Source organism: Eschscholzia californica, unplaced genomic scaffold (genome assembly GCF_041429995.1).
Source record: "Eschscholzia californica isolate CP2 unplaced genomic scaffold, dmEscCali1.0.p SCAF_3, whole genome shotgun sequence".
Taxonomy (NCBI): domain Eukaryota; kingdom Viridiplantae; phylum Streptophyta; class Magnoliopsida; order Ranunculales; family Papaveraceae; genus Eschscholzia; species Eschscholzia californica.
In genome coordinates, this window is record NW_028238420.1 from 43937542 (window position 1) to 43998489 (window position 60948).

Genomic DNA, 60948 nt, shown 5'->3' on the forward strand with positions numbered 1-60948 from the left:
ATCTAATCGGAATAATTTAGTTAAGTGGGTAAGACTAGACGGAAAATCACCGGAGAAAACATTATTTTGGAGGTAAAGATTTGTAAGAGATGTTAAGTTTGAGAAATCAGACGGAATTGGACCGGAAAGTCGATTTGATCGGAGACTAAGAATCCGTAATTGAGTAAGACGACTAAGAGTATTGGACGGAATCTGACCGAGAAGACCAATTCCGGGAAGACGAAGAGAGTAAACATAAGATTGATTTGAATCACATTGAACTCCTACCCAATTGCAGATTGAGTCAGATGAATTCCAGTTAGGTCGATTTCCATGAGGAGTTTTGTTGATGAAATCTAAAAGAGCTTGTTTATCTTGAACCAGTTCTGAGTTTATATTATTCAGACCTAATACCAATAGAATCAAAAACCAAAACATGAAAATTCTAGAGAGAGAAAATAATTCCATTAGATAGATAGAGATAGAGAGAGAGAGGGGGGAGGAAGTAATAACAAAGAAGAATAAATCTAGTGATTGTTTTGATCAGAGAGAGAGAGAGAAGTCAAGATTGGAGAAACAGAGTGAGAGAGAGAGAGAGAGAGATGAAAGTAGAAGGAAACAAAAAACTAGAAACGTTTCCCGCAATAAAAACGTATAGGGTTTAAATCCAATTGACCCTCTATTTGTGACAATTGACAAATCTAACCCCTATATTCATCCACCATTTCAAAGTAGCCCTCGAAATCCTATTTTTGTTGGTCGACTCTAACAATAAATATTTTATTTTTTTCTAAAGTATTTCCTTCTCATCCTCTTGGTCTCGGTTAGTATTTGATCGCCGACAAACGGTTAATTTGTCGTTTGTCAACAACTTTTGGAGTCGGAAAATGAAGTTCATCTTTCTTCTTCCTTGGTCGTTCCACCACCATAAGTTATCTCTTCTTTCACATCTTTTTTCCCGGTAATAGTAGGGTTTCTTAGAGAGAGAGAGAGAGAGAGAGAGAGAGAAATAATGGCGGTGAAAGTAGGAGAGAGGAAGAACTAATATTTTGTGTTGAATGTCAGTGAAAAATGGGCGGCATGACGATCACTTACCAACACGAAGGAAGAGAAAAAAGGAGATGAGAAAAATAAGCTCGAAAGAAAAGATAAAAAAGAGGAAAGAAATATTAATGGTAAAAGTTAATTAACGAAAATAGTCTTTGGGGCCATTTTGAGATGCTAAACAAATGTGAGTGCCCACTTTTCTAATTCGTCACAAATTGGAGGTCAAAGTGAAATTAACCGGAACTTATACTAACTTACGAAAAAAAATCTAATGGTCCGTTTGGATCTGTATTGATGATGGTTTATAAAATTTTCTTTGGTATATTTGGTAAAGAATAAAACAAAATCTCAACAAAAGCGTGTCTGAGATTTTAAAAAATCCCTAAGATTTAGTTAATCCAAATTTCGGCATATTAAATTATTTCAAAATTTTACTTTAGATTTCTTGGTCTAAACAAATCATACACTTAAATTCCTTTGATTTATCTTTATATTTACAATTTTAAAATTGAATATCTAAGAAATTTATATGAAAATCTAAATTGTAGAAAACTCGATGAAGAGTTTTAGTACCCATGAAATAACTAAAAGTAGGATTTTAAATGTAACTACAGATATTGTATATTGTTATTCTCAAATAAAAAGAGGTTTTTCCTATAACCTGTAAAAGAAAAAGGTCTAAGAAGAGTTTGATTTCAAATCTGCCAAATTTTAGAATCTAAAATTAAATTACACATATGTTTGCATATTTTTATATTTGTGGGGCAATCGAAAAACATTAATTCTATTATCATGTTTTATCTTTATGATTTTTTAGTCATCGATTTGTACTAATTTTGACTTTGATGCTTAAATAATTAAAGAAAATACAGTACAAATCCAAAGTAGACAAAATTATATTTTATATACATGAATGTCAATTTAACTATAGTTACTGTTTTCATATAGCAAAATAAAAGTACACCAGTCTTTAGTGCAATGGTTGGATACCCCTCTTAATCCCATAAGGCCGTGGGATCGAGTCTTGGTGAAAACAGTTTGCCATCAAGATTTATCTTATGTAATTTAGACTATTAATAAACAAGTAAATTATGTAATAATTTGTCGGGCTTTAGGCCTCTTTGTTGTTGGGTTTTAGGCATCTTTCATTATTGATTTAAATTAGGCGGTTATCATGCTTATTAGATCTTCATGATGTGCAATGTCTTGTTACGACTAACGTAGATCGTAGTCGAATTCTCAAAAAAAAATATAGCAAAATAAAATGGTTATGAAACTTGTGAAATTGAAAAAAAAAAAGTATTAAGTGAATTCTTTCTTCGAGGCATTTCTCATGAAATTTAGGTGGTTGGTTAAATTTGATCGTATAAATGGTGTTGCCCATTAAAAAGACTCATTTTCATTACTAAATCACTAAATTTGTGGACTTATTCTTGACTAGTACTCCCAAGAGGAGACTTTTGAACCTTATTGTAAGAGTTGTCTAAATGAATTTGACATGTTATTAAAGTCGCAAGCCTAAGATGAGAATAATCGCTATCAACAAAAACAAACATGAGAATAATCGAACTAGAGAATTTAACCATTCTTTTCATTCAATGTAATTAGTAATTATTTCAGTTTTTTTCTAGTCCAGATCTTACCTACTTTGACTGAGAATATCAAGGAGGATTAATTAGCTATGTTTTCAAATCTCAATGAATTGAGATTAACAGTACAAGTAAAGACAACTAAAAACATTCTTGTCGTATCGTAGTTCTACTGGCTCATCTGCCTGTAGTTTACGAGTAGAGTAAACGGAGTATAAAATCTAGGGAAGTATAACGAATAAAACATAATTCCATTTCATATTTTGAGAGAAGTCCGTAAAAATCTTTTGTACTTATCCTGCCAGAAATGCTTGAAGACGCATTTTTTTAATTGGTAGTTGGACTTACCCCTTCCAATTAAGGGTGAAAAGATGCATGTAAAACTTGGAAGATGGTGAGTAGATGAAAGAAGGATGGGACGTTGGTGAGAAGATAGAAAAGAAGAGGATAGGTTCAATTTGTTATTACAAAAAGTGCTATGGTCCTCATTGAAAATGTATACATACTAGGGTATAACCCGTGCCCTAGGGCACGGACACTGGTATCAATCGTATGTTAAGAAACTTATTATTATATTTTATGGAGAGAGAGAGAGAAGTTTTTATTAGTTATTATTTTTTTTTTGTACTATTTCTTTGTTTCGTTTCTCTTAGATTAGTTATTATTTTATTGAAAGATAGAGATTTTAATTTCTTTTTTTTACCCTTGAAATTTATTTTGTTTCTTTTTTTCTTAAATTTGTTATTTTATTTCAAAGAAGGAAACGATTATTGTTTTTTAAATAGGTAACTTTATGTCTACGAAGGACTATATTTTAAATTTTGAGAAGGATTTCTTGACAATATACATAATTAAATAAAGATGTTTGTGGCATTAACTTTATCTTTACAAAGGACTATATTTTAAATTTTGAGAAGGACTTCTAGACAATATCCTTTATTAAAAAACAATGTTTGTTCCAGTCATCGTTTTCCCTTCTGTTTTATTATATAGATTTGTGGAGGTTAGAAGGGTAAGTTCAGTTACCAATCATAAGAGGGACATTTCTGATTATGCACCTCTAGCAGGGGCGTGAGTTCAAATAAACCTATTCTGACATGCAAAAGAAAATTGGAACTAGAATTTCTGGTGAGGTATGAAAAATGGGAAGCCTCTATGTCCTGTTTGAGTCAAGGAGTGTCACAAATAAAATTGATTGATTTGAGTGAAATACAGAAGTTAGTAGTTCTTGACACAAATCTATATTAGAAAAAAAAACATCAACAGGGTTAATGAAAGTTAGAATCAAACTCAAAAGGAATCATGAAAACTCTGATGCCTCAGCTTCTGCTAACGCCTTCGCCGGATATGTTACAGTTGGAAAATCACCTAACCTCTCTGTCAGATTCTCAAGAACAAAAAACCCTACCAAATAAAGGAAAAAAAACTATGGTTTTACCATTTATGATGGGCCTGCCATTGTTTACTTACCTAAACAATCCAAGAATCCCTGCAACTCTTTTAGACCTTCAGCCGATATACTCCGTTGAACTCGTGACCTTGGAGCTACCAGACTCGGCGGTGGTTTTGAAGTAAAGCAAACCACTACCACTGCTAGATTATCTCCACTTTTTCTCTTTAGTGCTTCGTCGACTAGTTCCTTGCAACACATGACTGGGTCGTTATGTTCTTGGAGTTTTCTTCGAGCAAAGTCAACTGCATTTTGGCTTCGGAAAACATCCCAAATCCCATCACATCCCAAGATCAAGAACTCGTCTTCCTCTGTGAGCCTTGTTCTCATCAACTCAGGCTCGGCACTGAGGGGCCCACCGTCGTTATCTTTCATTCCTTCCATGTGCCAGTCGCCAAGAGCTCGGGCAACATTTAGTTGTCCGTTGAGGTAACCATCGTAAATATAACCTCCGGAAGCTTCTATTCGCATCCGTTCTCTTATGCAGATTGGTTTGTGATCTCGTGACATTTCGATTGCTTTACCCCGACGACATAGTACTGCCCGGCAGTCTCCAGCATTTGCTACGATCAAAGACCTAACATCACCAAATAAGAGAATATATTATCAAAATAACCTTGTAAAAGGGTTGTCACTAAGAAAAGTATCTTCTTGGTTCTTGCCTCGTAATTTTATCTTAAAAATAATAAACGAAACAATGCAGTTTTATTGCCGAAGAAGTTGACCATAAGGAGAGTACAGGCGAAAATCGGGTGATAACATGTGTCTCTCAACTGTGGAGCCAGTGAATCTTATTGTATTGAAAACAAACTTCAGTTAAACACTTGAACTTCACCATTAACGCTCACATCTAGAAAGGTCAACATGGACTTGAGTCTAATAAGTGAGAAGCTTGAAAGTATGAAGATTATGATCAGTTTCCAAGTTAATAACAGAATTCTGGCAACAGATTAGGGAGTAATAAGTATTAACCCGTATCATAAATGTAGGACCTGTCACATAAACTCATACCGAGCTTCACCTAAAATAGATTACCCTTTGATTAGCAAGAGCAGGAATCATTTTGCTAGAAATTTGTTTAGTATGAAAGGATTCACTCACCTCCCGATAACAAGAGCTGTAAGCGCAGTAGTACCAGAAGCAAGAGCAGTATCAATAGAGCAAGCTGCGGCAAAAGCAGTATCTGTTTGCAGAAATGCAGAAGCCATTGCCCTCTCAATCTCTTCTGGGAAGTCTACATCTTCTAGGATGAACTTAGGCAAATTGTTGGAAGCAAAGTCAGCAGCATGCTTTCCTCCGTGACCATCAAAAACCTGATCCAATAACTTCACATTAGCATACTAAATATGGAACATTGCCAAAAGGCCAGAAACTTGTCCACATTAATCCGAGAGTTAATGGATTCAAAGAATACCCCGTAAAAAGCATAGGGCCCGTCCTCGAAATTCTTGAACCCGTAATTGTGCATGATATCATCAACACAAACATAGACATCTTCCATCGTCGACCGGATTCCGATGTCAGTCCAGGCTCCAGAGCGAACAATAGGAATGAACTCTGCCTGCTCCCCAACAATTTGAGGTACCAAAGAAACATCTGCTGTCATTTTTACCTGCTAAAGCTATAATCAGTAATTAATATGAACACCACCAACAGGGAGAAGAAGATACCCAGGTAAGACGTCAAACACTCTAAATGAGGTTTACGAAAGAGAATATGGGTGTGGGGAATGAGAAACTGAATAATAGAAAAAAGACAAATAGATGCAAATCAGACAAAGCGAAGAGAATTGTGTTAATAAAATATAGCTGAAGGAACAACTAGTAAATATGAGAGCATATTTTGTGAAAAGAACTCGTGCAATTTTTTTATATTAAACATTATCCGATCCAAAAGCTTCAAGACGTTGCACTTATGTGGTGCATGGCATGTATCTGACATTTTCTTCATGGTAGCACATTGTCGTCATGATTGTACCCGAACTCACGAACTGTTCCAGAGCAATTAACGGCAAGCAGATTGAGAGAAAACCCATTTCATCCGTTAAGTGGTTGAATTCCGTATGAATTAAGTAGCAATAAGGTACAACGAAATCAAAATTACAAGTAGGATAAAACACTAGGCATTTAATAAGAGATAGAACTATTATTAATCATACATAAAACGAACAAGTACAACAGCCTAATAAGCCTAAAATCCAACAAAAAACTAGATTAAAAAAATCAATGTTGCAAAAATAGCCTCTAGATTCATGGTTCACTCATATAGATAGTCTCCAAATGTTCTTTTTTCCCAATATCAAGATCAATCTTTCTTCTTTGAATAAAGCCTTATTTCTTACTTTCTCAGTACCCCATATCAAAGCACGAGGAGTTCGTTTTTTGAAGATTTTTTACCTCCTTAGGGACAAATCTTTCGCCCAAAAGTATGATAAATTTTCCACCTCCACTGGAACCATTAAACCATTAGTCTATTCAACTTCGCAAAGAAATTTTATATCTTTCAAGCAGGCGAACAATGAAGTACCAAATATCTAGTTGACTCCTCAATCCTCAGTAGCTTTACAAGACTACATCTTTTAATTGAAGTACCTCCTCTTTAACGACGATTATCAATAGCTGGAGTTTATCTAGAGCACGCAATACTACCTACACAAAAAAGTTCACCTGAAGCGGAAATCCACCTTCCATACCCATTTAACCGGAATATCTACCATTCAATTCCATCAAGTCACTAGGCACAAGGTGTTATAATCCATCGTACAGAGATAGGGAAGATGATGATTTAGTAGTCTAACATTCTAACTGACTCCAAGTAAGGTTAAACTTCAATCTATAACATTCATATTTTATCTGCACTATTTTCAACTCTAACAGTCTAACTATAGAGTTTAAAAGTCCTGAAAAACCTCAACTAACGCCCACATGCATCCTCATTATCCAACTAACATATATCATCCTGTAAATAAAAAATCACCCTATTGGCAACCCACATTTCCCTAATCTAAGACAATTGAGCTTTGGCATACATACTAGTATACTACATTCTTACTTAAAACGTAATGATGCCAAATTCTGCGACTCAAACTGAAGCTCATAAAAAGTTGTGTCACCAACTTGGACCTTTGATAACGAAATATTACATGCTGACCGCCAGTAGACTTAATCGAATCCTTTTTATCATTTTTGGACTAGCAGATAATAGCCTAATAAAGTTGGCCAGCGAAAGCAGTCCGTCGAAATTATAAGGAATGTAAGCAACAGGAATTAGAAGAAGAGAGATTTCCCAACCCAAATTCTGCCTTCAATGTTTCTTCTGGCCTACGTGTGTTTAGTGGGTTGTAAAAGCTGCATTTGGCCTATAAGTAGACAAATTTTAGTAAGGATCTCTGACTAACTCATACGAGCTAAAAGGCCAAATAGTTCTCTAATTAGCGACATAATTTCACCAGTATAATTAGTCTTTTTAAGAAGCTTAATTAGTTCTTTATTGATAATAATTACGATCTGAAACTGAGAAACCACAAAAAGAAACTTATGAAACAATTTGTTCTTCACCTGAAGAACCTGAACTATTCCTTTACCAACTCTATTCGATCCACAAAGACGCCTCAAAAATGACCATACTTGGTTGCTTCCTTTAAGACAAATGAAGTTATCTGAAACTTATTACATTGATAACCTAAATCCTGGACCTAAAATTACTGTACAAAGAGCAGCTGATGATGTTTGCCCTAGATAACTTCAAACACACAACAATGCAGCTCGAGCAGACTCATAAACGACCTAAACCCGAATCAATTGTACAGAACGGAATGGGCACATGTCGGTGATAAAAACCCCTTTAACTAGCGACCCAAAAATGAAACCCTAGAATTAGAAGAAAAAAGAGGATAAATTTCTAGAGAGAGAGAGAGAGAGAGAGAGAGAGAGAGAGAGAGAGAAACTTACTAGAGATGGGTGACGAACAAGCGATTTCTTTCCAAGCTGAGAACCACTGAAACACTGACGGTAAGCTCCTGAGAGCGGATTTGGAGGAAGACCATCATTTGAGCTGTCGTTCTCAACACCACTACCACTACCCTTAAATCCTTCCATGGCTTCCTAACTCAACTTCCAACCTAACCCTAAATCTTAGAAAATACTAACTGATTAACTCAATTATCGAACACAAAACCCCTAAATTGAAGATCGAAATTGCAGAATTCAATGAGAAATTGGGAAGTGGGGTTTTGTTTGTTGTATAGGGTTTTGAGTTAGGAGGATCTGTCAACGGACAAAATTAGGGTTTTCCAGGGATATAGCAAATACGAGTCTCACTTGTGATTCCGTTCCTCCTTTTGGCTCGATTTCAGGCGCACATGAAGAGAGAGAGAGAGAGAGCGGGGCGTCTTGGTGAGTCCACGTGGAAAACTTCTTATGAGATTATCATTCAAATGAACGTGAGGAGTATTAAAGTCAAACTTTGTGAGACTGACTGTGTTTGACTTTTCATGTGGACTTTCAATAAAGTTACAACTGATCTTTTTCACCCACCTTTATGGTTAGTGAGACCACCCACTTGACACTCGTTACCTTTTGACTGACGACCTTCAAAAAAAAAACTCTCATTTCTCTCTCTCTAAATACTCGGGCGAAGGGGTTTCCCTTCGCCGAAGGCCTGTCCCGAGCAAGAGAGAGAGGTGAGGTGGAGAGAAAGAGAGGTGAGGTGGAGAGAGAGAGCTGAGGTGGATATAATTTTTTTTAATATTTTTATTTTGAAATTAGGAAGGATAGTTACGCCATTTAGATGAAAATAAGGGGTCAAATTTGAATTTATGAAAAATAGGGGGCCAAATATGAATTTATGAAATATATGGAGCCAAATTTGAATTTATGAAAAATAAGGAGCCAAAATGGAAGATGGTCACAAAGTAGGGGCCAAATAGGAAATCACTCTTTTTTTTTAAATGAGCAATTAGCACTGAGGAGCCACTACGAACACCCGACCAAAGTATTATAAGCGGGCGGATAAACTTTCTCATTTAGGTCAATCAACTTTGACAACATATTTTAGTCTAATTTTGTTTTCATACCTTCCTGTCTGAGAGCATACAATTGTTAGAGTGGTCAATCTTAATGAGTTGCCAGACTGTCTAATTCAAGAGCATAATTATGTTGATGGACTGACTAGTCTCAGGGCATGTTTATGCTCTCAAACAGGTTAAGAGCTTGCGTATGCTATCCGAATTTTTAGTTAGAGTCTATGTCTAGTATCTCAGACTAGGGGTGGGAATTTTGCCCATGAGCCCGAACCCGCCCACGGGCACCCGTGCCCAACGAGGACCATGGACGCCCGCGCCCGTCTCGGGCACAACCCGCCCAGCCCGCCAAGTTTTAGTGGGCGGGCATGGGTAAACCCTTCACCCGCCCATGCCCGCACCCACTTAACCTCACCCAATGATAACCAACCAAATTACATCAACTTTATGGGTTGATGAGGCATAGCCGTTCATGTTGCTAGGCTTAGTTGAGATGGTAAACAATATGTTTAAGGGCAATCACATAAACCCAATGCATTGTTTTGCAATGATCAAGAGAATTCCTAGTAAAACACTGAAGTAGTCTTTGGCTTTAAGGTAACAAAGAGTGAGATAATTTTATACTATATCTCATGAGAATTCTTCATTAGTTTTCAATGTGAGATTAAATTCCTAAAAAGAACAACACAAATAACGTCTAATTTTAATCCCACATTGTCTTTTAAGAATCAGGAAAGGCGTTTGGAGATTTCATAAAAGGAGAGGAAAAAGTGATTTTTTTCAAGTCATGAGATTACCCGCTACCCGCCCGCCCATACCCGAATTACCCGAGCTTCTTAATGGGCTTGGGCGGGTAATGGACAAGGCGAATTTCAAAATTGCCCGCCCGATTAACCCGCTTACCCTAATAGCCATTGAAGTTTTGTGCCCGACCCGCCCGACCCGATGCTTCAAGTGCCCATGGACGCCCATACCCGCCAAATTCCCACCCCTATCTCAGACTGGATCAATCCGAAACGATAAAAAAGAAAAATTATCGGACTCGTTCTAGTCCATTACTACTTGCAAATCGCTTCATAATCATTCGAAGACAACTTAAAATTGATGTTAAATATGGTTCTAAGGGATTAACTACTTCAAATACCATTCAGATAAGAGGTTTAAATATAAATTAATAATTAAAAAAGGGTTAATTCCGTTTTGGCCTCCAATTTGTGACCAACTCACCGTTTTGGCCTCCGTAAGTGTCCGGCAGTTCGTTTTGGCCCCAAATTTCCTGTTTGGCCCCCAAAATTTTCTAAGCCTCCCCGTTCCACCCTCATGGCAATTCTGTAATTTAAAAAAAATTATTTTGAAAAAATTTTATAGGAAGGGTAGTTATGACATTTTCATTATAAAATGGGGTCATATGAATTTGTGAAAAATAGGGGACCAAGAAGGAAGCTAGTCACGAAGTAAGGGGCCAAAAAGGAAATAATTTTTTTTTTTACACAACTTTAAGTCATTGTGAAAAGAATTAGGGTTAATTTGACATAGACCCCCATTTATTTAGTGATACTAGGCCTTCACCCCCAAAATCAAAAGTGTTATGGGGTTAACCCCCAATTGAGATTTTTCTGTTATTTTCTCGTTAAATGGTTGGCGTGTGAACCACACGCGTGATTCGTGACAAAATTACCCCAATCTAATCATCCATCTAATCTAACGGTGATCATTCCCTCTCGTGGTCAACGGTCCAAAAATGTCCCTTCAAAATAGTGGTTGAAATATCATCTCCAAAACACCCTTTAAGCTCTAACGGTAGGAACACTAAAGCTCTACAAAAAGCAAGAGCTTCAATGAATTAATGATGAGGTTTTGGGAGGGTTGAAACAAGAAAGTGAGTTCATTATTGTCAAAACGATGGGAGGAGGAGCTAAGTCTAGTATTTTCGGACAACAATGAACTTTCTCTAATTTCATTTATTACTTTTTGTTTCTTATTTGTATTCGGCTTACTCGATTTTGTGTTGTTATTTAGCGAGTCTTGAGTTGAATATAAAATACTTCAAATTTTCAAAAGACAAGGGGATGATCCCACGTCTACAAAATCATGTCAATGTCTACTGATATAAGATAGAATTCAAATAAGCTCAAATATGTAATTTTCTTACTAATAATCGAGAAAACAAAAAAGACAAAAAAAAGTTATTTGTTTCAAGCAATGCAGCTAATAATGAAACTATTATTACAATCTTTTATGTAATTCTCTTATAAAATTATGATATTATTGCCCTTTTTCTGTTATAAGTATGATATTATTACGTAGAGGCGTATGTGGATCAACTTGAAGACCATATAAAAGTATATATGTATATATAATCATTAATTTATATTGATGATAACTATGTTGTTTTCCTTCATCAAAAAAAAAACTATGTTGCTTATATTGAAAAAATTGTTGGGAGATTTTGACATTAACCCCACTTTTATATCAATAATAGGACCACACCCTCGTTTTTTTGAAACTTTTGATTTACACCCCCACGTGGACGGAAACCGTCAACTTGAAGTTAAATTTCAAGTGTGCGAATTGCACGGGTAGATCAGGACGAAAATACAGTTCTTTACATTTCAATTTCTAACTCAAGACCATCTTCTTCTTTTTTCACCATTAATCACCTTCTTTTTTCAAAAAAATTGAGTTATAGTCCCAAAGTTGTATTTGATACTAGTTATAATGTAGTTATTATTCAATAATTTCAAGAGAAAAATTTGTGAAGAGTAATTTTACATGTTGTTGAGTCAAATGCTACAAAACAACATACGTAATTATTCTTTTATGATATTTGGGTTGGTTCTTGTTTCTATAAAGACAAGAGGTGCCCCCGTGAAAGAAACATTCTGGCCTCGCCGCTGTCTCCTTCCACCACCATTATTTCTCTATCCTCCTTTCTCTACATTTCTCTTCCTCCGTCTCTCTCTTCCTCCCCCTTCTCCTTTCTATTCATTATGGCAAAGGGGAGGATCCTCTTGTCGAAAAACGACGGTTGTTTGAGGGGATCACTAGACTCTTCTCACAGTCATAGCGGATGCATTCTTCAAACCTACTTCCACGCCTTGTGACTGATGAATTGTTATCCTCATAGCTACCGAACAATATAACCTAAAAGGTTTAGGCTATTAAAGTAAAATTGTGTCTTTTTATATGAACTAGTTCAACAAAATAAAAAAACAAAAGTTATTGCATCTGATTTGGTATGAACACTTTTTTGTTTATAAATATATTATGAATTGAATTAGCTCGATTGTTACCGTCATTAAAAATATGTTGGCGTTTAAGGTCACATAGAGACCCTCGACCATCATACGAGCGTGAAAGCCACTTTCTACCATTACTTTATTTGTTCTCTTTTGGTAGTGGGACTGTGGGAGTATATCCACAACCAAGTGTCCAAGCCCCAAGCAATTCTTGCCAGTATAATCAGGGGCGGAACCAGGATTTCCAGCTAGCCTGGGCAAGCCTAAAGTACTATAAATCGAACATGCAAATATTATTTATGTGTACGGATTTCATAAATTATTATACATTTATGTACAAATCTTGATATTTTGTTATCTGAAACTAAGTAGATAATAGTTTGAAGAAGGAGAGAGAGAACGAGGCTCACCAACGGAGGACTAGTCCCTCTGTACAAAAAAAATTCGTCGTCTCCGAGAGAAAGACTAAAAGAAGAGACATTGACCTTAAATATAAGGCGAAATTGAGAGTGGTAAAAAGTACCAAATCTTTTGTTCTCCCTTATAACAACCTTTATCTTCCATAATATTAACAATTTAAGGTAAAGGGTATTAAGATAATACTTAATCTCTAACAAAAGAGAAGATAACAAAAAAGTTATCTTTAGGGGCTATTTTCGAAATTGGTAAAAGTATAGAAATCATTTTTGAGAATTGAGACAAAACAAAGTTAGGTGAAAGAAGAAAATGAGCAAAAAAAAAAGTGCAAAGTTGGGTTTCCAGGGATTCAAAACCATGACCTTCGTGGCATTAGCTAAGGAAGCAACCATTAAGCCAATCCGTCAGTTCTGTTCAATCTTTACATCAGAATGCATAAATTCCAACGAGGCCGTCCTTCATTTCGGTTCAATGTTTACATTAAATTGTAGAAATTCTAGACTGAGCCACTGCCCAGTCTGGACTACACATGGGTCCGCCCCTGAGTATAATTGTGTATTGAACTTTTGTTTTACAAGCACTACTCAGTTATGGTTGACCATTCGGTTACACTGACCCGATATACCGTTCCCATCTGACCCGCGTTTATGGTGTTGGAAATCCAATGGTTCAGGAACAAGAATATCACAAACCCTAGAATTTAAGGGAAGGATTCAAATCTTATCAACACTATAAAACGAAAACCCTAGTCGTCTTCTTTCTCCCCGTCTGGTGTCTAACCACATTTTTCAGAGAGAGAGAGAGGATTCGCAGAGAAGGTAAGCGAAGATGAAATTTAACCCAAGGGTCTCCAGTTCTAGGAGGAAGAGCAGGAAGGCTCACTTTACGGCGCCATCCAGCGTTCGTCGAGTTCTGATGAGTGCTCCTCTTTCTTCCGATCTCCGAACCAAATACAACGTCAGGTCAGTACCAGTTCGCAAAGACGACGAAGTTCAAGTGGTTCGAGGAACTTTCAAAGGAAGAGAAGGGAAAGTTGTTCAAGTTTACCGTCGGAAATGGGTTATCCACATTGAAAGAATCACTAGAGAGAAAGTTAATGGATCAACTGTTAATGTCGGAATCAATCCATCAAAGGTCGTCGTCACCAAACTCAGACTTGACAAAGATCGTAAAGATCTTCTTGAACGCAAAGCAAAAGGAAGGGCAGCTGCTGATAAAGATAAGGGCACTAAGTTCACTACTGAAGATATCATGCAAAACGTTGATTAGTCGATAAGTTTTTCTTCATCCTTTTTATCTTTAGAATGATAAAGTTCGAATTTTGAAACTTCTTTGGTTTATGTAATGTTAGGGTTTGATCTTACTTGGGTTATTTTGATTTTGGTACTCTCTTATGTTTATCGAATCGAAATGGTTTTGTTTGACTGATGATATATTCTTATTTTGATGAATGGGTAGTTCTCTTTTATCTGATTTGATGTTTAATTTTGAAAATGTATTCTGTTTTTATATCTGCATATATGAATGATTTTAGGAAGGAAACTTGATTGATGTTTATTAGATTAGGGTTAATATAGATAGGTTCTGATTCTTTGAATAAATTCATGTTAGAATTGTACTCTTATTAGCTCATAGTCGTGAAAATCTAGTCAAGTTGCTAATGATTTTTGGTGAATGAGAATTTAGACTTGTTGTTTAGAAAAATGATGGAAGATGCTACAAAAGTAGACCTATGGTGATCCTAGATAAGAATCGACCTTCATGGTATAAAACAATTTCATCTATATGGAGAGAGAGAGAGAGAGAGTGCGAGTTTACTGGAAATTGGAGATCGTTGATTTCGTATTGGTCTGGACTAGGCTTTAAGTTGTAGGCTCATTACTCTTTAGTTTATGGCGTTTGTAGAAGGAAATTTTATGAAACCACTATATGTGTTTTTTGGTTAATTGTTCACAATATTGTTTCTTGCATGAATTTCTTAATTGAAATCTTAGTGAAGTTAGGGGGTAAACCAGCTAAGAGGTTGAGCCGGCCACTTAATGCAGAACGAGATATTTGCTTACTGCCCCCCCGCCCCCCTCCTCACCCCGGAACCATATTTCAACATCCAAGAGGATTGAGATGGATTCGGTTAGGGGATACAGATAAAGATAATGAGTGGAAGATGATTTTGTAGCCATTTACAGTAAGTACCGTTTTTTGATTGTGAGAGGTAATCCTTTTTGCTAGTTAAAGATTAGAAGTTCCAAGGCTCAGGAGTTGGGGGTGGAATCTGATCCATGATTTACTTGGGCGAATTGGCCGTTTGTAATTACTTTTTTGGAGGGTACTTTCATTCGAAAATCCTGTGGGTTGGGTTGGCTGAATTTTCTTGTATTCCTACGGTAAATTTGATAATCAATATCTTTTATTCTGTTGTTAGTTTATACTCATTTTCATATAGTTATCTACGGTTGGGCTAAAAATCTAAATTGTATAGGTTCTGCTAGTTTTAATGATGTTGTTTTAAATTGGGAGGCGTGGATTGGTCAACATATCTGCTAACCTCCCCCCCATTGTATAGTTTTCTCCTTTATTGATTTATTCAAAGTTTCAAAAAAAAAAAATACTCATTTTCATATTTTATATGCAAAGCTACTACTAAGGTAAGAGTTCTACTATTATGGATCCATATCACGACTAAGTTTTGTTATCGAACTGATTTACTGATTAGATATTGTCTGTTACAAATATCACATGAACACACCATCAAGAATTATAGTATGATCTTAAATATGATTTGCGGCATTCTCTCAGCTGTTTTGTTTACTTCAGAGACCAGTGCTCTAAATTTCTTTCTGTGAATCTGTCTACAAGAAAAACTAGCGGCGTAGTTGATTACAAGATTGTTGTCCAGTTGAAGGACTAAGGTTCTCTCTCTCCCCCTATTTTTCGTTATGGCCCATGCTTTCTCGATCAATTATAAGACTACTCCGCATCCAATACTTTCTCGATCAATTATAAGACTTAAGACTTTGCATTCAAGATCTTACAAAAATTATAGGATATGAAAGGTTCTTCTATTGAGCTTGTGTTATATAGGGAAGGGAGTGTCTGACACTGAATTCACACTCTTTCGCACCAAAAAAAAAGAGTGAATTCTACAACACTGAAGGTGTCTGACCTTTGCATGGTCATTTGTCAAATATATCTAGGATATTGTTTTCGACTACTTTTAATTTCAAAACGAGATATAATTTCTGAAGAGATTCTAATCAACATCAATATAAATTGACGTAACCTTAAAGTCATGATGACTTGTATATATTATTATGATATATATGCGTATCGACACGGTTTTGAGCAATAAAAACCCACCTATGAATTTCACAAGTAGAGATGAGATTGTATATAGTGCCAGCGGACACTTGCCAGTGACGAAATTAATCATGGATATCATCGTCCACCGCCTTTTGGTGTAGTGACAAGATATCACTCTCAAGTCCATGAGATTTTAGGATTGAGTCTCGGTGGAAGCCGTTTATCACCAAGATTTATTCTATGTAATTTAGACGGTTATTATATTTATCACATCTTAATGATGTACTAATGTCTTGTAACGACTAACGCCTATCGTAGTCAATTTCTCAAAAAAAAAATCATGGATATCATCGGATATATAGTACAAACTGCTATAAAAATGAATTAAGACAAAGATAGCATTTAAGAAATCACAAATAGATGAAGCTTCTATAAAATTCCGGTCAAAGATGCCAATCATTGGAATAAAATCGCCGGGCTCAAAATGACTCAAACATCTCTATGTGGGGCGCCCCTGTTTAGCACCAAGTAGTGGTGGGAATTGGGCGGGTATGGGCGTCCATGGGCACTTGAAGCATCGGGCTGGGCGGGTCGGGCACAAAATTTCAATGGCTATTAGGGTAAGCGGGTTAATTGGGCGGGCAATTTTGAAATTCGCCTTGCTCATTACCCGCCCAAGCCCATTAAGAAGTTCGGGTAATTCGGGTATGGGCGGGCGGGTAGCGGGTAATCTCATGACTTGAAAAAAAAATCACTTTTTCCTCTTTTTTTTATAGAATCTGGAAACACCTTTCCAGATTAAAATTAGACGTTATTTGTGTTGTTCCTTTTAGGAACTTAATCTCACATTGAAAAATAATGAAGAATTCTTATGAGATATAATATAAACTTACTTCACTCTTTGTCCCCTCAAAGCCAAAGACCACTTCAGTATTCTACCAAGAATTCTCTTGGGCCATTGCAAAGCAATATATTGGGTTCGTGTGATTTCCCTTAAGCGTATTGTTTACCATCTCAACTAAGCCTAGCAACATAGACAGCTGAGGCTTCATCGACCCATAAAGTTGATGTAATTTGGTTGGTTATCATTGGGTGATGTTAAGTGGGTGTGGGCATGGGCGGGAGCGCGGGTAGAGGTTTTAACCCATGCCCGCCCACTAAAATTTGGCGGGTTGGGCGGGTTGTGCCCGAGACGGGCGCGGGCGTCCATGGTCATCGTTGGGCTCGGGTGCCCGTGGGCGGGTTCGGGCTCATGGGCAAAATTCCCACCCCTAGCACCAAGGTATTGGAGACGAAAATAGTTACAGTTTGTAATATATTAAGGTGAGGTGGATTCTTTGGGGAATAAAAGAAAATCTCTAGGGAATAAAGACTTAGTCAAGTAAAATTGACTAATGGGACATATTTATTCTTTACTCCAAAAATTTACTTGATTGTTTGTAGGCTCCTAGTCTTCATCTTCATCTCTTCCACCACAACTCCACCATTTCCGACCACCACGCACCTCATTCTCTCTCCCTCATTGTTTTTTTCTCTTTCTTTGTCGCTCTCTCTAGATCTCAATCTACCTCTATCTCGCTCTCTGTAGATTTCCCTCTAACTGCCTCTATTTATCTCTGTAGATCCCCTTCTCATATCTCTCTTCTGCTCGTTTCTCTCCCTTTTTAACTTCAGATGATAAGATTCAAATTCTAAAGACAAAAAGAAGATGAATCAAATAGAGCCCAAAAACATGAATCCACCCTTTCTTCTCCTCATCTTCATGATCAGTAACTGCTAGAACTCTTTATGCCAAAAAACTACTAAACCTCTTTTCTTTGTTTCCATTTTAATTTCATCAACCCCACTAGGGTTTCTTTTTGTTCCCAAATTGGAGATTTGTTATTTGCATATTTCAATTTAAAAGCTTCTCTGTATGTTTACTCTGAATGATTTTGACATATACTTCTATTTAGGTTTGTGGAAATAAAATTTTAGTTTTTGATTCTTGAAAACTTTATTATCCTTTCAGGGTTTCAATTATCTTGAATGATTTTGACATATAACTCTATTTAGGTTTGTGGAAATAAATTTTAGTTTTTGATTTCTGAAAACTGTATGATCCTTTTAGGGTTTCAATTATTTATGATTTTATGAACATCAGTTTTGATTTCTTGGTTAAACTTCTGTTAGTTAGGTTTTAACTTGTTATTATTATTAACTTTGGCAAGAATGTGTTTATTCATGGTTACACTGATATATTACTGAGAAAGGGGCAGCAGAGAAAGAGAGATGGAGAGAGAGGATGAGCGGGAGAGAGAGAGAGAAGAAGTGGTTGTGATAGTGGGAGAGAGATGAAGATTAGGAGTCATAAAGCAATGAAGTAAATTTTTGAGTTAAAAATAAAGATGTCTACTAAGTCAAATTTTTGTCAACCCAAAGTCTTTATGCCCCGGAGACCTTTCTTTATTCCCCAAAGCCGCGGCCTATATTAATATTCGATTGGAAAGTTATGTCTCTCTCTATTGTAACCTCAACAACAAAAAAAAAAAGTTATGTCTCTTGTAAGTTAATCCCATTTGCAAATGAACCTTCATAATTTTGGGGGTGCTTCTAAAGGCACCGGGCCAGAAGGTTGTTAGCATCCAGAAATTTTGTTCACTCTGGCCAATGGTCTTTGACCCGAGTTCTCTATAAGCACCGGTTTTTAATGTGGGTGACGTTCACCTTCATTTGCTTCTTCCATCTTCTTCCAAAACAAAAGTAATCTCAATTCATCTTCTTGTTAAACTAGAGGAATTAATTATCCGTATAGTTCATAATCGATGAGAGCCCTAATTTTAATTCTAACACTAACATGATCAAATTAAGATACAGACTCACTTCACAATCAGATCAACAGAACAATCAGATCAATGACGATTTCCAATTCCATCTTGAATCGCCGCCAGATGAATTCTTCTCAAATCAGCAAATCAAACCGATTTTCCCAATTTTTGACATAAATCATCTCCTGAATCTCGAACACAATTCATCAACGTCATCATCGTCTTCTTCTTCTTCATATGAAGATCTCGAATCAATTTCTTCTGAAACTTACTGTATCTGGACACGGAGATCTAGTAAATCATCTTCTGGTCATAGAGAGATAGATTGAGATCGAACTTACCGTATAAAAAGGATTTTATACGTTTCTTTTGAGGGGAAGATGAAGAAGCAGACTGACTGTGTTATTGAAGAAGCAGTCTAAATGGAGGAAGAGAGATTTACATTTAAGACTTTGACATCTCTGTTTTCTGTGGATTGAGATACTCACGGATTGACCAATCCGTGAGTATGTGAAGAGAAACGGATTAGCCAATCCGTGAGTATGTGAAGACTAACGGATTGGCTAATCCGTGACTTAATGGAAATGGGCGGATTGCTCCAGTCCGTCTTAGAGCATCATTGTTCTGTCCGAAATTCTGGTTGGATTTTGTGAGAGATGGAGGGGTTAGGGTTAACTCCACTTGACCGTGCCTACATAATTGGACGGTGCTAATGGAGAAAGGAGCGGTTGGGCCTGGTGCTAACAGAGATGAATGCTAACAACCTTTTGGTCCGGTGCCTTTAGAAGCACCCTAATTTTGGTTAGGGAAGGGTTGTACAACAATTATGAGAGGTTTAATAAAAAAAAAAAACAATTGTGAGAGGTGGTTATTTACTACGACCCTGATAGGGTTATTCCTGGTACACTCACAGTCTGAAAAGGTTGTAAAAAGACTAAGGGGACTGCTAACATCACAGTGTCAAACTGTTGCTGGCAGGCTGCTCTATAAGCAGGCGGTCTCTTTTCCTTCACTTTAGCATCTCTGTTTTAAAAAAACATCTCTCACGACTGATAAATACAAAAAAGTACGTAGGGGATTGAGAGGATAATTATAAAACCCAAAATTTGAGAATAATAAGAAACTAGACTCAAATATGAATAATATCGTTAAAAAAACTCATTTTGTCAAAATACAATTTTACCAAAACATTTTTTGAAAATTTCTGATTAAATCACAGTTTGCTCTCAACAATTTTGTATTTGCTCTCAACAATTTTGTAGATGTGTGAACAAATTTATTTTTGTTCAGAAATTATTTTTCAAAAATACTTTGCGTATCTTCTTTTCGTTTGACAAACGCATTGACTGACACTTACATTTTATAACAAGTCACGACAATTATATACGTTGTTAAGAATATAATGATATATGTTGTAAACTTTTTATAACAAGTCACGACAATTATATACGTTGTTAAGAACATAATGATATATGTCGTAAACATTTTATAACAAGTCACTACAATTATATATCTTGTCAACATTTTAAAACAAGTCATGACGTTATTGTATATGTTGTCAACATAGAAGGGTAAAAATGAGATTATAGAAAAATAGAGTGGTTCTTGTTAAGAACATAATCATATCTTTCAACAAGAAAAAAACATCTATATAATAAAACAGAAGGAAAAACGATGACTGGGACAAATATCTTTTTTTAATAAAGGATATTGTCTAGAAGCCCTTCTCAAAATTTAAAATATAGTCCTTCGTAGAAATAAAGTTACCTATTTAAAAAACAATAATCATTTCCTTCTTAGAAATAAAATAATTAATTTAGGAAAAAAAGAAACAAAATAAATTTCAAGGGTTAAAAAAAGAAATTAAGATCTCTCTATCTCTCAATAAAATAATAACTAATTTAAGAGAAAAGAAAAAAATAATAATACAAAAAATCTCCTAATAAAAAATCTTTCTCTCTCAATAAAATATAACAATAAATTTCGTAACATTTGATTGATATAAGTGTCCGTGCCCTAGGGCACGGGATATACCCTAGTAACTATATATGTTGTCAATAGGATTAAAAGTGTTGCCAACAGTTTAAAAATTGGGGTTTCTTTACATTATTATTCCCGAGTGGGTTTTTTTCATATTTGGGCCCAAATTTTGAGCTTTTCCTACATAGTTTCTAGGGGTTATCTCAGAAAAAATTAATTCTGAATAAACAGCCACACCTGTGAAATTAAACCAGATGTATTGAATTTGTACAAAAGTTGATTCCATGAATACAAACTCGGGATTGATTTCTCATGAGTGAAAAAAATGCCTCTTTGGCTTTTCAAAATATTTTACAAGTTGAATAAGCAAAATGAGCAGACTGTTCAAAATTTTGGGGGTAAATTCGATCCCAATCTTTTCTTGTCAAAAAATTTAAAACAGGTCCAAATGTCAGGAAAGTACAATTTTTTTGTTTTTTTCTTCCCTTTTTTCCCTTGGACGCAGGGACGAAACTACAGTTAGGTCGAAAGAGCATGCCCCCCCACCACCCTCGACCTAGACTTAGTCACCTCCACTATAGCTATGATTCATAAGAATTGCCACATATAATACTTGCTGAATAGCATTAATTGTTAGCAAATTCTGGTATGAATTCGTGGTTATAACTCAATTGACCTATGTTCGACCGTACCTGATAGCGTATTTTTTCTTTTATGTGTTTCAAGACTTCTCTTGGTGTGTTTGGAAATGGTACACAATCTATTTTCTCTTACATTTAAATCAAAGTTATCGATTACTATACGTTGGCCCCCCTTGATCTTTGATCCTGCTTGGACGAGACATTTTCAGTTTTTCTGACAATCTGACCCGGCGATAAGAAAACATTAAAATCCCATACATTATTTTGTTTCTCTCTCTAAAACATTAAGATCTCTTTCAAATTTTGATAAATGACACCATTTTTTTTGAAATGTAGGCCAAAATTTTGGGACTCCGTTCATTATTTTGTTTCAGTTCTTTCTTATTTATACATCCAAAAATCTTAAGTATCTATAAATTTTCTATTCTTCTTTTAAAGGTGAATGGTTTCTCACTCTAAAACTTTCAGATCTTATCTTCTTCATCTAAAAGTTTTACGACCGATTTCATACGGTTAGGTTCTTATTAAGAGATAAAATCTTTCATTTTTCTGGATTCATGGATCTAAAAATTCGAAATTTGGCCGAAATTTTGAGGGCCCGCCCTTTATTTTGTTTCAATTCCTTCTTCATTCTTATTTTGTTTCAGATTTTATCTTCTTCATCTCCTTCAATCTCTGAAACATCTAAAAGTTTTATGTTCTTTCTCTTTCTAAAAGTTTTCAATTTTCTTATTTATACATCAAAGGTCTTCTTATTTATAAATTGATTTCTTTTTATCTCTAAAAGAAGATCAAAAATTGACTTCATATGGTTCAAAAGATCAAGGATCGTTGATAATTTATTATCGATTTCGTATGGTTAGGTTCTTATTAAGAGGTTTGTGAATGAAATCTTTGATTTTTCTGGATTCATGGATCTATTTCACAATATTTTGATGAAATTTTTTGAATCTGGTTTATCTTATTTAGTTTCCCTAAATTTGTAAACAAATTTTTACTTGAAACGTAATTTACAGTACTGGAAATTTTATTTGCTTGAAATAGTTTGCATTTCGGAAGGAATGTATAGGAAATTTTATTATGTATTGTACATAACAAAATTTCTTATACTTTCTTTTCCAAGAGTGTCTAGTACATAACCAAATTGGCAGTACATAAAAAAATTTCCGGTACATAAGAAAATGTCTAGTACAAAAATTGTCCAGTACATAACAAAATGCACAGTATATAAAATATGTCTAGTACATAACAAAATGTCATGTGATTTTTAAGTGAAACAATTTACATTTTGGAAGGAATGTATAGAAAAAATTTTAGGGTTATTTTCCAAATAGCCCCCAACTTTGTGACCAGTTTCATGCCTAGCCCCCTACTTTGTCAAAACTACCCAGATGGGTCCCTCTTTGAGTTACCGTTATAACATCGTTAACCAGTCATCACCTCTCTCTCCTCCATCTCATCACCTCTCTCTGCCACTTCATCGTCTTCACCGGCGAAGGTCGCCGACCTCAAACATTAAAAAAAATTATTTTCTCTCTCCCTCAAAAAAAATATTTTCTCTCTCCCCTCTCTCTCTAAATACTCCGGCGAAGGAAAACCCCTTCGTTGAAGTATTTAGAGAGAGAGAATATACATATATTTTTTTTATAGAGAGAGAGGAGAGAGAAAATACTTTTTTTTTTAAAATTGGCCAGCGACCTTCGCTGGTGAAGACATTGAGGTGGCAGAGAGAGGTGATGGGATGGAGGAAGGGAGGTGATGACTGGTTAATGGTGTTATAACGGTAACTCAAAAAGAGAGCCATCTGGGTATTTTTGACAAAGTAGGGGCTAGGCAGGAAACTGGTCACAAAGTTGGGGGTTATTTAAGAAATAACCCAATTTTTTTTTTTTTTAAACCAAACTTCCATTCATAAGTGAACACCACGAAGTTACATGGTATAATTGTTATTTCTCTCCTCAACTTCATGAGAGTTATATAAGAAAAGTTCATAGAACTTTCAAATATAAAGTGCCTCATGAAGAGACAGAAATTGACTAGACATTGATTCAAACAAAAGACCCTAAAGGCCGACAAAAGATCCTAAAGATCGTGAATGAAAAGACCCTAAAGGTCGACAAAAGAAAACAGTAAAACTGATAAAAGAACCGCTGCCTTGTTGCCGGAGAACCGCCGTCGTCGTCGGAAAACCGCCGTCGTCGCCGGAAAACCGCCGTTGTCGCCTGAAAACCGCCTCCGTCACTTGAGAATCGTCGCCATCTCGTCACCACAGAAATCACGTCACCACCACACCACCATCACAAAGCACCACCCAATCTCGCCTTAAAAACCTATCGCTCCACCACCCCCACCATCCACCACCATCAATAAAATACCACCACAGAAACTACCCGAAACCCTCTTCTCCACCACCACCCACCACCATCATTAAACACCACCACAAAAAACTCACATCCCTCTTCCCCACCACCACCCACCACCAGCATTTATTACACCACCACCATCACATCACCACCACCACCATGGTTAAACAAATTTCTTTGTTCCACCACCACTCCATCTGTTGGTACTTTGTATTTCGAACCCTAGAAGAGAAATAGATAGATTCAAGTGTGATTGAAGACTTCAAAACATCTATACAACCACATTAAAACCCTAGTTCCTCACCAACCTCAAACCCTAATTTTAGATCCACTTCTTTTCCCTTGTCTGTTCCTGAAATCTTACCATCTATATATCCTTCTTTAAAGCCTACCTAAGATTGGGATTCTTCTAGATTTAGTGAAGGATCAAGTATGTCTTCTTCTTCAGTTGGATTCAGTTTTTCCATCATTCCCCATTTTCGAGTGAGATAGAGATCGCTAGTTCCTCGATTCAGGTTTATAGCCCCAGACCAGAAATAAAAGCAAAATTATTTATGTTACACGAACGAATAAAGGATCCGGCGAAGGGTTTGCCCTTCGCCGGAGAAGCCACTGAAGATCTCTAACCCAAAAATTTTATTATGTACTGTAAATAACAAAATTTCGTATACTTTCTTTTGAAAAAAGTGTCCAGTACATAAAAAAAAACTGTTCAGTACATAAAAAAAACTGTTCAGTACATAAAAATGTACAGTACATAAAAAATGTACAATACATAAAAAATATACAATACACTAAAAAATGTACATTTCAAAAAGTGTCTAGTACATAACGAAATTGGTTAAAAGTTGGAAAGAAAAAGTCGAAATTGATTAGAAATTGGAGAGAAAATAGGAATTGGACATAGAAATTTGAAATTGATTAAAAGTTGGAGAGAAAATTCGAAATTAGTTAAAAATTAGAGAGAAAATAAGAATTGGAGAGAGAAAAAAATAGAAAAAAAATTTAAAGAGAAAGAAATCTTTTGAGATTTGGGAGAGAAATATGTGTGGGACAAAATAAAAATAAATAAATAAATAAATCAGGAAAGAATAGAGAGAGAGAGAGAGAAAGTTGTAAATGACAAGTTGGTAAATTTTGTAATGGAAATTCCTTGAATTCGTGGAAAGTACAAGATTTGATGGGAGGTGCTTCAGAAATTTTCAGATTTTCCAGGTCATTTTCAATGGCAGTTTCCATAATTTTTTAAAACCCGAAAGTCATTTCCGAAATTTTCTGTCCCCAACTCTGACGTCGTGGACATGCCACTCATTTTCTATCACCAACGGACTGAGCTCTCATTAAATGGCTCATTTTGGACTGTTCAGTCAATCTCTTGTATTAAAGTACAAAAAAAGATGCATAAAGATGGGATTTTGAATGTTCAAAAATTTTTAGGTGATGGGATTGATAGGGAAGATCAGTGGCGGACCCAGGATATTTTCTTTCTGGGGGCACTTTTAGTTAGAACAAAAATCGTCCAAATTTTTAATGTGATGTGAAAGCGAGTAATTTCTGTACATTATCGTTACATTCGACTTCAATTCAACCACTATTGTCTTGTGAGTTATTTTGACTGAAATCAATATAAGCAAGTAAACTTATACACATTCGAATTGTATATGAAGAAGTTTAGGAAAGAGGGTGGAGAAACTCATTTTGAAAAAATAGTCAGAAAATAACACATATATGTATATATATATATATATATATGTATAAGAAAATTAAATATTTAGAAAGTGTAAGAATGATATAGAGAAAAATATCTATCTCTCTAACAATGTTAATGGGAGTCATTGAATTTACAATGAAAAAAGACTATAAAGTGAACTGATCTGTAAATAGGGGGTCAAAATAAAGAAATATAGGGCTAAAAGTACAACTAATTACAAACTAGGGGGCATATCAGAATTTAATCAATTGGAAAATTAAAATAAAAAGGGGAGGCTTGAGGGATTCGAACCTGGGTGAACCAGGCAGATAGCTTAGGGTACAACCAACGAGCTGACTACACTCTAATGACAGAAAACTGGAGTGTTTTCTATTTATAAACTCTATTAGGAATCAGCCCTCAACCCTAAACCATTGGACCGTGGGGGCACGTGCCCCCACGGGTCCCTACGTGGGTCCGCCCCTGGGGAAGATGGGAATCATTGTTGAGAGAGATGGGTGGTGATAGAATTTGGAGAGTGGGATTTAAATGGGGTTTATAGTATAAGTTATGGTTGGATTATTTTGAAAAGAAATTAGAAGACGGAGATGGAAGAGAACTCGGGAGATGTGATTGGGTATTAAGAAGTCTCAGCTTTTTAATTCGATTCAAAGTTTTCATCCGTTGATTTTGCGTTTTAGATAGTGGAAATAGAGGCGAACTTCACCCAGATTAGTTGACCGGTAACTTAAACAATCTCCAATGCAACACTCAACTTGAAAAACTCAAATTGACACATTGAATTATTTGAGTTTTTAACAAAAAACAGTCTCCAATGCAATACTGATGAGACATGAAAATGTCTCATTAGAATCTCTTAACTCGGGTTAGTTAGTCCAGTTCGAGCGGTTACTCTGATGATTTGTCTGATTCTCGGTTTCAGGTCTCATTTGTGGAGTTCGATGCGAAAACATCATGGTAAAGACATACTTGAGGGGCATTTTGGTCATTTTAATGACAAGGGTATTCTGGTCAATGTTAGTGCTCATGTGAAAGGAGAGTCCATGACGAATCCGTAGACGAAAACAGAAGTCGAATCAGAGTCCGAACGAGAAAGTTAGCCGAAGTCAAAGATTGGAGTCAAAGGCGATTGACCATGTTCTAGATGACACGTGGCTGCAGATGGGGACGTTTGTACAAAGTTTCGGTACAATGGTCGGGCTATAGCAGGGAATTCCGGTGTACCTTTGAGGCCTGATTCCATTTATTGGATGCAAGATACTAGTATGGTCCCGAGTGCTCCACACCGCACATGAAGTGATCCGACGGCTGCTGGAGTTGTTTACTGAATCTGTTGGATTCCGAGGTGGGTTACAAATTCTATTTCTGCTCCGAGATGCATGGAATCTACTCCGTTGACAGCTAACACACGGCTATAACTGATTTGCTCCCAGATTTGAGGATTTTCTTTCCTCTCCTTCGTCTCTTATCTCTTTTAAATGGAAACTCTTTAACACAGTTAGAGAGAGAGAGAGAGAATAAAATGAGAGAAAAGAGAACGTGAAAATGGAAAGAAGAAGCCGAGAAGGAAAGAGAGAAGAGATGGAAAGTGAATAAGATGGAGATTAGGAAAGAAAAGAAGACAGAGAGAGGAAAGCCGAGAGAGTGGTGATTGGGAGGATTCGAGAATTTTAGAGAGAGAGAGTTGAGCTGCTGATTTTAGAAAGAAGAAATAGAGAAAAGGAAATGGAGTGAAATGGAATGTTTCTAGAGATAGAGAGATATGTCGGTTTTTGGAAGTTCATCATCTCGACAGCTTTATAACAGAAAGAGAAGAGTTATAGAGCATCATCGGCTCACAGCCAGAAAACAGAAAAGAAAGGAGTTACACACAGCTGAAGCAAAAAAACAGAGGTTAGAGAGAGATAACCGAGCCGATCATCATTACCATCATCATCATCTTCTATCTTTTTCCTTCCTCTTTTGATTGTAACCTTTTAGTGAGAGAAAGATTACATAGAGAGAGAGAGAGAGAAAACAGAGAGGGAGCTGAATTTATCCATTCTTTATCATTTTATCTCAGTTCAGTTTCTACTCGAATTTTGTTTGATTTTCCTTTTGTTTCCTTCTGCTTCTTAGTGACAGAGAGAGAGAGATTAAAGAGGAAGAGAGAAAGAACAAGAGAGAGACAGAGAGATATTGTAGAGAGAGAGAGACTCGGTTTTAGAAATTTAATTCGATTTTCTCTTTCTTGTTCTTTCCTGTTTAGTGAGAGAATAAGAAATAACATAGAGAGGGAGATTAGATTAAGAAAAGAAAGAGAAAACAGGAGGTTGAAGAAAGAAACAGGAGGTTGAAGAAGGTGAGAAAATAAATTTCCCGCAGGGAAAATATTTCCGGGAAGACGAGAAAATCGTTTTCCCGGAGGGTGCGTTTGGCAGAATTCAGAAAAACAGAAGAAATCCTTTCCCTTAAGCTCTGTTTGGCTGAAACCTGGAAAAATAAAAGGAAAACTATTCCCTTAGGGTCTGTTTGGTTTGGAAAAAGCGAAAAAGTTAAGTTTTCTTCTTCCTCTCTTTATTTAATTTTCCAATTTATTTTATATATTATCCATGAGTAACTAATTTTCCTATCTAGGGTTTTAGATGAAGTTTCAATAATTATTCTAATGATAAATTTATTACAGTTTTTATTATTTTAACGATAATATCTTTCGGGTTTTTAGACCGTCCATGGACTGAAAACCTGAGTTATACAAAGAACTATCGAATTAGACCAAATTAAATTATCCTTAGAATTTTTAGGAAAACGGATTCGAAAACCCTAGGTTCCCTTTATCTGGATATCACTTTAGTATTATTTAATTTTAAAATTGCTATTTATCTTTTTATTATTTACAAAAAATATATTACCCATCAAATCATTTCTTGAAAACCTAATAGTTTTAAGATTAGAATTGAAATTCGACTTAGTCTCTGAGGAACGAACCGGTCTTACCGGAATTTTACAACTTGACACCCGTGCACTTGCGGGTGTAGACCTATTTAGGGTAACCTTTCTAGGCCCATCAAATACTCAACTAGAATCTCAATATGATGTGGCAACAATAAATGTTGAGATACTCAAAAGAAAACTCAACAATTTGAGTTTTCTTTTGAGTATTTCAACATTTATTGTTTTTTTTTATAAAACTCAACATTTATTGTTGTATCTCAATTGGTCCACATCACCATTTTATATATTAAAATAAGAAACAAAACTAAATTGAAAGTAAGGGGAGGGGATAAGAACATTGGGAGACACTCATATTCAAAATATTCCGAAGATATTTTAAGACATTTCAAGACATTTGTTCATAGACAAAATGTATTATGGACGTTTCAAAACATTTGGTTCATGGACAAAATGTGTTGGGGACATTTCAACATATTGAATCCATAAACAAAATGTCTAGTGGATATTATTATTATTACTATTATCAAATTACTATTATTTCTATTATCTCATCAATTGAAGGACAATTGGTAGACATTTATTATTTTAATATTATCATTATTGTCTAACCATATGAAATAAAATATAATATAATAGTAATATAATAGTAATATAATAAGAAGATAATATTATAATAATATAATAATGAAGTATAATATGGTAATATGATAATATATCATTATTACTATAATAGAATATTATAATAATTAATATTTTGATTAATTTTTAATCTATATTATTAATCTTATTTGATAATAATAATTATTTTTGTTATCTTCCTTACTGAAATGTCCCCAAGTGTCTTTAGGTGTCTTCCATATTTTGAGAAACATTTTCTCTCCAAAAGCTCTCCAAATTTACACTAAAATGTCTCCAAATGTCCCTAGAACCAATTTTTCTTGAAACGTCAATAATTTCGTGTCTCAAACGAATAACACAAACATTTCAGGACATTTGAAATGTACCAAACGAATAACACAAACATTTGGAGGCATTTGAATTGTCCCCAACCAATAACACGAACATTTTGAGACATTTCAAATATCCCCAACCAATACACGGACATTGGCGGACATTTTCATGTCTCTCAATGTCCTGATCCACTACCCCCCTAAATGTTGAGTTTCTTTGAGTGTTGCATTGGAGAATTTTTTTGAATTGAGGATCTCAATAATGCCAACTATGAAAGACAATCTCAATTCATACTTGACACATTAGATTAATTGAGTTTTTGTTGAGGGTTGCATTGGAGATGTTCTTATAGAGCGTTTGGATCAATGATCATTGACCCAAGTCAATAAGATGGCCACCCACTTATAATAGATTGGCATGGTGCGTATAACAACACTCGAAGATTAAAATTCTCTTTGTCTTATTAGTCTTTTTTTTTGTTGCAAAGTCTTATTAATCACACACACGAATTCCCTCAATCGTTTTTGTATTTAGGGAGTATTTATTATGCAATCACGAAACTGTGTCTATTTCAGGGATAATCATTCGTGGACGTACTTAAAACGAATGAACCTCAATTGCGAGAAATCATATCTTCTACTAAGACATTCACCAAAGAAGCAAAAGTCTTTTTAAAGGAAGCCATTCAGGAGCATATGGAACATTTTATACTTCAGAAACAAAGATAAAGAAATTGATCACTCTTAATACAAGGGAAATCATTGATAAATCTCTTTGATTCAAATCATTCAAAATATTTTTCTTGACCTTGGAATAGAAATCTAAAAAAATAGATGGAAATAAATTGCGTCCTATACCAAAGATTTAGAAGACCTCTGTCATATCCATTAGACTATAGATGTTTTTCATTTCGTATTTTTTCTTTCGGGTTTTGCGCCCTCCGTGTCCATTGTTATTGATCGACTAGTGAATTACTATATTTAGTACACTTGGGTTTGAAAAGTGTATACATAATCTTCTGATCTATGAACGAAAGGTTTTCCTTCCAAAAAAAACATGGAAAGGTAAAATCACATTTACTTCGTGTAAGAATTTTAATTGAAAATCTATATAAATTTCACGAACACCATGCTTACTCCCAATATACACTTCAATCTTTTAATTAAGATTGATAAACCTTGGAATAGCATTTATGGTGACAGTCTTTTTAACAAATTTTTTTTTTTTTTTTTTTGTTGAGAAAAAATTTATTCATGCCTTAAAGCAAACCCAATATAGAAGGTCAAACTCCTAAAATTAGAAAATTTGGGTACTCAGTTCAAAATTATGGGAACCCAACCCCTTACATGGGGTTCCACTTGGAGAATCAAGAGCTGGCCTCCTGGGAGGCTAGGAGTCAAGCCGGAGGGGTTCGGCGTCCAATATCATAGTTGGTGGGATTTTTATAATTTTGGTGCATCTTCTAAAAGAAAGGATCGATCCTTTTAGATTTTAATTTTTAATTTTTTTCTTAATTTCTTTTTTTGAGTTTCGGTCTAAATTTTGTAAGTTGTTTTTTTTTTATTCTCTCTGTCGAGATTCGAGAATTATATCGAATTTAAAATTATAACTAATAATTTATAATTGGAAAATGGTAAAATTCCGCCACATACATCGCACACGATTAAGAGTCCAAATTAAAATTAGAAAATTCGGAAGTTCCTATAATTTCTCAAGCTCCTAAAAGAAGAACCTGCACTCTACATTGGGTTTCCTGTTATAAAGTCTTCACCCAAATTGACTGACATTGAAATTTCTTACAAAAGTATTTTACAACACACGAATATAGGTGGTTGGTGGAGAGGTAAACTCTTATGACACCACATACTAAATATGGCAGCATACTAGTTTTAGTAAATGACTAAAACGTCTAGTGTCGTTTGAAGTTTAATTTCAAATGAATATCTTCTTCAATTTAGGTCAGAGTGATCATTAGATGTTTAGATGTGCTAGTCCAAATATCCTAAAGAAATAACGAGTAAAGCAAATGTACTTCAATGTAGAAAATGAGTTCTTCCCTTAAATTATGTGTACGATAAAAATGTTATTGGACTTAACAGATTCTTGGTACTTCGACCACTCAATTGTAAAATTTTCGTTCTTTCTCTCGAGTAACCTTCCTTAATCTTAAGACTTTCTGCTTATCAAAGCACTTGAAACTAAGCGAAAACCATTTGACTATTATAGTGATAATATAGTAGGAAAAAAATAGGCGAAAGATATCATTAGAACTTGTGAAGGGCAAAAATTGGTTCATATTAAGAATTCATTTATTTATCAAAAAGAAAGTAAAGAATGTCACCACATTATTAAATAGTAGAACCGAATCAGTTTAAACATGATTAACATGTACCAAAATGATTGAAACCTTGGATAAGAAGCATGTATTGATGTGAATTGGAAAGTACTTCATCTTAATCCAAGACAAGTTGGCCCCATATTCCCAAAACACAAAAAAGTTTTTATTTTTGAAACTAATAATCCTTTTTATTATGTTTATTAAGACACTCACTTATATTATGCTAATAAATTAGTAGTAAAACTTGAACATAGACTAACTTAAAACTGATAGCCATAATATTCAATCAACGCTTGCAACTAACCTAGACATTACCTCGTTCTCTCAACAGTGACCCAATATAGACATTTTCTCATTAAATGACTTCATTTATTGTGTTATGTCATAACGGTATTACAACTACTTCTACATTGTCTTCAATCGGGACAATTTTATGTCTTTATATGAAAAATACAATTTTTAACTCAGTCAAACCCAATTACTTCAAGGTGGGACAGAATGTCATTCAATACCAACCCTAAATGAACACTCTTAATTTGCAACAAGAAAATTTATCAGCGTCTCTTCTGTCATATTTTAGGTAATCTTAGACATATTATTTTTTCTATTCTTAAACGAAATTTAAAAAATATCCAATTAAAGATTAGGGTTGAATTTTAACTTGTTAAAACTAGTAATAATTTATGACTTAACATGTAGTTTGAACGTTACAACTCATAATACATGAAAGACTCAAAATATAAATATATAATTATAATACCCTTTATAAAAAAATATGTCTTTTCCCCATGGAAGTCCCACCACAAAAAGTTGTAAAATTCTTCTGTCTATCATTCTCATTACCCAAAATACATATCCTTTGGATTCTACCATTCCTATTTATGTGAATCTCTAATTTAATGGAATTTTATTTTCTCATTTAAAGATTTCTTACACTTTTACAAGTCTTGTATTGTTCCTTTACATGAAGAATTAGATAAGAACTTTTTAGGAAATCTAAATGGATCCCATGGAGATCAACTAGATCATTATAATTTAATGATATAGATTACAGAAAATACTAAGGAGGGACAAAAAATAACATAAATATTAATGATTTTCCATTTTTACTGTACTAGAAGTCAAAGGACTACCTGTTTTACTAGCTATTTCACATTTACTCTTCTTAAATAAAAATTGTCTCTATGTAAATGTGGCATTTTACTTGACAAATGTAATATTTTTATTTTAAAAATAGAATCTTTTGTATTTAAACTTTACCAAGTTGACTTTGAACAAACTTATCTTTGTGATTTCTTACAAAATATTTAGTAGTAATGAGGGGTAATTTTAGTCATTTTACTACAAATATCAGTGCTCTAGAACTATAAAAATGTTAGACTGAACAAAAAGAAATTTATAAAATATTAAGGTAAACCTCTCACAAGGTGAAAGAAGGCTAAGGGTGTTTTTCAGGTAAATCTAGTTCTATCTCTAAAATACTGTCTTAAAATATATTAGTATTTTATTTTATATGTGTGTCTTCTTCTTTCACCAAAAATAGAGGTTTTGGTTCTCTTAACTCCAAACTATCTCTCTTAGATTATAATAAGAACATGGGTTTTTTTTCATTTTGTTGTTTCACCTTTTTTATGTATCTATTTGCTTTGTTTTTGGGGTTTTAAGGATGAAAATGTTTTATTTTGTTTAAGGAAGAAATCTTATGTTTGTGTGTGTTTTTTGGTGGTTTAATGATATGATGTTTATAGAAGGAGAGAAGATCCATCTTGTGAAGAAGAAAAAAGCAGAGGTGATGTTCTTAGAGTCTGACTGAACAAAGAAGAGAAGTTTGAGAATCTGACATTTGATATTGAAGTTACTCTTGATTCAGAAACCATGTCTAATCCAACCAACTGGGAAGCTGATAAAATGTAATATACTTTCTTCTTTTCTTTCATTCTAATGTTCATTTTTCATTACATGTTTTGCTGTTTCATTAAATGGGGTACTGGATTTACCTTTGCTTGTTTTGCATTTAATTTCTTGAAGTGGGGTTTTGGATTTGGGAATGTTGTGTTCTGGGTTTTGTTCATTTTCCTGTTTTATCATCTGGGTATTTAGTTTTTTCATCTAAGGTTCATGTTCTCTTAATTGTTTGCTCAATGTTGTTTTTGTTCTAAATCCTTTGAGGGGTTCTATTTTTTGGTTGTGGAGTTTAGATTTAGGCTTAGTTTTGAGTTGACAGATATGATATGTTGATGATGTTAGTTCATTAACTATTTCTTTGTTTAGGGATTGTGCCTAACTAGGGTTTGTAATCTTCTTCCCCATCTTTTTCTAATGTTTGTTCTTGTTTTGATTACTATTTGGATTGAAAACAGGTTGGATGTTTATATTTATGATTACCTGGTGAAAAGGAATTTACAGGCTTCAGCTAAGGCCTTCCAAGTTGAAGGAAACGTCTCTTCTGACCCAGTTGGTAAGATCAATGAAGAGTCTCTTTCGGAAATAATCCATGTTTAAAAGAGTTGTCACAGTTCTTTGATTGTCTTCATATTCTAATTCATTTTCGGGTAACTTGTTTTTAGCTATTGATGCTCCTGGTGGATTTCTCTTCGAATGGTGGTCGGTATTTTGGGATATTTTCATTGCCAGAACGAATGAGAAACATTCTGAAGTTGCTGCATCTTACATTGAGGTTCGAATAGCCTACAATTTTGTATTAGCTTCTAGGTTTTTTCACTTGTGGTTTAGCTTTTTCGTGATTTTTTGCCCTATGATTTTGGTTTTGTCGCATAATTGTCTGCTAGCTTCATGTTTGTATACTGTATTTTTCCAAAAAGGCGAGAGAAAGTGATGGAGGAAATAGTACAAAGAAATTAAAGTCGTATGAGGTGCATATAAGTCATTTTCATCGATACACAATTACTTAAATGCATATAAGGAGAGTGGTAGAAGAGAGTAAGGTGAAGGGAAGAGGTGCTAAAAAAACCCTATTTTGATGAGATTTACTCAGGGTTTGAAGATTTACGAATATTGCAATGAAGTGACGTTGTCTTAGTCTTCTTGTTCTTGTAGTAAAGTACATAACTATCTTGTGCACCTTCTGTAAAATTAACCGTAGTTATTTGCGGACAATTTCGATTTTTGTGGGAAGTGGAAGGTTCAATTAAGTAAATATCTGTACTTTTCGTTAAAATGGTTTACTCTGAAGCTCTTTACTTCTAGTGTCCTAATAAGGACGTATTATATCTAAGTTTGATCTTCAAATAATTGATCTTGATTACATTTATCAGAGGGGATGCCATCTTTTCGTGTTCCAGTCCCATGCTTAATTTCTCTCATCATCAACATGTTCCCATGCCGATCCTTCACAAATTTCTCTCTATGATGCATTGTGGATCATGAGTCTTCTTTCAACACTGCATTCTTTTTCAATCAACAAAAAACTTCACAAAATGGATGTTAGCCGACCAGGTCTCATTGATGTTTACACGTGTAGAAATCAATCATAATGATTTGCATGAGATGATCTGCAGTCCAGAATCTTGCAAATTATACGGTTTCTGTTTCGGACCTTATCTCATAGGGAAAATGACGTAAATTGATTGGCAGAACTTAAAAATCAATATTACTCGTAGAAATGGTCTGGGTTTTTTCCTTTTACCCAAAGGATCGAAGCATTTGACCCTAGTAACGTAACTCTCAATGTAAGAGCATATCAATATGTATTCTTTCCTTGTACATTTAAATCGCATGCATAGATATTGTTTCTTTTGTTAAAGAGAGTAGCCTTACATGTTAACATGATTTAATGAGCTCGTGCTCAGATGAGCTCAGTCGATAGGCTGATACCCTTACATATTAACACGATACGGTGGAGCTGAAAATATTCTACCATGTCTTTGAAAGATCTACTGTATGTAGATAGAGCTCAAACTATATTATGTGAGCTCGAGCTCATTGAATCACAGCTTTATGTCACTATGTACTTATAAAATTCATCTTTGACACGACAGACTCAAGTACTCAGAGTAAGAGAGCAGCAGATGCAACAGCTGCAACCACAGGCTCAAAACCAACAACCCAAAAACCAACAGCAACAAATGCAAATTCAACAATTTTTGCAGAGGCAAGTACAACAGCAGCAGCAGCAACTGCAACAGCAGCAACGAGAAGGCCACATTAATGGACCTGCTAATGGGCTTATCGGGTCTGACCCATCCATGAGACAAACTCTTGGAACTGCAAATGCCTTGGCTACAAAGATGTACGCGGATAGGTTAAAGCTGCCGCATCAAAGAGATTCTATGGATGATTCCGCTAGCAATGTACTTAATATGTAGACTTGTTTCAAATGCATTTTAGTAATTTCTATCTATCTCATTACACATTGTTTAACCATCACTATGAAATTCTCTTACAGCAAAGGTTTAGCGACAATGTGGGACAGTTTATGGATAACAATCACACCTCAGTGTTGAAGTCAGGAGCAGTTGGCCAGTCTTCTGGGTATCTTACTATTGTTTAACATTTCAATTTTACAGTTATTTCTGCCAACTACTAGTGTGTCTTCTCATACCCCGGGCTACGACTTTTATTTAATGGAGATTGAGCCAACTCTTTTCAGGCAAGTACTGCATGGGACAGCTGGTGGCATGTCAGGATCTGCTCAGCAAGTTCAAACCCAAAACCAGCAGCTTCCAGGATCTACTCAGGTATAGCTAATAGAAATATGTTTACTTGTTCTTAATAAGTTGCTAAAAAGTTGACGTATTTCGACCAAATGGCTAAAGTCCATCTGTTTTGGCAACTACCTACATAAAAGACTGCATAGGACCTATAGTTTTTCTCATTTCGTTCCAATAAAAAAAATTTATTCAAAGAATAAAGAAACATTGTTTTTTTTTGCGCTTGTTTTGGCCGAGAGCACTGTTAATGCCAAAATCAACTGTATTTTGGTTGATATATGAATTCAAGAGGTGTAGGAAAATGAAGCTATCTGATTACATATCTCGATCTTCTGAACTAATAATGAGTTGTAATAAAATATGTGATCAATTGCATACTGGGTTTTCGATTTCGAATAACTTGTAAATGAGTCAAATCTAAGGGATATGCTATTTGTTGACGAGGATGGTCTACATGGTCAGAACTCCCTTAGAAATATTATTGCTAATACCTAGTTTGAAGGATGTCTAGTTAAGAACTTGTCATTTTGGCCCAGCTACTAATGTCCCATCTGAAGTTTTAACGTGAAGAAGAAACAAATAACTAGCATTTTGACGTGGTAACTATTTTTTCCTACGGCCACCCATTACATTATTATACTAGCGTCCATCAAAATATCATTACTTTCCATTTCAACCAATCATATTACTAATAGAACGTGGGTACAGGTTTTTCATGATTCTTTTATAGTTAATAACTTTCTAACCAAGTTTTTATAATAATTTGTTACTGACTCGACATTTTCATCACTTCAGTGGTTTGTCTTTGTTTACACAGTAACTGAAATGTTTTCCTTTCTTGGTGGGCCTAGATTTATGCCTAAACTAAACTTTTAGCACCTTAGTTATTACAGTCGAAGCTGTTAATTTTTGTCGGTTCTGAGTATTGAGCTGTTGAAACAGGATATGAAGAATGACATGAATCAAGTACTAAATCCTAGAGCTGCTGGTCTTGATGGTTCATTAATTGGAATTCCTGGTAAGGTTTTGTTAAAACCATACAATGGTAACATCTAGCAATATTTCATAAAGTAGTATGCACAATCATTTGTACATTTTTGAGAGGAGTTTCTCGGAAGCAAGTTTAACAATTGCAATTGGTTATTTCTTCTAGTAACCAAGTTCAATTCTCATAAGTCTATAGGTCAATAATTCAGTTATTTATTTAGAATCCTATAGTAGATGAATTCATTTGGAACATTTTGTTGTTGATTGATTATCTTTTAAATCTCGTTTCAGGGTCAAATCAAGGTGGTAACAATTTGACTTTGAGAGGATGGCCTGTAACTGTAAGTCATTGATTACCTTTTTGTCATGTAATCGTGGAACTTAGTATGGACATATGTCTACTGAATGACTGACATATTCTCATCTCGTATTCGGTCGAAAAAGATTTTACTTCAATGAACAAGTTTTTTTGGCCAAAATTTAAGAAAGAGAAATTTGGTCAAAACTCCCTATAAATTTTTATTTTGGTGAAAAAAGATCACTCAATTTTCAGCTCCCTAGATATTTTCTTGATTTGCAACTGATTGCAAGGTGTTTGCAACTGGATTGCAAGAGGCTTGCGACTGCTTGCAAAAGGATTGCAACTGCTTGCAAAAAATTGCGAAAGGGTTGCAAAAAGTGTTGGGTTTTTAACCAAACAAAATAGTCTTTTTAACTTAAAATTGGGCCTTAGGCCCAATTTCTTGTTTGGGGTAAAAGTAGTTAAAAATGTATCATTTTGCTCTTACCTGAAGTTCACAAGAAACCAACAAAATAGAAGAGAAAGATCAGTCAATTTGTGCTCCGAAATAGATCTAGAGACGATTTCTATTCATCGTAAAATTTTATTCACCCGTCAAGCAAGTAAAATTAGATTTGGTATACAAATATGCATGCCTGGCCAACTGCTAGTATAATTATTATTATTTTTATCAGTTTGGCCATAGATTGTCTCTTATGTACACACAATTGTTTGTAACAGGGGATTGATCAGCTCCGACCGGGGATTCTCCAGACTCAAAAGTCTTTTGTACAGTCGCCTCCATCTTTTCAGCAAGTCCAAATGTTGACTCCACAGCAACAACAACTCCTGATCCAAGCACAAAGTTTAAATTCACCGCCTGGCAATGACACTGACAGCAGGAGACTTAGAATGATGGCGAGTAATAGGAATATGGGTCTATCTAAGGACGGTCAATCCAGTTCAGTTGGTGATGTAGTTCAAAATGTTGGATCGCCAATGCAAGCTCCAGGTTCAGTTTTGCCTCGAGATCAAGAGTCATCTGTAATGAAGGTTCTCTATCTATTTTCCTCTTTCTACCGGTTTTGTAATAAATAAAAATATCATACCAGTATACCACCTCACACTGTTTGTTTATTTGTGAAGAGGCTAGCTCATGCACAATCACAACAAAATAGCAACCAGCAGCTGCAGCAGCTTCAACAGCATGCACTTTCAAGTCAACAATCTCAGAGTTCAAGTCATCACCTTCACCAACAAGACAAAGTGGGCGGTGCTGGAAGTGTGACAGCCGATGGTAGCATGTCAAATTCCTTCCGAGGAAATGATCAGGTCTGTCTCCTCTTTGTCTATAAATTGTTCTGTGATCACTGCCTCATTGGCAACCTTTTTACAATCTGGGTATATTATTTTCTGCTCATTTATGGTCAAGTAAAAAAGAAAGATTTGTTTAAAAAATGAGAGAGGAGCAAACTTAAGGGCATAAAGAATGGAAGAAAAAGAACGAAGTTGGAAAAACATCCTGTACGAGTACATTATTAATCAACTGTTGTCGAAACTTGCTGACACCCTTGTTCTATTGGTATTTAGTTCTCAATTATAAAATTTTATGCGTTTTTAAGAGATTTCAAAAATTCAGACTGGACGAAAGAGGAAGCAGACCATGTCATCTGGCCCAGCTAATAGCACAGGAACTGCAAATACAGCTGGACCTTCTCCCGGTTCAGCACCTTCTACACCCTCAACTCATACACCGGGAGATGCGATCTCCATGCCTACGTTGCCACCCACTGGTAGTTCGTCAAAGCCCATGACTATGTTTGGACCTGATGGATCTGGCACTCTTCCATCAGCATCAAATCAGCTGGTGAGCACAAAGTTATTTCTTTCATCTGTTGTACTTGATAAAAAAAGATGTTTGTGTAAGCTCCAATTTCTTATTACTAATTTACAGGCTAATTTTGTGGAGGACGGGTCTCCTGATGATAACGTTGAGTCGTTCATTCGTGAGGATAATGATCCTCATGACACAGTTGGGCGTGGTACGGACCTCGAGAGATATCATCAATGAATTTTGATTTACTAGTTACCCTTCATTTTCTTCATTCAGTATCATTTGAACTCAAGGTTTGGAATTCTATTTCATACTAGGGTTCACATTTTCCGAGATGGGCTTTTTTCGAGCAAGTACCAGTAAAGTCATCTCTTGTCATTTCTCATCAGATGGGAAACTACTTGCTACTGCTGGGCATGATAAAAAGGTGAAGTCTATGATAAATATTGTTGTATTCTTAGGCAAAATATAAGGACTTTTTTTTTTTTCGGACTTCTACAATTATTGTTTGAATTTTTTTTCGCTGTAATCGTAGCTTCAAAATAAAAACTTGTGACATCTCAAGACATGTCTGGTGAATGCAGGCTGTACTTTGGCACACAGATTCTTTTAGGCAAAAAGCTATACTTGAGGAACATACTTCGCTTATTACTGATGTTCGGTTCAGTCCAACTTCGTCCCGCCTCGCAACCTCATCTTTTGACAAAACTGTCAGAGTCTGGGATTCTAACAATGTTAGTAAAAAATGCTCTTATCTTCTTGAATCTGATATTTTATTTGAGTTATTCTTTATGAGAAAATTCTGCTGTAGCTTATTTTTCAATATTGAGAACATAATCCATGTGAGTAGTCCATTCGTTTTGATCTTGACCATATATATGTATACACGAGTTGTCCATTCGGTAGCTTATATTTCAATATACATATATATTTAGCACTTCATGTGCTTATTTTAATTGCCTATGCATGCATCAGCTCCACATTCTACCTCTTGGTGCTGTTTTTCTGATTTCATAGACACAAGTGCGTATTTTTCTAAAATCTCTCTTGACTATATTGTGACTTTTGTGCAGCACGGATATTCAATCCGTACTTTTACGGGACATTCTGGTCAAGTCATGTCACTGGATTTTCATCCTAAGAATGACGATCTCATATGCTCGTGTGATTCGGAGAGCGAGATAAGATATTGGAGTATCACTAATGGTACCTATGCTCGAGTTTTCAAGGTAGAACACTAGAACCTTTGTGTTTGTGTTGCTAAATCAGAAATATTATGCTTTGAATAAAAACAGTTGATAAAAGTACATGGTCAAAAGATGATATATTAGTTTTTAAGTTAAAGTCAAAATCTAGGATGAGTTTGGAGGAAATAAGCATTTCTCTCAATCATATAACAAGAAAATGTGTTCATGCGGGTATGGGAATACTAGTTTCTCATGTTCTTTTAATTATCAGGGAGGATCGACCCAGATGAGGTTTCAACCCCACCAAGGAAGGTATCTTGCGACTGCCACTGAGAATATCATTTCTATCCTTGACGTGGAGACCCAAGTTTGTCGGCATTCATTACAGGTTAGTGTTTCACTGACGCTAAACTAACCCCTCTACTTTACCTTTTTCGTCATCCTAGTATTGCTTTCACTTTTTCGAGGTTGAAGACATCCATGAATTCTACATACATGAAAGAAAATCAATATGTACCTTCTATTTAGACTTCATATTTTTGGTTATTAAACCCTAATCTCGCTTTAGTGGCTATCCTTTCACTGTTTTGTATTGTAGTTATGACCCGTTAATTTTCTACTTAATCTATAGGGACATTCTAAACTGGTCCATTCCGTGTGTTGGGATCCGTCCGGAAACTACATGGCATCTGTGAGTGAGGACTCTGTTAGGCTCTGGACATTCGGCTCTGGGAACGAAGGCGAATGTGTGCGTGAGTTGAGCAATGGCAACAAATTTCAGTCCTGCGTTTTCCATCCTACATTTCCTTCTTTGTTAGTCATCGGCTGTTACCAGGTAAGACCTACCTTCTTCCCAATCTAATCCTGGCCCCTGCTGGGTTAACACAACTTTTTTTTCGAAGTTCTATTTTGAGCCTAATTGTCTCACCGGCTATGAGACCTATTCTTCTAATAAGATTGAATTTCCAAAACCAACCCCTTATTAATTACCTTGCAAATGGGAATGTAGAATTAAAACAGAGAGCTAATGAAGGGTATAATTGTTTTTGTTTATAAACAGTCTCTGGAACTATGGAACACAAGGGAGAACAAGACAATGACTCTCGCTGCGCATGAAGGATTGATTTCTTCTCTGGCTGTGTCAAATGTGACGAATGTGGTGGCTTCTGCTAGTCACGATAAGTTCGTGAAGCTTTGGAAGTGATTCTCTTGAAGTGGAAATGGCGTTGGTGGTGGAAGCAGTGCTGGTGGTGGAGGTGGAGGTGGCGGTGGCGCGTGAACGGGTTCCCTGTTCTGTGCCCTCTCCGGCGACAGATTTTCTTTTTTTTTGCTTTGGACGGGTTCTAACCTTGATAGATATTACAGTAGAATACAGCAGACCCGCAGACAAACCTTTTATTTTATGCTTTTCTTTTTCTTTTAGATCGACATAAACAAGCTTTTTGCAGACTAATTTAAGTATTTGGATACCTGAAGTTCGATACTCTTTTCAAATTTATATTTATGCATTTGGTTTTTGTTTGATTATAAACATATCTATTGTTGTAGACTTGTAGTAGATATGACAGTGGACCCCTAGGCTCGAGCCAGGCTCGATCACTCGAACCGAGTTGTCGGGACTGATCTACGAGCCCTAATATTTTAGGGGACCCCAAGGCTGAGCTAGGTTCAAATGATGATTTCTTAGAGGAATTAGTGCTATGTAAAATTATTGTAGTATGCTTGATCATTAGACCAAAATTGAATTTTAAAATATTTTTTTCACATATACTCTACTTCAGTCAGTTGTGGGATATTTGAAGTGTCCTAAATCAATGCCTTGGAGGTCTCATACCACTGCCTAGAAATTGGGATTTGTGAATTTTAGTACTGTGAGAAATACACTTCACTCAAGCAAGAGTGATAGTGATAATCTGTCAGGCCGCAATCTTGGTCGGGTATGTGACGGGACAGAATTTAGAGAGAGAAAGTATGTCGAACCACATACCCCATTGTGGATTGTGGCGGGGCAAAATCGCATTTTCCTTGATCAAGTCACTGTCAACAACCTCATTATTTTCTGAAGACAAACAAGAATATCATAAAAACTTGATTCCTTCTAGCATTTCATCTTCACCTTCCTATTCACCTGTTTTGTGAAGGACCTTTTGCTGTGGTAAGCTACCTAAGCAACTAGTGTAGGAGAAGAAACCCCCCAAGCTTCTTCTCATCCTCTTGTTTTTGTAATCAGCTTACTCACCCCTTCTCCCTCCCACTCTCTTTATCTCTATCTGTGATTTGTTCTCATTTTCTCAAACCCCTTTCATCTGTGTTTTAGATGATTCTGCTTTATGGGTTTGTTTCTCAAATCATTTCTAAAAGAAAAAAGCAGATCTTTCAGCATACTATCAGTAAGAAAATCTGCTATAAATCTATTCTTCTTAGATAGTTAGGAATGTTTCCTAATTATGATCATTTTTATTTTTTTATTTTATGGATTTGATTTTTCTTCTAGGCTTTTATGATCTGTTTAGTTTGTTGTTCTTATGATCATTTCCTTGCTCTGAACTTGGTTATTGTTTGCTTTTCTTTGTTTATGAAGTACAAAATTAAATGTTGAAGAACAACAAGAAAATGCTAAAATCCCCCAAAAGAGGGAAGAGTCAATAGATGAAACCATGATGAGTACAAGTTTAGCACTTGTCTCAGACTTTACTAAACCTCAACCCACGCCATATTTCCGATTTCTAAACCTTGACCCACACCATATTTTTGATTTGTTTTTCATTACTAATGGTGATTTTATACTGCCAATAGTTCAGGAATTGTGGTCTCTATGACGACATCATCATCCACGGGTAGTTCCTCAAAGCCTGTAACTGCTAATGGGAATAGAACTCTTGCACCAGCATCCAATCAACTGGTCAGTCCATTTACCTTTGTGTGTTGCACCTGGCTTGAAAAATATGATCTATCGGTCCCATACTTCACTGCCTGAGTTGTGTCACCGATGATTCAATATCTTATGTAATAGGTCGATGACAAAAAGTTCTTACTTGCAGGATGATCTTATACAGGGTTTTACGTTTACCCTAATTGGTTCTTTCCGAGCAAGTACTAGTAAAGTCCTTTCTTGTGACTTCTCATCCGATGGGGAACTATTTGCTAGTGGTGGATATGATAAAAAGGTGAAGACTCTATTAAGGATTCCGAAGGGAAGTGTTAGGATTTGTTTCTGAGACTTCTAAGGGTGGAACTCAGGTTAGGTCGACCACCTTGGATACTTAGGCCATAGGGCTGGCCTGGTCAGGCTTAGGCAAGTGCAGCCTTCAGTGCTAGTTGAGATTGAAGCTCGTGACGTTTAGAAACTTACTCGGAGATGTTAATAATGCAGGTCGTACTTTGGTATGCAGACTCTTTAAGGCCAAAAACTATGTACGAAGAGCATTCCTTGCTGATTACTGATGTTCGGTTCAGTCCAAGCTTGCCATGCCTTGCTAGCTCGTCTTTTGACAGAACTGTCAGGGTCTGGGATGTTGACAATGTTAGTAGAATTCTCTTGTTTGCTGCACAAGTATTATCTGTCGGTTCCATCTTTCACTAGTGAATACGGTTTAGCCTTTACCCAAAAACTGGTCGTGTCCCGAACTTAAAAAACGCTAAACCTGTCATTTAGTATGTTTCTATCACCCATTCATGAGGTGAAGTACCCTACTTTTTATCTATTCTCTTGACTCTATTGTGACTTTTGTGCAGCAGGGCCATTCAATCCGTACTTTTATGGGACATTCTGGTCAAGTCCTGTCAGTGGATTTCCACCCAAAGAATGACGATCTCATATGCTCGTGTGACTCGTATAGTGAGATAAGGTACTGGAATATCACTAATTATAGCTGCACTCGAGTTTTTGAGGTAGAATCTTTGTGTCTGTGTTTCTACACTAATTTTTCCCATTGAAGTCGTCAGTCGTTACCCTTCTTTGTTTCACTAATGAACCTAATTTTCAATATCTCGGGTTACATCATAAAATCGGCTAGGTTTGGCTATCATCTTGGTGATTAGGTGGAAACAAGTCTTTTCATATAGTTTTTGCTAATGCAGGGAGGTCTAACACAAGTTAGATTTCAACCACATCATGGGAGGTATCTTGCTGCAGCTGCTGAGAATGTCATTTCTATATTTGACGTAGAGACACAAGCCTGCCGACATTTATTAGAGGTTAGGGTTTTTGTAGCTAATTCATCGAAAGAGACTGAGGGAATCACATTATATGCATTAGTGTTCTTTAACCTCTAACTGAGGCTGTGAAAATCAACATGATATCTTCCATGTTATTATTAAGTTTCCAAGGTTATGTTTGTAAAATCTCTCACGAATCTGTTTGTTTTCTTATGTGCGTCTTTGCTCTGATTAGCGTTGTAGTTATAACCCGTGCTTGTTTATCGATTTAATTTGCAGGGACATATGAAACCAGTCTATTCTGTGTGCTGGGATTCATCTGGTAACTTCTTGGCATCGGTGAGTGAGGACTCTGTTAAAATCTGGACATTCGGATCTGGAAATGAAGGCGAGTGCGTGAACGAGTTGAGTTTCAACAACAACAAATTTCAGACATGTGGTTTCTATCCTACGTTTCCCTCTTTGTTGGTTATTGGCTGTTACAAGGTAAGTCACTTGTTCACTTAGATTTTGAAGTTATATCTTTGATTAATTTCTCTTTTTCTTTCAGTTCTTACTAGCTCGATTTTCTTACTCTTTATGAGAACCCCATATTTCGAAGAAGATATTTCAACTGTGATATAACTTTGATTAATTTTGATTGTGAACAGTCTCTGGAACTATGGAACACAAGAGAGAACAAGAGTGACTCTGGCTGCTCATGAAGGGCTCATCTCTTCTTTAGCAGTGTCAAATGTGACGAATTTAGTGGCTTCTGCTAGTCATGATAAGTTTGTGAAGCTATGGAAGTGATTCTCGCTTACTGGTGGTGGTGATTTTAGGGTTTCGCGGTTAGGGTTAAGGGTAGATGTATAAGTATGTAACTTTAGCAGGCCCAACAGCTTGATTTAGTGTTCTATATATCTATTATATATCCCAGAAAATTTTACTGTATGAACTATTGATACATGAAAATTTAAACATAGGCATATCTCATTATCATTAAAAAAACATGACAGTTGAAACTACAAACGTAAATTTAAAAGCTTTCAATAGATTCTACCAACTTCATTTCATTCTTTACTTGGTAGAGAAAGAAACCTAGAAACTACAGGGTTGTTCATAGTCACATTTGCAACAGCGACCATACACAAACAAGAAAGAAAATCTAACAGATCCATGAGATACGTACAATTACTGCAGCTCCTGAGAATTTCACTGGCCTGCGAAATACGAAGAGAAAAGAATAGCTTTAACATAAGCACAACTTCAATTGCTTTCGCTTATATCTTTTATGCTGATTTGGTTCAGACTCCTCATAACATCAACCATTGGAGTAGTCAAATACATCTTCAATTTGTGATCTAGGACAGTGCATACTGCAGTCAAAGCAGAATATAGAGTAGCAACTAGCAGTCAAGAGCTTTTTCCTTATTCATAATGACCAAGTTTTAGTTGGAAATCTGAAGGACAACAGAAGCCTAAGTCCTCACAATGAACACAATCAAGTCTGTGAGTAGTGAGTTCTAAATTCATGTGTGAGATGTGGGTTCGTCTAGTTGTTTCATGCATAAATACGACGTGTATCTGCTTAGCGTTCGATTCTAGCAACACTTTTTTCAACATGTTAGTCCAAATCTGACTTTTTTATAATGAACTAACTCTTACCTTTAAACCCGTTTCCGAATCGGTTTACTGTCACAGCTTTTCTTGGGGTGCAGACAGCTTGCGTGATTCACCATCCTTACACAACATTTCATCCCAAACACGAACCTACCCATGCTTCTGCTCAATCTCCTCTATACATTCTCTATTAGTAGATTCGCAGGGTAACCTTGAACGACCTCTTAATTTAGCAAGTTGCCTTGGATTCCTAGTTGTCTTCAAAATATCAGACATGGCCTGTGCTTTTCGTATAATAGATGATCTCATTTCACGGGAACCATCTCCACCTTCCCTATATGTATTTGGCAACCTCATCGAATGGGGTATAGAAGACATCTGATCAGATAATTTATGGGCCATTTCATTCATGCCTGCTTTCTTTAGTTCTTCGCGCAATAGTTTATACGTAAGGTACTGAGGAACTACACCTCGTCTTATCATATCCTCAAACTCAATACAAGCCTCATCAAGTCTATGTAACTTACAGAGCAAATGAACTAACATTGTACTAGTAGCTAGATCAAGATCATGACCTCTAGTTTTCATTTCCTTCGTAACTTGAACTACCAAATCTAACCTCCCCTCCTCACACAACATCTTGATTAACAAATGGTATGTAAGTCGATCCGGCACATACCCAGACTCAATCATCTTAGTATACAAGTTCATCCCCTCTTCAATCTTCCCAAATCTCGAAAAATGCCTAAAGAAGTAATTATAAGTAGTTGATGTTGGAACGAAACCTCTTCCGATCATCATCTTAAGAGCTTTGCTAGCTCCAACTAAATCTCCAGCCTTACAAAAACCCTTGACAAGAGAATTGTAAGTGGAAAGAGTTGGACCTGATTCTGTAACCAATAATCTTTCTATCATCCCTAAAGCTTCCTTAAATCTTCCAGCCTCTCCTAAAGCATCGACAATCGGATTATAAACAATAGCATTTAACTCAATTCCATCTCTCCTCATCTCACTAACTAATTCCATCGCCTTCTCCACACGACGCATTCTACAATAACCTTCAACAAGGGTACCATAAGTTACAACAGTAGGAGCTACATTTCCCATTTTCATGTCTTCCCACAGCTTTTCGGCATGTTTTAGCTTCCTAGAACGAAACCATCCATTAAGTAAAATATTATAAACCCTAGTTGAAGGTACCCAATCTGGTTGGAGCTCTCTCTTTCTATCACAATACTTAGAAGCAACTCTAACATGCCCTTCTTTACAAAGGGTATCAAGTAAAATCTCGAACAATTCCGGAATCGAAATAGAGTAACGATTTGAATCTAATTTAGTAGCAAATTCAAATGTTCTAATAGCAGAAGAAGCCATACCTGAACGAGCATAACGTCTCATGAGAATCACAAAACTTTCAGAAGAGATCATAGAGGAAGTCTCATTATCATCAGTTTTATTCAAATGATCATTCAATAAAACCCAGGCAGAATCAAATTCTCTAAATTTTGTAAGGATATCAATCATTGAGTTGAAGAGAGTAAGAGTGCACTGAAAAGTTGGTTCCTTTTCAGCCCACTTGAAGAGAGAGAAGACGAGCTTTGGGGAAGAATCCAAATGCTGAAATACTGTCTGTAAAAGATTTGGATATGGCTTGATTCCAGTTTGGTTCAGAGAAGCTTCAATATCTGGTTCGGCAGAGAGATTATTATCTCTAAGGAGATTGCAAATGATCGAACAGTCCCTCCGAAGAGAATTAGGGTTAGGGTTTTCTTCTTGATGATGATGATGATGTTCTTGGAGGGAGGAGGAGAGTGACGATTCTGATTGGGGAATGGGTTTTGGATGAGGAGGTTGTTGTTGAGGCCATTTGATTAGGGGATTTCCAGGAATGGACAACCATGATTGATCTGAAGAAGAAGAAGAAGAAGAATATGAGAAGATTTTAATTTTATTGATGAAGAAATTAGGGTTTCTAATTTTAGAGACGGCAGTTTGAGCAAGACGAAGGAACATCTCAACTGAGAAGAGAGCGTGAAAAAAATGGAGGGAAGTGATCCGGCCGGGTGTTTAGCGAGTAATTTCCTTTTGTTTTTTTGGTTTTAAATTTGTAGTGTACTTGTTGTTACACCCTAGTTACACTAACCTCTAAGCTCGAGTAGACGGCCATCATGAAATCGTCTACATGAACCCTCTCAACAACTCAATTTTTTTTTTTTTTTTGAGTCAACTGCGATTTATGTTACCGTCCATAAGACCTCCAAGTTTTTGGAATTTATGTCAACAGCTTGAACCACGCAACTTGGTGTTAACCTTTGAACAACTCTATTGGTTTACCATCAAAATTGGTCAAAACCCCATTCCAAAATGTGTCCATCAAGTCATCATCCAACTTTACTCCGTAAGATTGTTATTTTAGTTGCATATATGTTAAAGTTGGGTTCGTTGGTAGTCCAACAATACGAGGGCAATTGAAATTGGGAAGTTTTATAGGGCCTCCCCAATTTTGTTAAAAGGCCTCCCCACGAGCCATTTCACTTGATAAATTATTAAATTATCATTGAGGGGGCCCTTTTAACAAAAATGAGGGGGCCCTATAAAATCTCCCATTGAAATTTCATATTATCTTTGAATTTTTCGTAGATAAAATATGAAAAAGAAGTAGGTTTATTTCGTTCATTTAGAACTTTCACTATTAAAGTAAAATATTATAGTTGAAATCCTCTGAGTTTTAACACTTACGAATATTATTCTTGCTTTCTACCTGAATAGTCGTAAGGTTTTGGTTTTGCCAAGACTCTGAGCCCACTTAAAGACCACAACACTTGTTAAAGTTTGAAGGTATACCTATAACCAGACTCCAAACGCTCGTCATAGAAGACTATCCCATTGTAAAACTAAAACACTTGCAAAAGAAGACCATATATTAATAAAGTTAGCAAATTTTACCGCAAGGGTTTGGTAATCTGAGTCAATTAGTGTGGCAGAAATTGTTAACCCAGCATTATCGTGTTACAATCAAAACATGATTATCGAACATGTGATGGATTAGTCTTGAATGGACAAAAGTTCTTCACTAACACAGCAAAACCTTCAAATAAAAGAGTAAATTTGTTAATCAACAAATTAATCAGAGATCAAATAACAATGACATAAAATTGGGTTACAAGTACTAAACACAATAGAAAACCCATTTTTTTCCAATACAACACATTAATGATCAGCAAAACCTTCAAATAAAAGAGTAAATTTGTTAATCAACAAATTAATCAGAGATCAAACAACAAACAATTTAGTCAGCTTCTTAAAAGTTTAATAAATCTTACGCAGATCCAAACTCTGCTAACCACTTCTCATGGCGTTCGATATCTGCTTGAGAAACACTTCTTTGGACTTTTTTCAGAGCTTCTTCGAAGTCACACATGGCAACTGGGTCATTTGATATTTCATCCTTAGACATGTTTTTAATCTCGTCACGGGTTTTTCCTGCTATCTTCCGTCTCATTCCATTTAATGAAGCGTCTCGACAAACATTTGTTAAATCATCCCCACTGTATCCCTTTGTTCGACGTGCTACGTCGTCAATGTTAACATCAGCCGCTACCTGAAATACGGACAAGTTAAACCAGCCTCAAGGGGATAAAAATAATGTATGCATGAGTAAACGTCAATGAGGATAAATGCCCTCCTCTCAATCACAAGAATGGAAAAAAATTGTTCGCGACAACTTAAACGTCATATTTCAAATTGTTGTGAGCATAGATTAGGGTTAGTTAGCGGCTACGAAGGTCTCAAGTTTGTGTCTAAATCAATTTTTAATCAATGAAAACCTAAGTTGTTGTAAGCACTGCTCTTTATCTTTACTTTTTTGCTTGTTACCCATTCATATAATACTTCATTGTTATTTATGGGCATAGTTCTATTGTATTTAATATTTATAGATGAATCAAGCCGGACGCATTGATAAGGAAACATCAATCATCTAGTTAGTGTCTAAAGATGGATAGAGTAGATCGTCAGCTATGGAAACATGATAAATTTTTATTAATCCTAAAGATTAAGTAATTAAACCTTAGCTCCTTGTCAGCAATTGCTTTAAGATCATAAAATGTATTTGTTGGGTACATAATATTCATTTCTAACTTCACACTAGAATTCTCAGGTATATTCATTTTCCTAGGGAGAAATCTTCCTCTTCGTTCTCTAACCTCGGGACCTTTCCCTTCTATCCTTGGATATCCTTCAAAACGTTGATTTTAATGATAACAATAAATAAAAGTCATAGAGTTCATGATGACTCCCTTCGCATTCTCTATTACGGTTAAGGTTCAGATTCGACTAACAATCGTTTAGCATGGGAGTTAAAATGTATTTAGCACTATAAGACGAACAATATATCCGAAGAACGAGAACTGATTAAGAGTTAAGACTCACCTCAACAGTTTTCAAGTTAATCCGGATAAGCTCTTTCCGACTGTCAAAATTTGGAAGAGGAATGTATATTCGCTTCTCTAGCCTCCTCCTGCATTAACAACATAACATTCCAAAAACATTAATTAACTACTTGAAGTTTGAAAATTTACGATCTGAAAATGAAAAACAAAAAAAGTAATCATTGCCATGGAAAGGAGATTAAAACAGGTTTGAGACGTAGTCTAACTAACCTAAGAGCTTCATCTATATCCCATGGAAAGTTAGTAGCTGCCAAAACCATCACAAGTTTCCGTTCACCATCTTCGTTAGGACAACTAGCATTAACTCCATCAACCTGTACAAGAAGCTCAGATTTCACCCTTCTGGAAGATTCATGCTCCCCTGATGCCCTGAATAAAACCAGCTTTTTATCATCTACGAGAGCATTCATATCCATTGCCATAATATTTGACTTGGTAGTAAAATAAATTTCAGCAAGCAGATATGGAGAAAACGTCTTACCCTCTGGAATTACAAAGAGAATCAATCTCGTCGATGAAAATAGTGCTCGGGGCATAAGCTCTTGCTAGATCAAACAAGCAACGGACCATTCGCTCACTTTCTCCGCGCCACTTTGAAGCCAAAGTTGCAGAAGAAACATTAAAAAATGTAGTACCACACTCAGTTGCAACTGCCTTAGCCAAGAGTGTCTTCCCAGTCCCAGGAGGGCCAAACATGAGTACACCTTTCCATGGTCTTCTAATGCCCTGTGAACGCAGAAAAAACGTTAATTACTTAACTGACAATGTCAAGCTCGGAACTTCAAATGTTTTCTTCTCTCCGCAAACTTGAAACCTTCAAATTTTTGTTTAGTAACATATGATCGAAACATGTCGAGTGGACGGATTGAGAGTTAAACTTTGATATATTCTGAGTACTACCTTAAAATACTCAGGCATCCATAGAGGAAGAACAACAGCTTCCTCCAAAAGTCTTTTTGCTTCCTTAAGTCCAGCAACATCATCCCATCTAACTCCAGGGCTAGTCTCCAAGACATCCCTTTCAAGCATCGCAGCCAATTCAGGATCGGGTCCCTCATACTGTGGCCTCTCTTTTGCCTTTTCAGAATCACCGTTCTAAAAACAGTAGATTCAAACAAGTTACAAAAATTAACAATCAATTATAGTAGTTGAATAAAAAAAACTGTTACATATAAATGTCTGACACAACAAAGATTCTGGTGCGATATTTGGGCATATTTTAGCTCTTTTTGTTCTTTTACTTGCAAAGAATTACAGAACATTTACCACATACTAACTATGCAATTTGTACTTCTCATGACCCTAATTGTCTGCGTAGATAACGTAAAACTTTAACTTATGCTGAACTCTACTATGGATAACTATAAATGTCTTACTTTAAGTTTCTATAACATAATCTTAATTACTTGATGACAGACTAGCATCACTTCATAGATGTTGTCCGGTTGTCGGATATTCGGATACAAAAAAATTCTATTTCTGGATATGCCAATTTTTTATCTGAAACGTATCAGCGTACCCTTGTACCCAAAGTTAGTAAGTACCCACATCAATAAAGCTAACGAGTTTACAAATATCAAAGTTTTAGACTAATTCCCAAGAATGGCTTTACATTAGTTGTTTACAATTAAAACGAAAAAATTAAGGAGCCAAACTTCCTAGCAAACAGTTTTGTTCGAAGTCCTTCCAAATGAACTCCCACCGCCTAGCAATGTATAAATAATTAACATCACATTCTCACAATGTCACAAAGAATCCTTGCACATTATACAATGAGAGATCTGCAATGATATGCTCATATGCTCATATGCATGACTACGATCTTTTGTAGAGTTCTATCCCAGCTGTTGTAAAGACGTCATAAACGTAACTAGTTTTGTAATCTTAGATCTACCATAAAGGCCTAAAGAGAAAAATTGAAGAAAGACATAAAAACAGTATGAAAGAAATTTATATTTAGCTTTACTCACCACTGATTCAGTCTTGCTAGCATTGGATTTGCTTGAGGGAGCACCCTTTTTCCCAGGTCCAGATGTGGTCGATGAACGAACACCCGCCCCAGACCTATTAGTCTTTCCTCCTCGTCCAGTAGTAGCAGGTCTAGTAGTCGAACTTCGAGCCCAATTCTGATCTTGAGGTGATTTTCTCATACCCATTTGCCCACCTTTAGTAGGTCTTCTATTCCCATTATCTCGATTTGGTGGTGCCCAAACATCAGGATCATCAATTGGAGCACCAGATGAAGTTGGGTATTCATCAAGTGGTTGAAAAACAAATGACCCTTTTTTGGGAATTGGTGGAGAAGAAGGACGTCTATTTCCTAGGGTTTCTTTTAGTGCCCTTCTCTCACCATCTAGTTGTTTTACAGTATCAATTTCATCTGTAAGTGATTTTTTGCAGTTCATCCATTTAGCTCGTACTAATGGATCCTCAACTGAACTCAAATGCCTGTATAATACAAAATTAAAGCTCAAAACTTTTTCCCCCTAAATCCCATTACTCAAACCAGTTCATATAAAAATACTAACTTTTTCAAACCCTAATCTACTATGATCTAGTAATCTACTACTACCCAGAAATCCAAAAAAAAATAAAATATTAGGGCAAATTTGACTCAGAGAGAAAGAGAGAAATACTTGTTGATCTGAGCAATGGCACCATCAAAGAAGATGACTGAGGTATCATAGAGGCCTTCATTTGCATACTCCCTAGCTAATTTTAGATGATCTTGTAATCCAGAAAGTGTTCCTGTCATTACAAAGAAAACTGCAATTTTTCTTCGATAAAGCTGTGATTTTTTGAAAGGGGAATTAGGGTTTCAGAAAGCAGGTGTTTGGAGAGGGACATTTGAAATCAAAACAGTAGAAAAATACTCAATTTTCATCATCATACTTTTTCCATTTTTATGAGCTAAATTTTGTTTCGGTGGTTCTTATTAATAACAGAAGATTATTTCGGAGACGATAAAACGGTACGCTCGTGACGCTCAGTAATATGGGACCCTTGTGCAAAACTCAAAAAGAAAGGCGAATGGTAAGGGGAGCTAAGGATTGTTGTTGGGGAACTATTATGGTTGGGGAGCTGCCAAAATTAGTAAAGGGAGATGTAAGCTTTGATTTATTATTTTAGAGACCTTCTAAGATTCACAATTTAAGGGACTCAAGTGTAATATATCGAAATATACCAGAATTAAAGAAAAGAAAAAAAACGATGCCTTCTTCTTTCACTTTATCTCTCTTCAAATCGTCTCTCCTAATCTCTGTCCAACTTCTCTTCAATCTTTTCCGGTCATCAATTACAAAATTCCGGCTAATTCTATCCAAGTATTTTCTCTAATGAAGAAGACATCAACTAAAATCTTGTGAGTTGTTCTTCCCCCTTTTAATTTCTAGGGTTTTTCTAAGTTTTATATCTAGGATTTTAGTGGTTTTACTTCTAGGATTTTGCTGAGAATTTGTCATAAGATGATATTAGTTGCTTATTTTTTCCCCCTTTTGTTATACTTAAGGTTGTTGTGTTAGCTTCAAAACTTTATCTAGGATTTTCGTGGGAATTTATCACAACTTCTATCATGCAATTTCTGTATAATTTCTAGGTTCTTTGATTATCTTCACCTTCATCACTTGTACTATGTTCTTTGATTTGGCTCTGGTACTTAGGCGTTTGGTAAGCTAAATCTTTTATCAACTACTGTAAACAAATGTAGGGTACTACAATATGTTATGCACTTAAAATTTTTATGTTTGTATTTTGCAGAACAAGTGAATTGGTAAACTTTTAGATAACATGAAAGCTTGTGGTTGCGGAGACACAAACAAACCGATAAGTCCGAAATCGAGGAAGAAAATGCAAGACATCCTCGAAAGCATATATCAAGATTCTGCTGAAAACGGAAATCAAGTCTCAGAGGAAGAACATGAGGGTGATTCAATCGATGACGACGATTCAAGCGATGGGGATGAAGATTATGAGTAAAACTGACAATAGTATAATTTGATGAATCTTTTTATGACTATTTTGTAAAGAGAATTGATATGTTATATCTCTAATGTAATCATACTATTCACCAAATTTCAGAAATGGGGAGAAACTTTAGTAATGTAGCTAGTTTTTTCATTTTTTGAGGTTCTGTTACTACAATGACGAAATCATGAATATGTGGTTCCCTAGGTTGTTTTCACCTTTTTTTTTTGTTTAATTTCCCTCAACTGGGGGGAAATTTGCTAAAGAAAATATCATGAATATGTGGAATTCCCTGGGAAAAACTTACTGTTTTCACCTTTGTTTGCCTAATTTCCCTTAGCTGTGGGGAAATGTTTCAAAAATTTCCCCAGGGTAAACGAACCGAACAGTTCTACCTCTTAGGGCAAATTTTTAAAGTTGAAGGAAGAAAGAAAAATAAAATTTAACCGAAAATATTTGTCTTGGGAATTTCTTACATCTCGAGGTAGATCTTGATCTATAATAACACTGTTTGATTGAGTTGGTGGTTGTTGGTTCAATTGACAATATGTTCTTCCTCCATTAAAGAAGCAATATTATAAATATCGTGAGACATAATAATCATCTATATTACAAAACAGCTTGGTTGTGACTAGGACAAGCTGACTAGGACAAGAAAAAAAGAAAATCTGCCAACTAGATTTGAAGACATACCATGTATTTAACTCTCAAACTTTACTTTGTATTTAACCCTCCATAATTGCTTAGATGTAATGACATTTTATAACCCTCCCAACTAATCACATTCGTTTACTCATTCCATATAATGGAATTCAAACCAACATTTCTTCCTCCATAAACCCCCATAAGTACTCTCACAAAATTCTAATGGTTTTTTAGACCTCCTCTACTCCTCCAACAACAAATAAGTTACAAAGTGGTCTGAAGAATTATCTTTTTGTTAAAGTTGTGCACAAACAAAATTTCACTTTGTGCACTTTCTAAAAAGAAGTTTTTGTTCGTTCAAAACTAATTAAGTTTTTATTCTCAATTAAAATTCATGAAAAAAGACCATCAAAATATATTCTACCATCAAAAAATAAAAAATTGCCAACTAGATCAACAACTCCATGATTGTTCATCATTTTCTTTTAATTAGTAGGAGCCCTGATATCAAATACTCCTTATATTACAATACAACTTGGTTGTTTCTAGGACTAAGATAAAATTGTCCGCTAGATCGACAACTCCATGATTATTCATCATTTTCTTTTAATTAGTAGGAGCCCTGATATCAAATACTCCATGATTGTTCGTCATCCTTTTGAGTTAATGAAAAATACTCCATGATTTTTCATTAACTCTCCTTAAAATTTAATGCTCATCAATAGATTAGTTTTGGACTTTAGGTTACCCTAATTCCTTCATAAAAACCTGTTCATTCTCAACTAAAGCACACCAACTTAGTTGCTTCGGTTGTTAGTTAACGCGAGTGTTTCCTCCTCCATTATTCAACATTTTTTTAAGTCAGTATACATAGAGTGGATTCGTAGCACAGTAGAAGCAAAACGTCGGTTTAACAACTCAATTTAGCCTAATATTGAAATTAAGATTGAGTGAAACTCTCTAAATCGCTGTAATATTTACAGGGATGGGAAAACACAATGTTATTATGGTACCAATACATTTCTTCCTTAATTGTTTATTATATGTTGTTTATGAGTCTTATACAAATGTTATATTAGATGAATCGTACACAAATTATGATGTGAATGTCGATCTAGACCAATAGATATTTGGGCACATATAAGATATACCTAAATTCCAATAGTCAAGAATGAACAACTATTGCTTATTGCTTCTTACTTAAATTCGAGTTATGCACTACTAATATTAATACAAATTTCAATCGTGATTGCGGTCTGTCCTAATTCTAGATGTACTTTCTCTTTTCTTCTTCTTCTTTCACACTTCAGTAATATGAGTAAATTTTTTTATCTTGACTACAACCTGTTATAGTTCTGGTTATACATTTTCTTTTCTCTTGCTTCTTTCACTCAAACAGGTAATAATGTTCATGCTGAAAAAGAAAAGGAAATATCATACCTGTGTTTCTGAGGGAATCTCTGTAAATAAGATGGAATGTTGCTTTAACATTATGCATTATCTATGATAAAATAGATAAATAACAAGAACTGGCAGAATTTAGCTCATACATGTTGTCTTTTTTGTAATAAAATTATTTACTATAAATTTCAATTTATGATAATTTTTTATTTTTATTTTTAATAAAATTATTTTGGTTCAATTTTTCCTAATTAGTGAGCATATATTGTCTGTCTTACTCTTCAGAACATGCCCGGAGCAAAAAATTAAATGTTTTACTCCATATCACACATTTTTTTTCTTCCATTTGTCGTCTTTAAAAATATCTCCACACATTTGCTCTCAATCATCAAACACATTTGCTCTCAATCATCAAACTATACATCTTCATATTAAACGATAATCAATTTATACATCTCTACATTATATGATTCTCATATGTTCATCCACTTTAAAAAAAGTTTGTCGAACTTAAGCTAGGAAAGATAGTAAATAATGCTTAACAAATAAATATATATATATATATATATATATGCCCGCACTATAATTAGGACTTGCACGTGCCGGAGGCACGGGCTATGCCTAGTTAGTATTCAATAGAGAAGAGAGTGAGAATCAATAAACTAGTTGCTTATCAGTAATGGTTCTTGTATAACTTGATTGTGGAGAAGAAAGAGAGATATAATTGTTTTTTCTAATCCATCTATATTTCATTATTTAGTTTCAGTCCAAAAAAATAGCTCCTAATACCAAATTGGTATAGGGAGCTGTAGTACAAAAAATTGATTTTGTACTACAGCTCCCCAACAACAATCTCCAGCTCCCCTTACCAATCGCCAAAAGAAAACTCTAAGGCCATGCTTGCCGCGCGGGAATGGAGTGGGAATGGAATGTGATTCCCGAGAATCACATTCCAGATCATTGTTTGGTTCGCGGGAATGGTGTGGGTCCGGGAATGTGATTCCCAGAAAAAAGGGTAACTCAGGGGAGGTGGGTTTGTGATTCCCATTCCCCAGGAATCATATATATTAATATTTATACACAAATATATCCTTAACAAAATATTGAATTACCAATTTTATTTTTTTTATAGGATGTAGTATTATTTATGTTTATGAACAAAATTTAATTTTGGGTTATTTCCCAAATGACCCCCAACTTTGTGACCAGCTTCCTGTCTGACCTCCTACTTTAGCAAAAATACCCATATGGCCCCCTTTTTCAGTTATCTTTAACTTTCCGTTACTCTCTCTCCTCCATCTCATTTTCTCTCTCTTCCAAATCATCGTCTTCACTGACAGGGGTCGTCGGCCGGCCAAACTCAAACTTTGTTTTCTCTCTCTTCTCTCTCTCTAAAAAAATATATATTTTTTCAATTCTCTCTCTCTCTCTAAACACTCCGGTCTCCAAGAACAGACCAAGAACAAATCCGTTTGTGTTTAAGGATAATTTTACCTGTTCCATCATCTCTTCATTATCTTTGGACGAAGCTAGAATCGATTTTTGTTTCAAAATGCTATTTTTGAACAGAATAAAACCCAAATAGCTATTCATCATTCATTCATGTGGGTTAAGGATAACTTTACCTGTTCCATCATCTCTTCATCATCTTTGGAGGAAGCTAGAATTTAGTTTTTGGCAAGAAGGATTTCATCAAAGGAAGCACCTTCGATAACACCAAGAAGTTTATAAGCGTTTTCGAGTGACATCTCAAAAGGAGTTGAATCGTCATCTTTTGATTTAGCAAGTACTAAAATGGTTTAGGTTCGACCTAACGTGAGAGAAGAGGAAGATAAAAACCTAGTTCCCGGCGATGGGTAGTAGTTGGTTCTGATCCGGAGAAGAGATGTAATTGGTGAAGGAAAATGGAAGGTTGGAGTACTTTCTTTCGATTTCAAACATGGTTTGCCACATTGAATAGTAATGCTTTCCTTCAGAGCCAGTTCCATTTGGTGGTTCAACATAAGTTGTCATTTTCCTACAAGTAATCAAAATCCCATCAAACATCAATGTGGATTAAAAAAAAACAGGGGCTTAATAAGACTGAAAGAAAAGATCAATGCCCTTCTTTCAAACTCAAACATAGGATACCCATTATATAAGAGAAATCATACCTTAATCTCTAGGGTTTCTGATGTAATGGAAATTGGATCACTTATTGCAAATACCCATCATCAAATTTTGATTATAAACTATTGGGTAAGAGAGAGAGAGAGAAAGGGTTACCTTAGGGCAACTCCAATGTGGGGGTTCGGGCTCCCAATTTTGGGAGCCCCTGAATTTTGGGAGTCCCGTGGCTTTTCTCAATTCCAACGTTGGGCTCCCAACAGGGCTCCCAAATTCAAAGAAGAAAATCAATTATTATAAATAAAATTCATTAAAATTAATATTAATTAAGATTTAACAAATAACTAAAATTCATGCATAATCAAAACAACTAAAATTCATAAATAATCAAAACAACTAAAATTCATTTTTCTATTTCCAATTTGAGATCAATATCCTATGAAAAGCAAGTTGTTTGGGATCCATGTTTGAAGTATCTTTGCCCACCAAGTCTATCCCCATTTTCATCCGTTGAATCTTGTTGGTATCTAGTTGCACGTCTAATTTTTTGTCTTCTACGACTAATTCTTTGCTTTCACGTCTAATGCTTTATGTTTGACGTCTATTTGTTTCTCTTGAAGGAGTATACTTTCATTGATAAGTTTATCTCTACTATCCTGTTTCTCCATTTTCTCTTTCCAAAAATCAAGCGCCGCAGAACTTTCACTACTTTTGGATTTATCTCTAGCCTTCTTGCTTGTTTTTCTTCCAAGTGGTCTTTGTTGGATTGTTGAGGGAGATCCTTCGTCTTGGTCTAAAGAAGTTTTTCTTTTGTGTGACGAAGATTGAGATAAATTTAATGACCATTTGGGATGGTATTTTAAAATTTTATAACAATGTTCGAACTTAAACTCTTTGTTGCCATTTTGTTTAAACAATACTTTTGCGGATTTCAACTGCAAAAATAAAATTTAAAAATTTCAAATATGTGTCAAAAATAAATCATAATGTTGTCAAAATGTAATATGAGTAATTACCCGATCATCATCATTTTCTCCGCTTTTTGGGTTCCTTTGCAACAATGACAAATACCCACAAAATTTCGTGCATTGCTTGTTAATTTCACTCCAACGACATTTAAGACCCTTTGGTACACGATTTTGATTTGTACGCTCGTTGAAGTGTTCGGCAATCTTGTTTCAAAAAGTACCCGCTCTTTGATCATTGCTAATAATCGCATCGGTGGCAATATGTAAATAAGCATTAACGAGCACATTATCATCATCATTAGTATAACGCTTACTAGAAACCGACGACATTGGCGTTTCATTACAATCAAAACTTTCTTCGACCCCATCATTCGATAAATTAACTTCATCGACATAATTGAAATCGGAGTTTAACATTTCCATATAGCCTAAATGATTCAAATTGGCATTTGGATCCATTGAAAAAATTAAAAAGAATGGAGGAAGAGAAATTGATAGACAAAGAGAGAAATAATGCAAGAGGAATGGAGGAAGTAGTATTGAGAGAAAGAAGGAGATGTGAGGAGGTAGTAATGGGGTGGATCCCCTTTAATAGGGGATCCACCCCAATACTACCGTTCGTTGGGAGCTCCCAACGGTATTAAAATTGGGACTGGGAGCCCGGGAACATGGGGCTCCCAGCCCCGGGGCTCCCGGGTTGGACGTGTGGGGCTGGGGCTCCCAAATTGAAATTGGGAGCCCCCAGCCCCCCCACATTGGAGTCGCCCTTATAACTTGTTTAGATACGCCACTTAGCTTCCACTTTTACACAACTCAATGAATTTCAACAACTCCCCAAACCCTAATTTAACAAAGATCAACTACTATATTCACTCAGAAATTTCCCCCAAATAAGTCACCTTGAAGTTGTATTTTGAACTTCTAATGATC

The 60948-nt window shown here is 35.5% G+C and overlaps 7 protein-coding genes across 12 annotated transcripts in view; 3 read left to right on the plus strand and 4 right to left on the minus strand.

Moving 5' to 3' along the window:
- Positions 1-620, minus strand: part of LOC147550654 (putative inactive receptor kinase At2g26730) — a 4612-nt gene extending 3992 nt beyond the window's left edge. Inside the window, exon 1 of the mRNA XM_086669483.1 lies at positions 1-620. This exon is cut by the window's left edge and continues 859 nt beyond it. Coding sequence (XP_086525609.1) covers positions 1-447 — 447 coding nt within the window. The 5' untranslated portion in view covers positions 448-620.
- A 3172-nt stretch (positions 621-3792) lies between these two features.
- On the minus strand, positions 3793-8491 carry DBP1 (DNA-binding protein phosphatase 1). Of its 3 annotated transcripts, none has more exons than XM_086669485.1 (4): positions 8016-8491; positions 5480-5677; positions 5167-5378; positions 3793-4642 (listed from the first exon to the last, which is right to left on the minus strand). In XM_086669485.1, exons 1-4 carry the CDS (start codon positions 8160-8162, stop codon positions 4078-4080), a joined length of 1122 nt encoding a protein of 373 aa, XP_086525611.1. In that variant the 5' UTR covers positions 8163-8491; the 3' UTR covers positions 3793-4077. The 3 variants fall into 3 exon arrangements, with proteins under 3 accessions (XP_086525611.1, XP_086525610.1, XP_086525612.1); XM_086669484.1 differs by having other exon boundaries at positions 5480-5680; positions 8016-8467; XM_086669486.1 differs by having other exon boundaries at positions 5480-5686; positions 8016-8155.
- A 5005-nt stretch (positions 8492-13496) lies between these two features.
- Positions 13497-14211, plus strand: LOC147550656 (large ribosomal subunit protein uL24z). Its single transcript, XM_086665243.1, has one exon. The coding sequence runs from the start codon at positions 13570-13572 to the stop codon at positions 14008-14010; it is 441 nt and encodes a 146-aa protein (XP_086521369.1). The 5' UTR covers positions 13497-13569; the 3' UTR covers positions 14011-14211.
- Positions 14212-32736: 18525 nt separating this feature from the next.
- Positions 32737-42255, plus strand: LOC147550657 (transcriptional corepressor LEUNIG-like). Of its 2 annotated transcripts, none has more exons than XM_086665244.1 (19): positions 32737-33221; positions 33515-33676; positions 34127-34224; positions 34334-34443; positions 35765-36076; positions 36172-36257; positions 36376-36463; positions 37379-37454; positions 37715-37764; positions 38445-38756; positions 38850-39035; positions 39343-39570; positions 39658-39745; positions 39855-39964; positions 40122-40271; positions 40611-40766; positions 40996-41112; positions 41356-41559; positions 41785-42255. In XM_086665244.1, the coding sequence occupies exons 2-19, from the start codon at positions 33642-33644 to the stop codon at positions 41926-41928; spliced, it is 2550 nt and encodes an 849-aa protein (XP_086521370.1). In that variant the 5' UTR covers positions 32737-33221; positions 33515-33641; the 3' UTR covers positions 41929-42255. The 2 variants fall into 2 exon arrangements, with proteins under 2 accessions (XP_086521370.1, XP_086521371.1); XM_086665245.1 differs by having other exon boundaries at positions 33220-33311.
- Positions 42256-42842: 587 nt separating this feature from the next.
- On the plus strand, positions 42843-45813 carry LOC147550658 (transcriptional corepressor LEUNIG-like). Its single transcript, XM_086665247.1, has 8 exons — positions 42843-42879; positions 43521-43626; positions 43766-43891; positions 44098-44247; positions 44460-44615; positions 44805-44921; positions 45162-45368; positions 45533-45813. Exons 2-8 carry the CDS (start codon positions 43540-43542, stop codon positions 45584-45586), a joined length of 897 nt encoding a protein of 298 aa, XP_086521373.1. The 5' UTR covers positions 42843-42879; positions 43521-43539; the 3' UTR covers positions 45587-45813.
- A 23-nt stretch (positions 45814-45836) lies between these two features.
- On the minus strand, positions 45837-48815 carry LOC147550659 (Pentatricopeptide repeat (PPR) superfamily protein). Of its 2 annotated transcripts, XR_015236711.1 has the most exons (3): positions 48795-48815; positions 46530-48673; positions 45837-46084 (listed from the first exon to the last, which is right to left on the minus strand). XR_015236711.1 is itself a non-coding variant. In XM_086665246.1 (2 exons), the coding sequence occupies exon 2, from the start codon at positions 48495-48497 to the stop codon at positions 46635-46637; it is 1863 nt and encodes a 620-aa protein (XP_086521372.1). In that variant the 5' UTR covers positions 48498-48673; positions 48795-48815; the 3' UTR covers positions 45837-46634. The 2 variants fall into 2 exon arrangements, 1 of the variants encoding a protein (XP_086521372.1); XM_086665246.1 differs by having other exon boundaries at positions 45837-48673.
- Positions 48816-49510: 695 nt separating this feature from the next.
- On the minus strand, positions 49511-53914 carry LOC147550660 (katanin p60 ATPase-containing subunit A1-like). 2 transcript variants are annotated; one of them, XR_015236712.1, is made up of 8 exons: positions 53572-53914; positions 52906-53383; positions 51836-52030; positions 51417-51661; positions 51146-51304; positions 50916-51003; positions 49628-50085; positions 49511-49572 (listed from the first exon to the last, which is right to left on the minus strand). XR_015236712.1 is itself a non-coding variant. In XM_086665248.1 (7 exons), exons 1-7 carry the CDS (start codon positions 53688-53690, stop codon positions 49804-49806), a joined length of 1566 nt encoding a protein of 521 aa, XP_086521374.1. In that variant the 5' UTR covers positions 53691-53914; the 3' UTR covers positions 49592-49803. The 2 variants fall into 2 exon arrangements, 1 of the variants encoding a protein (XP_086521374.1); XM_086665248.1 differs by lacking the exon at positions 49511-49572 and having other exon boundaries at positions 49592-50085.
- Positions 53915-60948: the final 7034 nt, after the last annotated feature.

What these genes read in the sequence shown, in the direction of transcription:
- LOC147550660 (XM_086665248.1), bottom strand. Translation starts at nt 53,690, where the DNA reads ATGACAGGAACACTTTCTGGATTACAAGATCATCTAAAATTAGCTAGG. An exon ending in CTAGCAAGACTGAATCAGTG is followed by an intron (nt 52,031 to 52,905) that starts GTGAGTAAAGCT and finishes TACTGTTTTTAG; the next exon opens with AACGGTGATTCTGAAAAGGC. An exon ending in TTAACTTGAAAACTGTTGAG is followed by an intron (nt 50,086 to 50,915) that starts GTGAGTCTTAAC and finishes TCCGTATTTCAG; the next exon opens with GTAGCGGCTGATGTTAACAT.
- LOC147550656 (XM_086665243.1), top strand. Translation starts at nt 13,570, where the DNA reads ATGAAATTTAACCCAAGGGTCTCCAGTTCTAGGAGGAAGAGCAGGAAG.
- LOC147550658 (XM_086665247.1), top strand. Translation starts at nt 43,540, where the DNA reads ATGACGACATCATCATCCACGGGTAGTTCCTCAAAGCCTGTAACTGCT. An exon ending in GCTGCACTCGAGTTTTTGAG is followed by an intron (nt 44,616 to 44,804) that starts GTAGAATCTTTG and finishes TTGCTAATGCAG; the next exon opens with GGAGGTCTAACACAAGTTAG. An exon ending in CCTGCCGACATTTATTAGAG is followed by an intron (nt 44,922 to 45,161) that starts GTTAGGGTTTTT and finishes TTTAATTTGCAG; the next exon opens with GGACATATGAAACCAGTCTA.
- LOC147550659 (XM_086665246.1), bottom strand. Translation starts at nt 48,497, where the DNA reads ATGTTCCTTCGTCTTGCTCAAACTGCCGTCTCTAAAATTAGAAACCCT.
- DBP1 (XM_086669484.1), bottom strand. Translation starts at nt 8,162, where the DNA reads ATGGAAGGATTTAAGGGTAGTGGTAGTGGTGTTGAGAACGACAGCTCA. An exon ending in TTGTTCGTCACCCATCTCTA is followed by an intron (nt 5,681 to 8,015) that starts GTAAGTTTCTCT and finishes TTATAGCTTTAG; the next exon opens with CAGGTAAAAATGACAGCAGA. An exon ending in GGCCCTATGCTTTTTACGGG is followed by an intron (nt 5,379 to 5,479) that starts GTATTCTTTGAA and finishes TTATTGGATCAG; the next exon opens with GTTTTTGATGGTCACGGAGG.
- LOC147550657 (XM_086665244.1), top strand. Translation starts at nt 33,642, where the DNA reads ATGTCTAATCCAACCAACTGGGAAGCTGATAAAAT. An exon ending in CCTTCCGAGGAAATGATCAG is followed by an intron (nt 39,036 to 39,342) that starts GTCTGTCTCCTC and finishes TCAAAAATTCAG; the next exon opens with ACTGGACGAAAGAGGAAGCA. An exon ending in TTTGTCGGCATTCATTACAG is followed by an intron (nt 41,113 to 41,355) that starts GTTAGTGTTTCA and finishes CTTAATCTATAG; the next exon opens with GGACATTCTAAACTGGTCCA.